This window comes from Alligator mississippiensis, chromosome 5 (genome assembly GCF_030867095.1).
Source record: "Alligator mississippiensis isolate rAllMis1 chromosome 5, rAllMis1, whole genome shotgun sequence".
NCBI lineage: Eukaryota > Metazoa > Chordata > Crocodylia > Alligatoridae > Alligator > Alligator mississippiensis.
The window spans coordinates 65,579,143-65,650,790 of NC_081828.1; the positions used below are offsets into that span (position 1 = coordinate 65,579,143).

The 71,648-nt window shown below is 44.8% G+C and overlaps 2 protein-coding genes across 4 annotated transcripts in view; both read right to left on the reverse strand.

The window, feature by feature from the left end:
• Nucleotides 1–2,733: 2,733 nt before the first annotated feature.
• LOC106738553 (coagulation factor XIII B chain) lies at nt 2,734–19,046 on the reverse strand. 2 transcript variants are annotated; one of them, XR_009462460.1, is made up of 7 exons: nt 18,920–19,046; nt 16,796–16,969; nt 14,499–14,687; nt 13,697–13,879; nt 10,233–10,436; nt 3,658–7,088; nt 2,734–3,218 (listed from the first exon to the last, which is right to left on the reverse strand). XR_009462460.1 is itself a non-coding variant. In XM_059728430.1 (6 exons), exons 1-6 carry the CDS (start codon nt 18,978–18,980, stop codon nt 6,901–6,903), a joined length of 999 nt encoding a protein of 332 aa, XP_059584413.1. In that variant the 5' UTR covers nt 18,981–19,046; the 3' UTR covers nt 2,734–6,900. The 2 variants fall into 2 exon arrangements, 1 of the variants encoding a protein (XP_059584413.1); XM_059728430.1 differs by having other exon boundaries at nt 2,734–7,088.
• Nucleotides 19,047–55,534: 36,488 nt separating this feature from the next.
• LOC102567372 (coagulation factor XIII B chain) overlaps nt 55,535–71,648 on the reverse strand; it is a 23,159-nt gene continuing 7,045 nt past the window's right edge. Inside the window, exons 2-12 of one of the 2 annotated variants that reach the window (XM_014602929.3) lie at nt 71,270–71,470; nt 70,127–70,312; nt 67,897–68,073; nt 67,567–67,740; nt 64,362–64,541; nt 63,928–64,113; nt 61,099–61,281; nt 60,479–60,685; nt 58,580–58,762; nt 57,793–58,003; nt 55,535–55,732 (exon numbers count right to left, since the gene is read on the reverse strand). In XM_014602929.3, coding sequence (XP_014458415.1) covers nt 55,729–55,732; nt 57,793–58,003; nt 58,580–58,762; nt 60,479–60,685; nt 61,099–61,281; nt 63,928–64,113; nt 64,362–64,541; nt 67,567–67,740; nt 67,897–68,073; nt 70,127–70,312; nt 71,270–71,470 — 1,892 coding nt within the window. In that variant the 3' untranslated portion in view covers nt 55,535–55,728. The remainder of the gene's footprint in view (nt 55,733–57,792; nt 58,004–58,579; nt 58,763–60,478; nt 60,686–61,098; nt 61,282–63,927; nt 64,114–64,361; nt 64,542–67,566; nt 67,741–67,896; nt 68,074–70,126; nt 70,313–71,269; nt 71,471–71,648) is intronic. The other variant, XM_014602931.3, reaches the window with a different exon arrangement.

A 71,648-nucleotide genomic window follows, 5' to 3' on the forward strand; every position in this document is an offset into this window, starting at 1 on the left:
TTCCTCTTGTCCGCAGGGCGCTCCCCTGCCTCCTGTGCGTTTGCCGCTTCAGGACGCAGAGAGAGTGCCTCGGCGTGCACTCTCTGACTGCCTCTCGCTTGGCTGCTGGCGAAAGGCTTCCAGCTTTTGCCTACACTGCCTGCTTGAGACCCGCAGGCGGGGTCCTCAATGCCCCGTGCGAGAGCCTGCAGCACGGGCAGCACACCCTTACTCTCTCTCCCTGGCTCTCCCTCCTTCCCTGTCCTGCCGGCGTTTTTAAATCCTCCCGCAGTGGCCGCTCCGGCAGCTGGGATTGGCTCAGCTGTTCGCCGCGCGGGGAACAGCTGTTGCCAGAGCCGGCATAATGGCGGCTCGCGTGGCTGCGGATGCGGCTCTTCCTCCCGCTGCCCTTCTGACGGTACGTATGCCCTTCTGGGGGCTTGCTCTCGGGGTCTGGGGTCTGTGGGTCCCCTCTTCTCCCCCTCACTCGCCTGTGGGGGCGCTTCGCCGCCACAATCACCCATCACATAATTGCACAAAGGTGCCTGAAAATGCTGGAGCTGTTTAGAAAAATTAAAACTAATACTGAACTAGAGAAAAAAATATTTATGTTTTCTGGTTTAAACTGTTGTTGTGATTCACTCTTATTTTGTTGCAACTATGGCACTGACATTAGAAAAGGATCAACTTTCTGGAGTCTCATGCTGTTTCATTCTGTCTTCCAACAATTAGCTACATTCAGTCAGTACTCTTCAACTGCACCCATGAATAGGGCCCAATTAACTAATAGGCAAAAAGAGGCACATGCCTAGGTCCTGAAGTGAAGAAGGGGTCTAGTTGTGCTAATTTTACATATTATAATACTTGAGTGAAAAAAGGGGACCACGAGTTTTTTTGCCTAGGGCCCACTAAAGGGTTAATCCAGCCCTGCCCATGAATTCTCCCTCTTCCACATCTTTGCAGGTAAGGTGTCATTTCCAACAGCCCTGTATAAGAGGTGCTATGGGAATCAGACTTGCATAAGACAACTCTGGAGATCAAACTTATAAAATCACCTCTTAAGAACATGGGAGACTGAGAACAGGTGTATAATAATATAATTTCCCACAGAGGACAATTCCATAAAAATATGTACCATATGTATGCAAATCTAAGATGATCCTGAATTTAAGATACGCCCCCCCCCCCCCCAATAATTAGATTCTAGACATGGAAAATGTATACTTTTATTATAATTTTACAAGTATAAAATCTAGTTATTGGAGGATCATCTTAAATTTGCCACCCCCAACACTGCAGTGAGGAAAGCAGTGGCACAGAGACAGGCAGTAGGGAAGCAAATATTAGGGGACATAAAGTTTGAAGAAGGTGAGGGGGGCAGGCAGCAATGGAGGCAGGCAGTTTTCCCCCTGCTGCCTGCCCCTGAACCACCACTTACCCACTTGTGCCTCCCCCCATCTGCAGCCTCTGCATCCCCTTTCCTCCACATCTCCACCCCTGCAGTCTCTGTCCCTTGTCTGCTCCTCCCCTCTTTTCCCTTGCTTAGCCTTGCTCTGGCACCAGCAGGCTCCATCCCCATTCCAGCCTGGGGCATGGAGCATGGCCCCAGTCCAGCCCTATAGCAGTGACATGGAGTTGGCACAGCTTCTGTGGAGCCATCCACCATGCTCCAGGCTGCAGCAGAGATGAAGCTTGCCAGTACCACAACAAGGGTAAGGAAGGGAAGAGGAGGGGCAGCAGGAGGCAGAGGCTGGGGTGGAGGCAGGGGCCAATTTAAAAATTAAGAGACACATTGGAAGACTCTAATAAGGACTTTTGATCGTGGTCCCTAAGTGACTGTATTACTTTGTGTGAGAGATGAACAGTACATTTTGGGGTAAAAGTATTCAAAGTTCCCTTGTACAGGGTCTTCATAAAGTCCTTGTGCACAACCTAAGTTATTAAAGTTTAAAAGTGCACAAGGACTTTATGAAGACCCTGTATCGTTCATCTTTCAGGTTATTTGGAATGGCATTTTGAATATGCTGCATTTACTTAATTCCAGAACTAGGTGCCTGCCTCTCCACTGTCTGTACACCCGGTATCTCCACCGCAATGACATCAAGCCTCCATGTCCACCCCCATCTCGACTATGCCCCCCTTCCCCGCTATCTCCTCCCATGCAACTTCTGTACCCCTATAGCCCTGGACTGCTGTACCATGCCATGCTGGCTCTGCACCACTATTACAGAGCTGGTTTGGGCTGGGCTATATGACCCAACTAGAACAGGGATGCAGCCTGCTAGCAACGGATCAGGAAGTGGGGCAGGCAGGCAGGCAGACGAGAAGAGGCTGCTGGAGCGGAAAGAGAGGTGGAATGGGGAGGCAGAAATGGCAAGGCTGCAGGGGGAGCAGGCAGGTAGAGAAAGAGACTGCAGGAGGAGGCAGGCACAAGAAGCGTAAGTGGTGGGAGCAAAAGATAGATAGCAGGGGGAAAGCTGCCTGCCCCTGACCACTGCCTCACTTATCACCTGCTCCTCACTGCCTACCCAAACACCTCTGCCCTTAGAACCTGATACCAAACACATGCCCCCTGCCACTGCCGTCCCTGTTGTAAAGGGGTGGTGGAGGGAAGGATTCAAGATGATCCTCCAATAATTAGATTCTACACATGGAAAAATATAACAAAAAGTATACATTATCCAAGTCTAGAACCTAACTATTGGTGGGCGGGGGGGGGGGGGGATCTTCTTAAATTGTTGTCATGTATTTATATTTAAGAGTTGTCTTGTATTTGGTTAAATATGGTATTCTTTAAACGTCAATTTGTATAATTCTGTTGGAATACTGGATACATTGTGTGAATAGCAGCTTTAATCTTGTGAATAATTAATTTCTCCTCTTTAAATGAAAATTGCAGAGAATATTGTTTTTGATTCTGCAAAGTCACTGTGTCTTTAATGCAATGTTTGTTCATTTGTTTTAATTAATGCTTGAAGCATGTGAAACAAAATTTAGCTAACTCACAACTTACGGTATAGGGGGGAAAGATTATTTACTCCTTTTTCTGCATGTAGGGTATGTTAGATTCTTCTCCAAACACTGTACCCTTAATTGAGAAGATACTGGATCCAATTCATGTCCTGATTCACATTTAAACTCTACAAAGTCCCCTCCTGGCACATCCAATTTCTCTCTAGCAATCCATTTCAGCTGTATATGGTTTCTGGTCATATCTTGTTTAGTTACCATGCAAGGATCTGCACAAAGAAAAAGCTTATTTAGTAATTTGCATATTAATCTGACAGTGGATCAAAAGTATGTTTTTTCATTTGAAATGTATCTCCAGATACTTACAGGTACATAAACCCTGAGAAGTTAGTTATTCTTTTCCCAGATATTGCAATGACAAAAGCAAAAGTGAAGACAAAGGACCCCCTTTCTTTTCGGGTGGAAAATTAGTGGAAAAATAAGTCTATGGAGGAAGCTTTTATCAATTAGATTTGGAGAAACAGTGACAGTAAATAATCAATAAATACTTCTTTGAACTGTTCTGTTTACTCAATTCTTAGTCATTTCAAGTCAACACTTCATTGCATTTTTGCTCAGTGCAGTGGGACTGAGGTTTCATTTTTATGGCTGTAGTCCTTTCTACTGGAGTCCTGGATTGTCAACATGGGGTTGGGAAAGATTACTTACCCCTTTTTCTGCATTTAGGGTATGTCAGGTTCTTCTCCAAACATTGTACCCTTAAACCAGAAGATACTGGATCCAATTGATATCCCAATTTACATGCAAACTCTACAAAGTCATTTATGGGCACTTCCAGTTTCTCCTGAGAAATCCATTTCAGCTTCACATTGTTCCTTGCCATGTCCTCTTTGATTACTATACAAGGTTCTTCAGAGAGAAAAAAAAAGCAATTTGATGCAAGAAGGGGATAAGTCCATTACTGGAAATGGAAAATGAGCTCTTAATTCAAATAAAACATAAAGAGTAGGGAGAAAACAGGGTAATAAAATCACAATCCTTTTACTTTCTCTTTCATCCTGTTGTCACAGTGATGACTATATCCCCTCTTCTCTTTCTAGTGAAGAATTATGCAACAACATAGAAGTCTATGAAGGAAATTTCCTTCCACTCCACCCCCACACCCTCTGCCACCCTAACTATGTATACACAAATGTGACAGTAAAGTATTCCCTTTCGTTCCAATTCACGTGTGCCCCAGTTATGGTCTCACTAATTTTCCCTCCTTCTACTTACCACTTCAGGAAGAATGTGCTAAGTTAAATGTAGTTTGACGTCGAGTTTTAATGCTGTTGGTGCTGTTGCACAGGTGTCCCAAACTGTCAATAGCAGCGAGGAAAAAATAGGCAAATAATTTAAAATATGTGATCGATAACATGAATAGCAAGGAAGGGAAGAGTACGCTAGAGGAGGGTATAGGAGGATGGATGATTGAATTGTTGCCTTTCCAACTTCCAGGGTATCTTAGCCCTTAGTGTTCTTAATGAGAAAAGTATACTGCTATGGGGATAACAAGGCTATAGGAATAAGGATTGTTATAAATCCTGGAAATGGCAACAATTTTTCTGCTGTATTTGCCAAATGGCTGGAAACAATGAGATTTAAGGAGGTCACCAGAAAATGTGATTAGAAGTAACCATCTGGACCACCAAGTTCAGTCCCCTGCATTCACAGCCAAACATTTGTCCAAAGGAATCCCCAAGATTATACACTTCAGACCCTCTCTCACACCACAGTCACAAAGCATCCAATAGAAAAGAACCCACAGTGTGTGCACCACAGAAAGAGAAGAGGAGAGACAAAGTCATCACCAATTCGCAGACGACTGCAGTGATGGAATTGTTAGGTACAAAGTGCGCTCACACCATCATTTCCCATACTACAAAGAAGGGGGAAAAAGGGGAGGACCAAAAGCAAAAAACAAAAAAATCCATCCTTTCCCATCTATGACAAATCTGCCAAGTCAGTACTCAGCTGTCTGACATCATAGGCTCATAAACATAGAGATTCGGGCTGGAAGGGACCCCAGAGCATCATCGAGTCCGGCCCCCTGCCCCAGGGGCAGGAAGTCAGCAGGGATCATAGGATCCCAGCAAGATAAGCCTCCAAATGCATCTTGAAGGCATTCGACGTGGGTTCTTGAACCACCTCTGGTGGTAGTCTATTCCAAACCTTGGGGGATCAGACAGTAAAGAAGTTCTTCTTTATGTCCAGCCTGAATCAGTGGCGGCGGAGTTTGTGACTGTTTGATCTTGTCATCCCTTGGGGTGCTCTGGTGAACAGACGTTCCCCCAGATCCTGGTGAACACCCCTGATAAACTTATAGGTGGCCACCAGATCACCCCTGATCCTGCACTTTTCCAGGCTGAAGAGTCCCATGGCTCTAAGCCTCTCATCATAAGGTCTGTTGTCCTGACCTCTCATCATGTCCTCTCTGCTCTGCACTCTCTCAAGCTTCTCCACACCCTTTTTGAATTGTAGAGCCCAAAACTGGACACAGTATTCCAGCTGCGGCCTTACCAAGGCCGAGTACAAGGGGAGATTGATGTACTGGGATTTGCTTGAGAAGCATCTATGGATGTAAGCCAGTGTTTTGCTCACTTTACTACCAACAGCATCACACTGAAGGCTCATATTCATCTTGTGGTCAATCATGACCCCCAAGTCCCTTTCAACTGTAGTGCTAACCAGAGTAGCACTGCTGAGCCTATAAGGATGCTGCAGGTTTTTCCCCCCAAGGTGGAGAACCTTGCATTTTTTGGTGTTGAACACTGTCAGGTTCTCATCCACCCACTTCATGAGCCTGTCAAGATCTGCCTGGTTCACCCTCCTGTCCTCAGGTTTGGATGCTTTACCCCAGAGTTTGGTGTTGTCGGCAAACTTGGCCGGTCAGCTTCTGACACCAATGTCTACATCATTGATAAAGATGTTAAACAGTATAGGCCCTAGGACAGAGCCTTGAGGAACCCCACTGGTCACTGTGCACCACAACAATTGGCTCCCATCATCCACCACCCTCCGAGTCCTACCACGAAGCCAATTCCCCAGCCAAAGGATCGTAGTGAGGTCAAGGCCACAGTTAGCCAGTTTTACCAAGAGGTGATCATAGGATACCAGATCGAAGGCTTTTTTAATGTCAAGTATGACATCAATCCCTTCCCCCCTGTCCAGGTGATAGGTCACCTGGTCATAAAAGGAAATGAGATTTGGTCAAGCAAGACCTACCCACAACAAATCCACGCTGGGTATCCCTCAAGATATTGCCATCAGCTAGTCTGTTAAGGATGGCCTCTTCGATAATCTTTTCTAAGACCTTCCCCAGGATAGAGATCAGGCTGATGGGCCTGTAGTTTGCCAGATCTACTTTCCTCCCGTTCTTGAAGATAGGCATGACATTGGCCTTCTTTCAATCTTCAGGCACTTCACCAGAGCACCAGGAGTTCTTAAAGATCCATGCCAGGCTGAGCTATGATGCTTGCCAGCTCCTTGAGTACTCTTCAGTGTAAATCATCAGGGCCGGCTGACTTGAAGGTATCCAGCCTGTCAAGGTGTTCCTTCACAAGGTCAGCATTGATGGAGGGCAAGGAAACCCCCTCATCCAGGCCTCCCTGATCCACAGTGGGCAGGGGCGTCCTGTGGGTGCTGCTTCAAAATCATGAAATCAGGCAAGACTGGCTTCAAAATCATGAGATTAAATTAAATTGGGGTTTTTCAGGATCCTTTTTGGTTTCTGAGCTTTCACGATTTGGTTGAGGCATATTTCCAAGCTTTTTTTCTCTAACCATGACTTTAACAATGTACCTTTTTCAAAAAGCTCAAGTCCTTAAGTTCAGAACTGTGGTTTATGAAAACCCATCAAATAGGTTAAGATTCAAGTTCCTTCACTGTCTTTCTCATATCATAAATTTTATTTTATTTACCTAAGCATGTGGGGAGATCTCTCCATTTTCCCAAGTGACATGTCACTATTTTGGATCCCTTCACTGTATAGAAACGTCGGCATTTGTACTCCACTGTAGAGCCCGCTTCATACTCTAACAAGAGGTCAGAACTGAGGACTCCATTTTCTATATATGGTGGGGAATCACTCTTCAACAAATCTGAAATAAACACAGAGGATGTGGACATAGGGTAAGTATTAGCAGGTTAGTCTCTTAAGATGAAAATGTTGGTAGCATTGTTTCTTAGCTAAATATACTTTTTAAAATGTAGGCTTAAAGGTAAGGTAAAAGACAACGTTGATCTTTCCAAGATTAATGGTTAAATGAGTCTCCTAATTCTCTTTTCTTCTCAATCTATGCTACTCCCCGAATCCAGGTAGGTAATTCTCCCAGTATACTGATAAATTTGAGAGAAGAGCAGTCAGATGGGAGTTAGAGAAGCATAATTAGTTGAGTTAGTCTGAAGTCAAGCAGAAGGCAGGGTAGATTTTCACCTTATAGACTAACTGAATGAGAGATACATATAGCATAGTCTTTTGTGAGTTGGAACATGTCCTTTCACAGGATCTGATAAAACTCATGAAAATTGTGCTATCATACACACACACACACACACACACCTAGTTATGCTATAAGGTGCAAATCTACCTTGCCTTCAGGATTTACTGTGCATTGGAAGCTTTAATTTGCTACTGGGTTCCATATGCTGTAGAATATTTCAGTGCTGTGCAGACATCACGTGTAGACTGCACTCACATATTCTCATAAGCATAAGATCTGATGCATGTCTTGAAAATAGTACAAAATATAGGACAATATGATCATTGTCAAGGGAAGCCTTAAGAGAAGCTTGTACTTGGAGGTGAAACTACTCAATTCTGTTGTGGAGTCCTTAAATACAGTATAACTAATGACAAGTGGTGCTTGTACACATGACAGGGGTTTAGTTCAGTTTAGTTCTCCCTAAATTGAAACAGTGGGTTTTTAAAAAAACACCATTTCCACCATTTCAATTTTGGGAAAACTAAACTGAACTAACCCTCCTTTGCACAGAGAACAAGAGTTAGAAGGTTTGATCCTTAGGATCTTACCTGCTTCTCCTGTGGCGGGGGAGAGGAGGGGTGAGCTGCCGGTGGGCCGGGCTGTCCCTGAGCTGTGAGGGGAACCCGATGCTTCCTTCCATGGTGGTGGCACCCCCCGAGGCAGCACCCGCCCACTGGCACCCAGCCCAGGAGGTCCCAGGGGATGCCACAGCCGTGGACGGAAGCACCGGGCCCCAGGCAGCTCAGGGGCTGTGCGACCCAGCAGCAGACCATGCAAGCAGGCTCAACTAAAGGAGAAAAAAAAATTGATGAGGAACCTGATGGCTTTTTTCTTCCCGGAGCCTGCCTGTCTGAGCTGCGCAGGGCCCAGTGCTTCCCTTCACAGCCCAAGCAGCTCCCGGCCAGGCTGCTAGTGGGTGGGAGCTACCCAGGGTTGCTGCAGCTGTGGAGAGAAGCACCGGGCCCCCACACAGCTCAGACAGGCAGGCAGGATCCAGGGAGCAAGGGGTGGGGAAAGGAAGATCAGGCTCCTCGCTGCCATTTTTTTTTTCCCCTTCAATTGACCCTGCCTGCATGGGCTGCCACTGGGTCCCACAGCCCCTAAGCTGTGCAGGGCCCTGTGCTTCCCTCTGTTGTGGCAGTGTCCCCCAGGACTTCAGGCCAGGTGCCAGCATACAGGTGCTGCCTGTGAGCGTGCTGCCACTGCAGAGGGAAGCACCGGGGTCCCCCACAGCTCAGAGACAGCTCAGCCTGCCAACAGCTTGCCCTCCACCTCCAGACCCCACTGCAGGAGAGGCAGGTAAGCTCAGTACCCCTGCATCATGCCCACTGCCATCCTGCAGCCTGGGACCACCAGAGAATGGCTGGCTTGCCCCTGGGGCAGACCAGCAAGGCTGCAAGAGGGCAGCTGGGTGTGTTGGTGGTGGGAGAAGTTGGTAGGGATGGTGCACAGGGCACTGGAAGTCTACCAAGCCCAAGCTTCCCCTCATGCAAAAATTCAACTGAATATCTTAGTGTAGACTAACCTAAAGGAAATTCTAGGACAACTAAAAGTTTGTGTCCCTCAGGAGAACTGATGCTGCAATGACACCAAATGACCTTTAGCCCTGAAGAAGATTGTGAAGTTTCCCTTTGTATGGCCACTGGCAGATGTTCATTTTAAAGGTGCAATGGGATGTGATCGGCCACCCCAACAACTGCACCTCCAATGAGCAATTCTGAAATCAGGGATTAGACCCAAATTGTACCCTACTTGCAATTTCACCGGGTTTGCCTGTGCAAGTGACTGATCATGATCAATCAGCTGAGTGTCAAAACCTTGCATTCAGAAGCTCTGGCTGGACATGGGGGTGATATCAGAGGCTCCTGGCAGGGGGAGCCAAAGGACTCACTCACTAGGGGTGCCTGGGAGGCTGCAAGCCCTGCTGCAAGCAGACTGGGCTCCGGGGACCAGCTGCAGCTGGGAGGCTGCAAACATCTGCTCTGGGCTCTGGCATGTCGGGACTCCAGCACCTTCCAAGGTAGACATTGCAGGTTTTTTGGCACTCTGGCCAAAAAAAATTGCCTACCCCTGCTCTAGACCTACACACTGGTGAGGCTTTTCCCTGTGCAACAGCTGGTTTTATCATGGGCAGCCCTGGAGGCCATTCCTGTCTGCTGTACTTCCCTGCATCTAGTCCTTTGCTGGCAGAGTTCTCCCTGTGGGACTCTGTATGAACAATCTGGAGTAGAGTTTTAACAGCTTTATGTCTGGATCTTCCCTTCCTCTTTCCCCACTCACACACTGAATAGCCAAAAAATCTGGACAGTTAATATGCTGTCTCCTCAGCTGCCTATAAACACTATCAGGTTTTTGTTGCCCTGCAAATTTTCAATCCATGGAGGAATTTTACATAAAAACAATTCCACAATTAGGTGTCTGCTTTCTGAAAAGTAAGTTTGTGTGTCTAAATGTGTCTAAATTAATATTTCATTTAAACACTAGTTCTATTCAATGACAGCTGTGATAAATACAATAATGGAGCATTCATGAATAAACCTATACTGAACTTTCAAAAAATCCGTTCTCTGAACAAAAAGCCCTCTTCAGAAAATAAGAGGAGATTTAATTAAACAATATTAACATAGGTTATATTCTGCTCATTTCACACATATGTCCTTTTCCTATATTTGCCATAATTATCAGACCTATTGGAAGTTTATTCAGTTCTACCAGTTAAGAATGTCCCAGAAAACAATACTTTAAGAAAGGAACATTTACCTTTATTGCACTGGGGATAAGAAATTTGGCCTGAATGACACCGCGCAGTAAAATTAGAAGTAGATGACAGTGCAGGAAGTGCATACCCCAACTGACACTTAAACTCAACAAGTTCACCATGGCAAATGTATTCTTTTCCTTTAGAACTCCCACTCAGCTCCACACCACGGCTTTGCATTTCTGTGATGCTGACAGCACACGGCTCTAATATGAGGAATAACAAATGTTTGATTTCCATATTTGGGCTAGGAGAGCACAGAGAACACAGAAATGATGTCACATTCCAAATTATTGCCTTACCCCTTCTATAGATTTCAAGTGTTGCAGTCATAGCGTAGCTGAAATTGAAAGTCTACTAGGAAATGCCAAAATGAAAAATGAGGGATCAAAAAAAAAAATTAAAACTATTTTCAACTAAAATATTTAGGGCATGTCCCAAGGGATTATGTACTTGGGGTTACATAAAATGTCTGTGTCTGCGCTGCTTTTGTTTTGTATCTTAGGTATCTGGGTACCACAGTGATAGGTGCAGTAAAGACCTTAATAGACCCTCAGCCCAATACCTCTTCTTTTATGTAACAGCCGCAAAGGCTTGCTTGGCTGCAAGCTGAGTGAATGAGCTGTGCCTAAGAACTTTGCAAGGAAGGCAGCAAAAAAGTTTGCAGAGGGTGCAATAGCTGTTCCAAACAGAGAGCATGCTGTGCGCAATGCATGCTTTTTACTGGAGGTGTTGAGCTGCAACCAGAGCCCCCATTGCAAACCCCGGGCTCTGATTGGCTACAATGGAGCCATAAAAGCTGAGGGAGGGAAAAGCAACTGGAGAGAGGAACTGCAGGAGAGCTACAGCATCTTGGAGAGAGGGATGCAGACTCAGCCCTTCCTTTCCCCCCCAGGCAGAGGGAAGGGAGCTGAGGCTTGCTGGGGAGCAGACATCAGGATGGAGGAGAGCCTGAGTCATCCCAGGAGAAGCTGATCCCCCACTTGGGTCAGAGCTCTGCAGTTAGGGACACAGGCACCCAGGGAAACAGTGGGGTTGGTAAGCTAGCTGGGACTTGGGAGAAGCTGCCTGTTCAGGGACCTGCAGAGGGAAGTCCTCTGTTTGAGCTGAAAAGGTTTTTACTGCAGGGACAGGCCTGCAGAGGGAATCCCCTGTCTGCATGTGGAGGTGATGGGGGAGAGAGACTGCCCAGAGAGGGATCGAGCTGTGAGAATCCCAAATCTACATGGGTGTGAGGGGACACTTAACCCCTAGTGTTGCAAGAGGTGTATTTTTCAGAAGGAAACTAAAGAAAAGAAGCCTATTACCTGCAGTGGCTGATTGGAGACTTGTTTGTTTTTTTTGAGTTACCAAGATAGAGCAGAGTCCACCTTCCCCAGAGCAGCAGAAGCCTCACCTTTGCCACCCAGTGGTGGATCATAGTTAAAGCTGTATTGCCATTTATTGTTATGGGAAGGAGAGTGAGACGAGAGGGAAAATCAACCTGGGTTATGGCAGAGAAACTGTTTTAAAGTGTTATAACCAGGTGAATGTACAGGCAACCCCCTCTTAGTGCTCTTAATTGGTCCCTGAAAAACCTAGAGTTAAGCAAATGAGCATTCAGCGAAACTGAAAGTATTTGATGACCCAAGATGGCAACCGCAATTGTTTTTAATGACCAAAGATGGCAACCACTATAGTGAAATCTGCTGAGCGCTAAGTGAAATTGGGTATCAATTTAAAATGAGCGTTATAGCGAGACAGCATTAAACAGGAGGTGCCTGGAATCACTGAGGTTGTTTGATGCAAGTGGGCCCACCCCATCTGGTGGAATTATTTGTCTATTGTTGCCCTTGTAAATTCTATTAAATATAATCAATTGTTAATAATAAAACCAACAATTTGAATAGAATTTTACAAAGGCAACAATAGATGAATAATTCCACCAGACTGGGCGATCCCACTTGCATCAAACAACTTCAGTGATTACAGGCACCCCCTGCTTAACGCTGTTTCACTTCGCATTATTTTGCTATAATGCTCGCGGTTGCCATTTTGGGTTCTCTCTCCCTCTCTCTCATATATATTTCTTCTCTTGATTAATCATTTATTTTCTGTATATAGTTGTGTATATTAAACCCATGTATTTATTGGACTTAAAGTAAATTCTTGGGCACTGAGGTTAACGGTCATACCTCTCCAAGAGACATCTCACTCAGCATACCTGCCTGAGGTGGTTCCCAGGGCTACTGGCACCCCAAGGATCCAGAATCTGGCATATCGCCCAGCCTAGCATGCTGGCGAGGGCTACATTTAGTCTTGGAGGGGGAAATTCACCTCTGTGCAGAGGTCTATATACCTTGTAGGTCTCTATTGTGAGAGCCTAAGTGAAAGTGGGATGCTGCAGAGACTCATGGAGAGGTCCTGAATAACAGCAATGAGCACTGAACAGAGTATCACCAGGTTTTCCAAATAGTTAAAAATTTCCTTTTGAAGCTGTCATAGGAAACACATCCGAATATAAACTAGGCATTGCCATTTTAGATAAGAGTCAAAGTCCTTCCAGGCTAGTACTGTGCTGCTGACAGTGGGCTGACAACAATCGGATGGACCAAACATGAAATTTGGTATTCTTTCAAAGGTGTTTGGGCCTTACTAAATATAATTCTAGATATTCTTGCTATATATGGACAAGTCTACTCTCTTTTTTTAATCTTGCAACCTTTTTGCTCTGAAAAGAAATAGGACCTAGCTAGCCTTCTAAGAGTCAAGTCACTCTGAATTGTAACGGTGTAGGTTACTATAGCACACTGGCTGGCAGAAGCTTGCAGCAGCCTACACACTCCCAGCTGTAAGGCAGGGATTACAACCCAGCTATGGACAGTTAAGCCTGATTGCAGGTTGCCTTGGAGAACTGAGCAGCTAACATAGCCTTTAGCTTCCTGTGGTCAGCTACTAATCTCCTAGGGAAGGAAGCCTGGGAAATAGAGGTGAGCAGGAGAGAGAGGGAGGAAGACAGAAGGGGAGGAAGCAGAAATGAGCCGGGACTTTCTCCCTGTATCAGTCTCACACGTGTGAAGGAATGGAGTAACAGTGAAAGAGTGGGGAGGGAGAGAGACGGCAGGGTCTTGTGGACCCTCTGTCTTGGAGTTTACAAGGACTGTAAAAAGACACTGCAGGATTATTTGTTTGAACTAATTAACCCCAAACCCACTATAATTACATTTTTGTAGTAATATTTTGAAGCCTTGAGGGCCATGCCATAGGGTTCCCTCTGTCCTGGAGTTTACAAGAACTGTAAAAGGACACTGCAGGAGTATTTGTTTGAGCTAATTAACCCTGAACCTAGTATAATTTGATTTTTGTAGTAATATTTTGAACCCCTGAAAAATAAAAAGGAGGTCTTTACTTATACCTAGAAGTAGAGATCTTTAGTGATAGTTGTGCCTCGAAAAGAAAAAAAAGATTATTGTTGGAGGTATCTTACCCAAACAAACTGGTGGTTTGGTCCAGTTTCCATTGTTACAGAAAGATGTATTTTGTCCTGTCAGTGTGTAAAAACGTTGGCATTTGTATTCCACAGAGAAGCCAGAAGCATACTCTTTTAGGGCAAAAGTGGTTATATCACCATTAGCAATAGTAGGTGGACATCCACATTTCTTTCCTGTTTCTAAGCAGAATCAAAACAAACAAAAGACAAACTCAAATTTCATGTGAGCTACATCCAACAGTGGAGAATGCCACTGCAAGCACTGCATTCAAAAGCATGGATTATTCATGAGAGGAAGGGTTGATGGATTACAGTCATCATTTGTACAGCAGTTTTTAGAATAAAGGAGTCTACAATTGTAAGACATTATTGTAGGAAGCATGACAGTCAATACATTTATCAGATAAAACCCTTGCCTCAGTGAAGACAATGATTCTACTCGAATGGGGCCATGATGACACCTATTCATCTTCATGAACAAAACCTGTTCGTACATAAGGACTGAGGACTGTCAATATTCATTATATCCAGTGGCAATGAAGCTACTCAGAACCTGTGAGGTCTGAAGGTTTTCTGAAGGAGATCCTTGCTAGTTTGACTTTAACCTTGTACCGGAGACAAAAAAAAATGAGTACATTTATATCCCACATTTTCTTGCATTTTCTGACTAGATGTCAATTTTTCCCATTATCCTGCTTTCACCCATAGTTCTTTATTTTATCTATACGCTGAGCTTCACTCTAGCTGTATTTTAAATGATACCAAGTTAAATGATAAACTCAAGTAAGCTCATTCTTACCTGATATACACAATGGAAAGTGTATGTGCCCATCAACACATGTCCTGACAAAAGGAGTGGTAAGTTTATAGCCATTGCTGCAGGAAAACTCTATAGTCTGAGCACTTGGAATTAGAATTGTACGTCTTCTATTACTGTCTAAAAAGATATTTTTGTCTTCCAGCTGCTCCTTTGTGATAGTACAAGGGGCTAAATGAAACGAGGAAAAAATAAAATATATTATTTCTTACCAATCTTTCTGTTCCATACGTATAAAAGTCTGGGTCACACATTTAAGCCTGTCTCTCTATTTTTAATCTTTTGCCACAATTTAGAGTACTAATCTCAAACAATAAGCAATGGTCATAGGTAATCCAGTGAAGTGAGTTTGTAGGCAATGAGACTGACAGGAATGACCCAAAAAGACTTAGAAAAGCCATGCAAAATTTGAAATACAGGAAGTGAGAAAGTAACTACTACTGTAATTTCTCATCTCCCACCATTACTGGAAGGGTGCTGCACTTGGGCAGTAGTAACCAGCAGCACACTTATAAGATGGGAAACTCCCTTCTTGAGAGCATGGAGGCAGAAAGGGATCTTGGAGTCATTATTGACTCCAAGATGAACATGGGCCGACAGTGCGAGGTCATGGTCAGCAGGGCTAACCGGACCTTATCGTGCATCCACAGGTGCATCTCAAGTAGGTCCAAGGAGGTGATCCTCCCCCTCTATGAGACACTGATCAGGCCACAGCTGGAGTACTCTGTCCAGTTCTGGGCACCCCACTTCAAGAGGGATGTGGACAACATTGAGAGGATCCAGAGGAAGGCCACCTGCATGATCCAAGGATAGCAGTGCAGACCCTACAATGAGAGGCTACGGGACCTGAACCTGTTCAGCCTTCACAAGAGAAGGCTGAGGGAGGACCTGGTGACCATCTATAAACTCACTAGGGGTGACCAGAAGGGTTTAGGGGAGACCTTGTTTCTCCTAGCACCCCCCGGGATAACAAGGAATAACAGCCACAAGTTGTTGGAGTGTAGGTTTAGATTAGACATCCGTAAGAACTACTTCACAGTTAGGGTGGGTAGGATCTGGAACCAACTTCCAAGGGAAGTGGTGCTGGCTCCTACCCTGGGGCTCTTTAAGATGCCTACTTGACTGGGGTCATTTGAGCCCAGATTTCCTCCTGCCCAGGCAGGGGGTCGGATCTGAAGATCTACAAGGTCCCTTCTGACCCTACTTCTATGATTCTATGATTCTAAGGGTAGAGATTGACATTGCTGAACTCCTGATGGACTTTATGATGCCTTGTAGCTATATGCAGAGTTCCCAAAGTTGTAAGTATATGTATGCGTGTGGACAGAAGGCAAGTTATACTTTTAACTTGCAACTTTTGATACCTTTCATTATATTCACAAGCAAAAATATAGATATGTCTTAGGGTTGTGACTAAAATAGTTACTTCTTGGTGCTCTGTGAAAAATATGTAATAGAAGGGTAAAGAATTAAATTACTTGAGGTAGGTTTTTATCTGTGTGGGCAGAGGGAGGTGGTGCATGCACAGGTGCATAGAGACATATGTAAAAATGTCTTCATGTCCCAGATTAGTCTTGGGTTATTGAATTTGTCATGATACCTTAAATTGTTGGGATTTCTAATGCTGTATAGATTTTCACATTATTTCTGTTTCTAGGAGTGGCAGTGAGAAATGGTCAAGCGCAGACTGCCAGGAGTGGGGGGCAGGGAAGCAAGCCAAACTAGGTAGGGCTTGTGGAGGGATTTGAAGGAAGAAAGCATTTTTAGGTACATGCAAGGAAGGAAGGCATGCAGCTGTGATTGTACCATAGAAAGAATATATTGTACCTGCAGGAATGAATATGCTATAAAATCCCATAAGAAAAAATTAGACATTCACACAATTTTCTTCCTTGCAGGCCTCTTCTGTGGCTGAAGGGTCTGAGTTGTGAGCTGGTAACCAAATGACTGGCAGTTAGTCTGAGTGTGGGCAAGTTACCTTACATCTCAATTTATTTCCTGCCCAGAGCAGGGGGCTTGGACTCAATGATCTTTTGAGGTCCCTTCCAGCCCTTAATTTCTATGGTTCTATGATCTGTCAGATACACAGATGGAACTCACACAAGTATCCAGAAGGATGGTACAGAAACCACTTCCATACCATACAAGAATGAAACACTTTTGTGGTTATAGATCCCTTCTCCTCTGATTTAATTACTCTGAGGATTACACCTATTTCAGTAAATTAGTTAAATAACCCAAAGACCAAACCTCTGTCAAACAATTTACTTGCAAAGTACCTAAACATTTTGGAGGTGGAGTCCAGCTTCCATTACATGATATCCACTCAGATCCAGCCAGCATGTACCCAGGGTTGCAGTGGTACTGCACTCTGTCGCTTTCCACATATTCTGATTTTCCCCCGCTTATGATGTCACCAAAATCAACATCAGGAGGCTCTTCACATGTTTGCACTACACAAACAAGACACACAAAGTGGGTCATCCTAGCTATCAACTAGAAATAAACAACTGATTACAAGTTCCTAGTTATTTCATCATACTTTGGTAGACTGATTTGGTAACTTCTGCAGTGTACAAATGTTTCCCAAAAGACCCAAACCTAAACCAAGAATTCTCTGTTGTTTTCAGAAAACCTCTAGCAATTAGAAGAGAAGATGGAGAGAAAGTGCAGGTTGTAGGAGGGAAGAGGTTGGAGTACACACAAAAAAGGTCATTCTTTATGAACGTGGCTTGAATATTAGTCATAATTGCAGCACCTCTGTAAACAATTGCTTTACTAAAGAACAATTTTAGTTTAATAAGTATGGTGATAATACCAAAAATATGGTACATAAAAACAAACTTTTAATTTGAAAAGTATTCGTCTTGCAGGCAGGTTACCCTTGTGCCTTAAGAAATTCTTCCATATCAGCAGCATTATCAGTGAAATCATAGACCTGACTAATTGCAACACATCCTGGATAGTCACAGAAATTAATGAAGTGAACATAGCAGGGTGCTTATGAAGAGGGGTTCACCCCTAAGTAGAGAGGACTGAAAACAACAGGTAACAATCAGAAGATGATCCAAATATTTCTCTTCTTGCTAAATGTTAGCCAACCTGCCACTCCCTTAATTAAACCCATTTTTATAATCTAAGATTTTCAATTTAAGCATGTTAAAAGGTCTGACCACACTAGTGTCTACTTCAAACCTTTCAATTTACATTGAAAATATTATCTCAGGTATTATTATTATAAGCTATAGGATCATGAGTAGCTTATTGTCTAGGATTGTGGTTTCAAACTTTTTAAAAATCAGGGCACCCTGCCATAACTTTTCTGAATTTAGCAGCACCTTCTGTGGATGCAGGAAGAGGGAGCCTCTCCTTCTCCCAGTGCAAGAGAAACGTGCCACCCCGCCTTTGCCTCAATATATAAAAGCCAGGGGGCACCACTCGCCTGCAGGAAAGCACAGCAGTAGGGGTAGCATTTACTCCACTCTGCTGCATACACCTTCCAGTCCAGCCTTGCATGGCATCTTCAAGAAACAAAATTATGGGAGGACAGTTCCGTGTGGCAGCAGGGAATCACCCTTACAAATAACTCATGGCACTCAAGTGTGCTGTGGCATGCCGGTTGAGAATCATTGGCCTAGAACCTCATTGATTTGGAACAATTTCAATCGGGTTGCCTCAGTTCTACACATGTATTTTTGTCTAGCGGGGAATAATCTACCATTTTCTTCTGCATGCTTTGAGAAAAAAAATTGATCAGAGAAATAACTCTACAAACCTATCAGGGCCACCAACACAATCTCCATGGAAAGTCACATGCAACTGAGAGACATGAATACTAAATGTTAGAAGAAATATTAAACCATAAGATGGCAGGGATATTGGAAAAATAAGTAGCAGATTTAGGTGCTTAATGTTTAGCATTAATTAAAAACAGAAGTGATATCGAATTCTGTAGGCAGTTCTGAACATCTCATCCCACGTAGGTGTCTCTTTAAAAAACTCAGTTCATGTAATTTTAAAATATTGACTCACCTCAGCAATTCCAGAATGACAGTGCTTTCACCTTCTCCTTCCCTTTTATAACTCAACTGCTATATTATCTTAAAACCTATCCTGCAAACTTTTATTCATATGAATAATCCATGCTCATAAAACATACTCATTTTAACAGATCTACACAACTAATCAATAATTTATTCTGTTTATAGTAGATTGACCCTTAGTATACAAAGAAAAACTAATCCGCCCTTGCCATAATTTACTGTACAAATGCATAGTAAATGGTTCAGCAGAACTAGAAAATATTTTTCTGGACTTTGGACTTATCTAGGCACACTTATTATCCCCCTATAGCAAGAGTTGTGCTATGACATTGTTGTATCCTGATTCATTTGGCATCTTACCTGCCTTCTGGGAAGAGTACGCTAAGGGGATCTGAATGAGGATGAATCTCAGCAAAGTCATTTTGAACTTCCAGAAATTGAATCTAGTGCGTGAAATGGCCAATATGGAGTTCTGCTCCTCTCTTGATTCTTTCCTCAGCTGTTTTGTCAGATTGACCTTTTATCTTTTTTTCCCACTCCTTACCATACCTCTGGCAACTAACTGTCTTTCAACATCAAGGCACAGAGATAAGGTGTGTAAACTCCACCATGAATGGCATCCAAGTTTTTTTTCATACATTGTAAAGGCTGGAAGGGACCTCAAAAGATCATCAGGTCCAGCTCCCTCCATCAAGCAGAAAAGATAACTGGGGGTCAGGTGACCCCAGCAAGGTGACTGTCTAGTCTCCTCTTGAAGATTTCCAGAGTAGGTGATTTCACTGCCTCTGGAAGGAGCTTATTCCACAGTCCGGACACCCTAACTATGAAAAAGTTTTTCCTCATGTTGGACCTGAAACCGTCTTCTAGGAGTTTGTGGCCATTACTCCTGGTTTTCCCCAAGGTTGCCCTGGTGAAGAGATATCCGCCAAGCCCTTGATGTACTCCCCTGGTGTGTAGCGGTAAGCTGAAACCAAGTCCCCTCTCAGCCTTCTCGTTTTTAGACTGAAGAGTCCCAGGTCCCTCAGCTTTTCCTCATATGGCTTGCTGTGCAAGTCTCTGAATAGATGGGTGACTCTGCTCTGGACTCTCTCAATCTTTGCCACATCCTTGTTAAAGTGCAGTGCCCAGAAGTGGATGCAGTACTCTAGCTGTGGTCTCACCAATGCTGGGTAAAGTTGTTAGGGTAACGATATGGATTTTGGATGTTGGGATAACAATATGGAATATGGGGGTGCTGAGTGTGCAACTGAATGAAGGCTTTGTCCTGTGTCTTAGCAAAAAGCTGCCAGTCACAAGGCTGGAGGATATATTAAAAGTAACTAACTTTGCAAATGCTTAAGCGAGAGGTTTTCTAAACAAAGTAGTATTAGAGCTTGTTAAGTAAGAAGGACAAGATGCAACCCACCAGCTATTATCAGGAAATAAGAAAGAAGCCAAACCTTGGAGATAGTGCTGAAATCAGCACAGAACAAGAGAGAACCAGCAAGTGACCAAGAGTACCCGAGTTCATGGTCTTACGCATGCACTCTTAGCAGAGAGGCATGTAAACAAAAGAAATGCATGGGCAATTCCATGTTAATGAAGTAAACAGTAAACAGAGGTGGAGCTTGAGATGGGAGGAGAAAGAGGTGGAACAAGAGCAGAGTAAATGTTAATATTTATGAACCAAGGTGTATACAATGTGAAAAGAACTAATGTTCAAGGCGGCTCCCCATATTCCATTGGTGTGAGAGCTAGTCCGAAGCTGTCTCCATTCTGAATAAAACTGTTGCAAGCAATGTGAGCTGGTGTTTGCTCCCTGCTTGCTCTGGCAAATGAGTAACAGGATCCATGGGTTATTGGACCGTCTCTCTAGTTGTTGAGCGCCGCATGGAGTCAGGGTCCAACAGGTGTGTTGGGGATTGTTCATCCTCAGGTGGAGAACTCTACATTTCTCGATATTGAACTTCATCTGGTTCTGATCCACTCATCTTGCTAACCTGTCTAGGTCTGCCTGGATCTGCAGCCTGTCTTCAAGTGTGACCACACACAGCCATAACTTGGTGTCGTCCATGAACTTAGCCAGTGAGCTTTTCACCCCCAGCACTGGACCAAGCACCAACCCTGGAGGGACACCACTGGCCACTTCTCATTAAGATGACAGATCTATTTATAATTTTCTGGGTCCTACCCCATAGCCAGCTTCCTACCCACCTGACTGTCATGCAATTAAGCCCACAATCCTCCACTTTTCTCATGAGAACATCATGGGATACCAGATCAGAGGCCTTTTGGAAGCCAAGGTATACAGTGTCAACCTCCTCTCTCTTATCCAGGTGGCAAATTACCTGGTCATAGAAGGAGATGAGATTGGTAACACAAGATCTGCCCACAATGAAGCCATGCTGGCTGTCACTCAGAAACCTGCCTTTTGCAAGCCTCTCTCACAGATTCCTGAATTAATTTTTCCAGGATTCTCCCTGGGATAGAAGTTAGGCTAATTGGCCTATAGTTACCCAGGTCCTCTCTCTGCCCCTTCTTGAAGATGGGCACAACATTGGCCCTCTTCCAGTCCTCAGGGACCTCTCAAGAGCACCACGAGTTTTGGAAGAGTTTCACCAAGGGTTCCTTGATGACTTCGGCCAGCTCCTTCAGCACTCTCGGATGAAGTCCATCCAGTCCTGCTGACTTATACTTGCCTATTTTTTTTAATTGATCATGCACCAACCCTATGTCAATAATAGGAAGGTGGTTATTCCTACTAAGCCCATTCTGTACCCTATCTGGCATGATTTTCCCCTTGGCCCAGTGAAATACCAAAGCAAAGTAGTCATTCAGGAGTTCAGTTTTCTCCTGAGTGCCAATAACCAGCTGTCCTGAGTTGCTGAGCAATGGCCCTACACTCCCACTTGTTTTCCTCTAGTTATGTACATACCTAAGAAAGGATTTCTTGTTGTCATAGTTGGTAGGGTGCCCAAGAAGGGTGGCTGTGCCTAAAGGAAACGATCCTTTGGGCACAAAGCAAGACGATCCCCGAGCGAGGCAAAAGAGGGAAAGGAGCCAGGAGGCTTCCATGGCTGACCAGAGAAATCCTGGGCAACCTAAGAGCCAAAAGGGGAGCACATAAAAAGTGGAAACAGGGTGAGATCACTAAAGATGAATATACCTCCTCTGCTCGTGCTTGTAGGGAGGCAGTTAGGCGGGCCAAAGCTACCATGGAGCTGAGGATGGCAACCCAAGTAAAGGACAACAAGAAATTGTTTTTTAGATACATAGGGAGTAAAAGGAAGGCCCAGGGAGGAATAGGACCCCTGCTAAATGGGCAGAAGCAATTGGTGACAGATAGAGGGGACAAGGCTGAACTCCTCAACGAGTTCTTTGCCTCAGTGTTCCTAAGCGAGGGGCACGACAAGTCTCTCACTGGGGTTGTAGAGAGGCAGCAGCAAGGCGCCAGACTTCCATGCGTAGATCCTGAGGTGGTGCAGAGTCACTTGGAAGAACTGGATGCCTTTAAGTCGGCAGGCCCGGATGGGCTCCATCCCAGGGTGCTGAAGGCACTGGCCGACGTCATTGCAGAGCCACTGGCGGGAACATTCGAATGCTCGTGGCGCACAGGCCAAGTCCCGGAGGACTGGAAAAGGGCTAACGTGGTCCCCATTTTCAAAAAGGGGAGGAAGGAGGACCCGGGCAACTATAGGCCGGTCAGTCTCACCTCCATCCTTGGTAAAGTATTTGAAAAAATTATCAAGGCTCACATTTGTGAGAGCCCGGCAGGACAAATTATGCTGAGGGGAAACCAGCATGGGTTTGTGGAGGGCAGATCGTGCCTGACCAACCTAGTCTCTTTCTATGACCAGGTTATGAAACGCCTGGACACAGGAGGAGGGGTGGATGTCGTATACCTGGACTTCAGGAAGGCCTTCGATACGGTATCCCACCCCATACTGGTGAACAAATTAAGGGGCTGTGATGTGGATGACTGCACAGTCCAGTGGGTGGCAAATTGGCTAGAGGGTCGCACCCAAAGAGTCGTGGTAGATGGGTCGGTCTCGACCTGGAAGGGTGTGGGCAGTGGGGTCCCGCAGGGTTAGGTCCTTGGACCGATACTCTTTAATGTCTTCATCAGCGACTTGGACGTGGGAGTGAAATGTACTCTGTCCAAGTTTGCAGATGACACAAAGCTATGGGGAGAAGTGGACACGCCAGAGGGCAGGGAACAGCTGCAGGCAGACCTGGATAGGCTGGACAAGTGGGCAGAAAACAACAGGATGCAGTTCAACAAGGAGAAATGCAAAGTGCTGCACCTAGGGAGGAAAAATGTCCAGCACACCTACAGCCTAAGGAATGACCTGCTGGGTGGCACGGAGGTGGAAAGGGATCTTGGAGTCCTAGTGGACTCCAAGTTGAACATGAGCCGGCAGTGTGACGAAGCCATCAGAAAAGCCAATGGCACTTTATCGTGCATCAGCAGATGCATGACAAATAGGTCCAGGGAGGTGATACTTCCCCTCTATCGGGCGCTGGTCAGACCGCAGTTGGAGTACTGCATGCAATTCTGGGCGCCACACTTCAAGAAGGATGCGGATAACCTGGAGAGGGTACAGCGAAGGGCAACTCGTATGGTCAAGGGCCTGCAGACCAAGCCCTACGAGGAGAGACTAGAGAAACTGGACCTTTTCAGCCTCCGCAAGAGAAGGTTGAGAGGCGACCTTGTGGCTTCCTATAAGTTCATCACGGGGGCACAGAAGGGAATTGGTGAGGATTTATTCACCAAGGCGCCCCCGGGGGTTACAAGAAACAATGGCCACAAGCTAGCAGAGAGCAGATTTAGACTGGACATTAGGAAGAACTTCTTCACAGTTCGAGTGGCCAAGGTCTGGAACGGGCTCCCAAGGGAGGTGGTGCTCTCCCCTACCCTGGGGGTCTTCAAGAGGAGGTTAGACGAGTATCTAGCTGGGGTCATTTAGACCCAGCACTCTTTCCTGCTTATGCAGGGGGTCGGACTTGATGATCTATTGAGGTCCCTTCCGACCCTAACATCTATGAATCTATGAATTTTCTCAAACAGCTTCCCCAGGACCGAGGTAAGACTAACCGGCCTATAGTTTCCTGGGTCCTCTTTCCTCCCTTTTTTGAAAATGGGGACCACATTGGCCAGAGCACCACAAGTGCTTGTAAAGCTGTGCCAGGGGTCCCACAATGACTTCTGCCAATTCCCTCAGCACCCTGGTGTGGAGATCATCTGGACCTGCTGACTTGAACATGTCCAGTCCCTCCAGAAGTTCCCTGACTAGGTCCTCACTGACCCTGGGTCTGGCTGTGCCTCTTCTGGGTCCATCTGGAATCCCAGTGTGGGGGATGTTCTGGTCCCTGTTCAGAAAAATGGAGGCAAAGAATTTGTTAAAGAGGTCAGCTATTCCAAGCATGTCCTGCAGGGGCCCCATGTTACCCAGTGCCTTCTTTTTACTCCCTATGTATTTAAAAAAAGGACTTCTTATCTTTGATCCAGGTCGCTAGTCCCAGTTCTGTCTTCGCCTTAGCCTTCCTAACAGCCCCTCTACAGTCTTGAGCAATGGAGGTATAATCCTCTTTGGTGGTGGCCCCTCCCTTCCATTGGGTGTATGCCTCTTTTTTAGCTTTCAGACATTCCTGAATGCCTTTGTTGAGCCATGAGGGCTTTTGAGCACTCTTGCCCCCTTTGATTTGCATTGGGACTGTCATCCTTTGGGCTTGGAGGATCGTCTCCTTATGGAACGACCACTCTTCTTGGACTCTCAACTCCCCTCCCCTCCCCTCTGGGACCTCAGTGCCTCACTGACTAATCTCCTTAACTCTTTGAAATCAGCCCTCCTGAAGTCCAGGGCTGCTGTCTTGCTGCAGGCCTTTGACACCCTGCGCTGGATGGTGAATTCCAGTAGGCAATGATCACTATCACCCAGGTGGTCGAGAACCTGCAGTCCCGTCACCAGGTCATCGCCTGTGGCCAGGACCAGGTCCAGCAAGGCATTTCCCCTGGTGGGACTGTGCTCTTCCTGGGTTAGGTTGAGGTCCTGAATCTCAGCTAGGAACCTACGTGAGTGGTCAGACCTGGCTGACTACTCCTCCCAGCAGATGTATGGGTAGTTTAGGTCACCCATGCTGACCACATCCCTTGACTTACCTGCCTCCACGAGCTGACCTGAGAATTCCCAGTCCAGCTCTTCCCCCTGGTTGGGCGGTCTGTAGTAGACACCCACCATTAAGTCCCTCTCCCCCCAACCACCATGAATTCTAACCCAGAGCACTTCAGTCTGCCCCTCCTCTGACCCCATGCTGTTTTTTGAGGACATGTATTGCTCTTTGACATAGAGCACCACACCCCCGCCTTTCCTCCCCGTTCTATCCCACCTGTACAGCCTATAACCCTTGATGTTTACCACCCAGCCATGGATTGAATCCCACCACATTTCAGTGAGCCCCACTATGTCCGGGTTTGTGTTAGCTAGCAGGAGGGCAAGTTCCTCCTGCTTGTTCCCCATACTACAAGCATTAGTGTAGAGGCATTTAAGGCCTCCCGTTGGTGTATGCACCTTCCCTCCCCCGATCCCAGGACTGTCTGGGCCCCTGCCACTTACCTGGGTACCTTTTGTGCTCATCACCTGTCTTGGCTGGGAAGTGTCATCATTTCCCCCTGTGGCCCCATCCCCCGGCAAAGCTAGTTTAAAGTCCTTGATTTCCGATTGTCCTTGATTTCCACTGCTAATTTAAGTTCAGTCACTGCCTCAGCCTTTCTGATCTGTTCCCTGCAAGCATGTGCTGTTGTAGTATAGTCCTTCTTGGGGACTTTTTTTTAAGTCTGATCTATCATTACATGAAGTTCCTTCCCTCATCATAATCTAGGAGATGTTTGTGCAGAAGAAAATAAAAGCAACACTAAGCTGACTGAGGTGAACCTTCAACCTTTTTTTATCTAACATTGGGCATGTTTACACATGCATTAATGTGCTGTAATGATGGCACATTAAGTTTAGTACCTGTAATAACAGATATTAAATTAATTCGCAGTAATCAACACTACTGCACAGTAGTGCTAGGGCACATCTTTTAGGTGACGCTAATGTGCATTAGTACAGCTTTCACCATGACACACTACTGTGAGGTAAAATTAGTCTGCTGCGTTTCTAGCATCCCATGTAGACTTGGCCAGTGACAGTTTTAGCTCAGTGCTTGGCCTTCAGTACACTAAATATGTATTTCCCACAATGGTTTTCATCACAGCATTAACAATGCTCAAAAGCCAAGCAGGTTTTCTTTGTCTAAGCATCCTAAGACAAGCTAAAAACATTAAGGGTCACCATGGAAAGCCACATATATCTTCCTTTTACCCTTTTTTCCCCTGATCCTGAGACAACTAGTTTCCCTTTTTCCCCTCTCCTTTTATCTAACCAATCCCATCCAACCTCTCCTTAACTGATCTGAAGATTAGTCCTCCAGAACACACTGTTAAAAAGCAGTATTTTCAGCATGAAGTTTTTTTCCACATGCTAGCAGTACTAGGAAGAAAGGACCGTCCAATGAAAACTCTCATTGTACAAAGGCAAGCATTTATAAACACTGATTAGGAGGTTGCTGACCACATAGCCCCTTAGAATTTGGTAAATCATGTTTTGTTGTGGTTCATTTTAAGGCACTTTCCATAATATGCAAAGACTACAAATATTATTAATATTTCCTTGTTTAAACAGGCTGTTTCTTTTTACTGTCCTCCTCTGGATTCTCTGAGTAACCTGTTAGACTGATTAATAACTTCTTGTGAAGTCACCTGAAAAGCCACAGAGCATAGCCACCTAGATGAACAAAGGTTACCACCAGTTCAAGATAGACCTCAACACCAGACAAATGAACAAACAGCAGAAGTCTGAATAGGGATATCTATACTGCTCAACTGCTGTGCCAAGCAGCACTATACTGGAACACAGTTATCAAATTTACTAACATCCTTCTGAATTCTCATCCTATCCTCCCCAGTTTTTGAAGCCTCTCTGTTTTGTGTCATGTGCAGACCTGATCAGAAAGATTTCTCTTTCAGCCTCCAACCCAACTGTAGTAAAATGTTAAAAGGCACTGGACCTAAAATAGGCTGCTGTAGAATTCCACTTGAGACCTCCTGAGGTTCCAATTTCAATTGATTTATAGTTACAATTTGCTTTCAGTTTTTCCAACCAATTACATATCTACCAAACAGTAATTCTATGCAGCCCATATTTTCCAGCTTAGTTATGAGACTGTCATGTGGGACTGGCCTTGCAGTCAGGAACCGCACAGTACAGCACGGAGCCAGCCCAGCTCGGCCCATCCCCTCTTGGCAGTACTCAGTTTCCTGCTGCAAGGCTGGGACCCATGCACTGTGGCTCAGAGAGGATGAGCTGGGCCAAGCTAGCTCCATGCCACACCACATGAGTTCCTGCCTTGCTGCCAGGAACCACATGCTGCTAAGATGAGATGGGACAGGTTGGCTCTGTTCCATGCCAGGCAGTCCCTGGCTTTGCAGCTGGAACTGTGTTGTGCCAGGTGAGACCAGGGCAGCCCCATGTCATGCCATATGGGTCCAAGCCTTGCAGCTGGGAACTACACACTGCAGTTGAGATGGGATGGATGGGGATGGCTCCCTACCTCCCACCACACCCTCCCACAGCCCTCACACACACTCCCACCCACCAACCATGACCCCCCCCCCACAGATCTGCACACACACCCACACCATAATGCCACACACCCACACCCTCTCACAGCCCCCACACGCCATGAGTGTCATTCCCACCCACACCCCACCATACCCATACCCAAACCCACATCTTCCCACACACCCCACCCACATATCCCACACCCCTCCACACCCTCCCCCACACATCCTACTCACCATACCCACACCCACTCCCCAACCAGAGGCTCCACATACACCCCCATACCCCTCCCACACACAATGTACAAGAGTAAGACTGTATTTAACCTATTATGCAATTGCCTCTAGAGACACTACACAGACGCACATAAGTCAGGACTTTTTTTAAAAATAAAATTTAAATAAGTTATAGTAGATACTTGGGTTTTTTAGTATAAAATTTGTGCGGGGGGGTTCTCAGTTTCCAGATGGCAACTACGCCCCCAGCTCCCAAAAGGAGTACTTCCAGGGCAAGGGGAGGAATTTCTGGTGGCAAAAGTCAGGGGTTAGGGCCAGGACTTTTAGTCTCAAGATGGTGACCAACAGGCAGGGCACCTGTTAAGGGGCAGCGCTACCCTTATGGCCCTCAACAGCTCACCACAACTCGTTAAGCAGACTTCCATCCAAAATAATGGACCACTCCTGAACTATATTATTTCTCCACTGAACCAGTTACCTTTCAAAGAAAAACAGTGATTGATTTGGCAGGTTTCATTCTTAACTAATCCATGCTAGCTGCTAATGACCACTACTTCCTCCTTCAGGTCTTTACAAATTAGTATTTTTATGATTTGTTCCAACATCTTCTTAAGTGCAGAATTCAAGCTTGCTGATTTATAATTCCCTTGGTTCTCCATTCTCTTTTTTAAAGATGAGCTTTACATCAGCCCTTGCCTGGTACTCTAGGTCAGTAGTTCCCAACCTTTTTTTGCCACAACCCACTGCTTGGAGCAGAGTGAGGAGGCAGCAGCAACCAAGGGGTGGGGACGGAGGAGCTGCCAGCATGTAGCATGGCTCGCCCTTTGTGTGTGGCACTGCTGGCATTGCTTTTGTGACCCAAGGTTGGGAACTACTGCTCTAGGTTCTCATTTCTCTTCCTTGACTTTGTAAATATTATTGCCCATAGCTTGAAGATTTCTTCAGCCAGTTCATTCAACACACTGGCATGAATTCCATCACAGTCTACTGACCTAAATTCATGCAAATTTATCCCAAACTCTCCAATGTGCTCTTTAGTAGGCACAATCTTCCACCCTTTCCTTTGTTGATTTGCATTTTGTTACCTATCCAATTGAAGTCCCTTTTGTGTGTGAGGACTGAGAAAAAATGAGCAGCACTGCCTTCTTTGCATCTTCTCATAATAGCTCACCCTGCTTACTGAACAATGAACCCACAGTTCCTTTGATAGTTTTTTTTATCCATTTTCAGACTTATTAACAAAACGCCTTCTTGTTGCCTTTAATATCACTTGCCTGTTGTAGGTTTTCCACTTGTTCCTTAGTGACTTGCCACTTGTCACTTAGTGACTTTGCACTAAGGAACAAAGTTCCTTCTCATTTTCTCAGGATTCTTGTCAGAACCTGTTTCATGAATAACACAACAGATGTGAAAATGTGAGTTTGGGTCCCTCTAACTCCCTTTCAAACCCTCACTACTAAGCATACAGCACTTTAAAGGACTGTGGAAGTGTAATACCCTTGTAGTGCAGGAGGGAAATTTTCAAAATGCAATCTGAGCATGCCTTGCTGAGTGATAAGCAGATACTATATCTATCTTGGGAAGGTCAGTGAAACTCACTCAAGCATGTTTTGTGTGGAAATGATGGTAGCTAGCAGCCATGTGAGGTATACTGTTGAGGTTGAGGGCAATTAACAAAATCCTAACAACCAGGTTGGGCAGCTGGGGGCCAGAGTGGGATTTTTGAGAGAACTCTCTGGTTGGCTGAAAATGAACTATCCTTTTAAAAAGGGGAAAAAAACAACACAGATTGAAAAAACAACACACACACAGAAAAAAACAACACACTCTTGCTGGCAGACTCGTAATAAATCTGTGGCACATACAGAGGAGGACCTACAAACAGCCCTTAACTGCTTCTCTCAAGCATAGCCATGCCTGGGACTGACCCTTAACATTGAAAAAACAAAGGTATTCACCAGCCTGCTCTGGACCAATCAACTTCCCTGGCAAAGATTCTCATTGATGGAAAGGAGCTGTAGAATATTGAACACTGCATGCCTCTAAAGCCATGTTTCAAAGAAGGCCAACATCAATGAGAATATCTAGTATAGGATCCAAAGTGCCAGCTCTACCTTCAAAAGACTGAATCATGTGTTCAATGATCACAACATCAGGGATCAAACAAAGCTCCTACTACACAGATGAGGCTGTGAAGGTTGGGAGACCTACAGGGACCACCTCATATGCCTGGAATCCTATCACCAGTGCTACCTCTGGAAGATCCTTGGCATAAAGTGGGAGGATTGTCACATAAATGCCAGGGTCCTCACCAATGCTAACAGCAGTATGGAAGCATTGATTATTCAACATCAGCTGTGGTGGACAGAGCACTGTGTGCAGATGTCTGATGTACATCCACCAAAACAACTGCTAAACTCCCAGCTAAAAGAAGGACAAAGGACAAGTGGGAGTCATAGAAAACACTTCAAGGACACCCTCAAGGCAAACATTAAGTATGGCACTGACACAGCAAGTTGGAAAAAACTAGTCCAAGACAGGCTCCATGGTGACACCTTGTGAGAGAAAGTACATCTTATTTTGAGGAAAACACTCCTGGAAGCAGAGAAACAACAGAAACAGAAGGAAAGGAAACAAGACAGAAATACAAGACCGAGATATATCAATACAAACCCAAGGTGAAATTAAATTATATTATTAATTAAATAAAATAAACAGGAAAGTATACAAATACATACAAAAATAAAATAACATAGCAGTCAGGGGACAGGGTAAATCCTAACAGAAGAATAATCTGTGACAGAAATTTGGAAGAAATAAAAGAACACAATGTACAGCCCTGCTCTGCAGGTTATTTACAACAACCCACACTGTATCTTGGATCATAGGAACGTGAGAAAGGACCCCAGGGGTGCATCCAGAAAAGTGTGCATGTGCCTTGTACAGCAACTTAAAGACCTTTGAGATGCTGCAAGAGGCACATGCAGGCACAAAAAAAATTCCCTGTGCTGCAAATTTTCAGTGCAACGGCAAAATTAGACCCCTGGATATCCAGGACCATGCCCTGAGGCAACCAGAGGCTCCGGTCCTCCACAGAGATGCTCTGGTAGCCAGCCAGAGTGTCTCTATGGCTGGCCCTCACCCTGGTGCTGAAGCACGCTGCCTGCCCTGCAGGGCAGGCAGCATGCCAGCCTCAGGGAGCTGGACCCATGCTCTGTGCTGGTAAATGGGGGGGTGGGGCTGGATGAGAGGAGGGGACCATGGGTGGACCCCCACTGGCCCCATCCCCTGCCTGCTCCCCAAGGCCCCCCAGATCACTGCTGCACCCAGCCTCATCACCCATTGGCTCCTGCAGCTCCCTCAATTGCTGTCCCACTCAGCCCGATCCCCCACCTGCCCCCTGAACCCCTGATGGCTGCTCCACCCAGCCCCATCCCCGCCTACCCTGTGAGCCACCCCCTCCCCTGCAATCTGGCAAGTCAGTCAGCAACACGGAAGTCCTTGACTTCAGGAAAGCCGACTTTGACAAGCTCAGGAGGCTTGTCAGTGAGGCCCTAAGGGACTGTGACCACAGGGAGAGGGGAGTTCAAGAAGAATGGTTGCTCCTCAAGGGAGCGATCCTCAATGCACAAACTAAGTCTATTCCATCTCGGAGGAAAGGCAGCAAGAGGGCACAGCAGCCCCCCTGGCTCTCCAGGGACCTAGCAGACCTCCTGAGGCTAAAAAGAAAGGCCTACAAAGGATGGAGGATGGGAGTCACCTCCAAGGAGGATTATTATGCACTGGTCCGGTCCTGTAGGGAGCAGACCAGGAAAACCAAGGCTGCAACTGAACTCCAGCTAGCTTTGAGCATCAAGGACAATAAAAAGTCCTTTTTCAGATATGTGGGGAGCCGGAGGAAAAGCAGGGGCAACGTTGGACCCCTGCTGAACCAGATGGGGCAACTGACAACTGACGCCCAGGAAAAAGCCAACCTATTAAATAGGTACTTTGCGTCAGTCTTTCATCAGCCCCATGGGACACCCATGCCCGCTACAGGGCCGGGAAGTCCGGGTGAGGGTGATCCCCTGCCCTCCATTAATGCTGACTTCATGAAGGAACATCTTGAGAAGCTGGATACCTTCAAGTCAGCCGGCCCTGACAATCTTCACCCCAGGGTACTCAAAGAGCTGGCAAACATCATAGCCCAGCCTCTAGCGCAGATCTTTGAAAACTCTTGGCGCTCTGGTGTAGTGCCCGAAGACTGGAAGAAGGCCAATGTGGTGCCTATCTTCAAGAAAGGGAGGAAAGTGGATCCGGCTAACTATAGGCCCATCAGCCTGACTTCTATCCCGGGGAAGATCTTAGAAAAGTTTATTAAGGAGGCCATCCTTAATGGACTGGCCGACGCCAACATCTTAAGGGATAGCCAGCACGGGTTTGTTGCGGGTAGGTCTTGCTTGACCAATCTCATTTCCTTCTACGACCAGGTGACCTATCACCTGGACAAGGGAGAAGAGATTGATGTCATATATCTTGACTTCAAAAAAGCCTTCAATCTGGTGTCCCATGATCACCTCTTGGAGAAACTGGCCAATTGTCGCCTTGGGTCCTCCACGATCCACTGGCTGGAAAATTGGCTCCGTGGTCGGACCCAGAGGGTAGTAATTGATGGAAGTCACTCATCGTGGTGTCCTGTGACCAGTGGGGTCCCCCAGGGCTCTGTCCTTGGACCCATACTGTTCAACATCTTCATTAATGATGTGGACACTGGAGTCAGAAGCAGACTGGCCAAGTTTGCAGATGACACCAAACTTTGGGGCAAAGCATCCACACCAGAAGACAGGCAGGTGATCCAGGCTGACCTGGACAGGCTCAGCAAGTGGGCGGACGAGAATCTGATGGTGTTCAACGCTGATAAATGCAAGGTTCTCCACCTTGGGAAGAAAAACCCGCAGCATCCTTATAGGCTTGGCAGTGCTATGTTGGCTAGCACTATGGAAGAAAGAGACTTGGGGGTCATCATTGACCACAAGATGAACATGAGCCTGCAATGCGATGCTGCGGCTAGTAAAGCGACCAAAACGCTGGCTTGCATCCATAGATGCTTCTCAAGCAAATCCCGGGACGTCATTCTCCCCTTGTACTCGGCCTTGGTGAGGCCGCAGCTGGAGTACTGCGTCCAGTTTTGGGCTCCACAATTCAAAAAGGATGTGGAGAAGCTTGAGAGAGTCCAGAGAAGAGCCACGCGCATGATCAGAGGTCAGGGAAGCAGACCCTACGATGACAGGCTGAGAGCCCTGGGGCTCTTTAGCCTGGAAAAGCGCAGGCTCAGGGGTGATCTGATGGCCACCTACAAGTTTATCGGGGTGACCACCAGTATCTGGGGGAACGTTTGTTCACCAGAGTGCCCCAAGGGATGACGAGGTCGAATGGTCACAAACTACTACAAGATCGTTTCAGGCTAGACATAAGGAAGAATTTCTTTACTGTCCGAGCTCCCAAGGTCTGGAACAGCCTGCCACCGGAGGTGGTTCAAGCGCCTTCATTGAACACCTTCAAGATGAAACTGGATGCTCATCTTGCTGGGATCCTATGACCCCAGCTGACTTCCTGCCCTTTGGGCAGGGGGCTGGACTCGATGATCTTCCGAGGTCCCTTCCAGCCCTAATGTCTATGAAATCTATGAAATCTATGAAATCACTGCTCCACCCAGCCCCAGCATCCCAGCAATTAAAAAAAAAGAAACAAAAAAAACCCCTGCACTCACTGGTGGTAGCAGCTGTTGTCAGGGTCAGTGGGGCCTCCTGGCAGAGCCCCCCCACACATCACGGGGCAGCGGGGGCCAGCATTGACCGGGCCCAGCTGCCTGGCACCCACACTACCGCTGCCCAATTGCGTGGGTGCGGCCCGGGTCAGCAAGGTGCTGTGCAGCTCCGCACACTGTCAGACAGCTGGGACCACTCAGGCTGAGTGGTGCCAGGCCCCAGGTGACAGCTGCAGCGCCCCCAGCTGCCTGACCACAAGCAGAGCTGCGCAGTGCCCTGTCAACCCCATCCACACCCATGCAATGAGGCAATGGAGTGTGGGTCTCAGGCGGCCAGGGCTGGTCCCTGCTGCCCCATGCTGTGCAGGAGGGCTCTGACAGGAGGCCTCAGTGTCCCAGTGGCAGCTGTTACTGCCAGTGAGTGCAGGGCTTTTTTTTTTTGCTTTTGCTTTTTCTTTATTGGTGGGATGCTGGGGCTGGGTGACATCATAATAAATAAATGAGAATTCATTTATTATAGAATTAGGAAATCTCGGCCTACTCAAATAAAGCTTAAAATATACATGCACTTAATACATGTGGATGACACATGGAGCAGTTCACTGCAGTTCCCACTGTCAACCTTTTTTCTTCCCCTACCTGCATGTTTTCCTACTTTAAAAACAGTCCTACAATATCCTTGATCATGTCAATAGCTCCTGCTGATTAAAATAAACTCTTTGATATGGTATTTGTTCTAGCAAGTAATTCTCAAATACTGTTTTGACTGTTAGGGAATTAGAAAAAAACCCTGTTAAAATTAATAAATGAAAGGCCATGCTATAGGCAATGCCACTGTTGCTCATTAATATATGCCAAACACAAGTAGCCTGATTTAGGGCTTTGTTACACTGTAATTTAAGGCAGTTCCTGGAGCTCCTAACCCTGGATTGTCCACACATTAAACACGTGAAACTGGTTACATGCCTGAAACTGATTACATAACTTCAAAGCAAGATTCATAGATTGTAAGGGGACGGAAGGGACCTCGCAAGATCATCGGGTCCATCCCCCGTCACTAAGCAGGAAAGACAGTTCAGGTCAAGTGATCACAGCAAGGTTACCATTCAGTCTCCTCTGGTTATGGGTTCAGTAGTATCAGCCTCAGTTCAACATGCCAAAAACTGACATTCTACAGTAGTGACATAGTATTGATACTGCCGTTTTTTGAAAGCTGTATTATTTTGATTCATTTCTGCAGAATAGCATAAGGGTGGTTTTTTTCCCCTATCCAAGTAAGGAACCATAACTTAGATGATGGATTCTGTACTTAACACCAAGGAGCTGTTCATGAATCAAATCCAAAAGTTACAAAAAGAAACAAAAGTCATATCTTGAAAAAATTCCAGATATTAAGGCCATTAGCATCATAGGAAGTGCTGACACCATGAGTCAATGACATTAGAAGATTAAAATGGTTTCTTAAAAAGGCATCTCAGATCAGTAAGGGCCAAAGCTCACTGTTGTTATGCCTGGTGTACAGCCATTAGAATTACAGGCATTCGTGTGTGTGTCCTCAGAATAGCTCACTTTGTCTGAATCCTTGCAAAGTTTTGATAATAAAGAAGAAACCAGGAGAATAAAGGAATGATAAAGACTTATGATCAGCTGTTAGAGATTGAAGAAGGAACAATACATTTTATTTAACTGTTTATCAACCTAGTTATCAAGCTGGGAATTTCTAATTGTATCATGCTACATCAACTTTCTAAATGATTTTTTCTACACATTGGATGAATGACAAGACACAAAGTGGCAGCAAGTACTTTAAACAGTATTGCAGTTCAGTACACTCACTCACCAGAGAACCCCAGATATGTACATCCCATGGTCTCACCACCACCACTACATTCAGGCAAACACACAAACAATTTCAGTACAACTCTGCCCTGCCAAATCCAACTGTAGACAAGAACAGACCATCATCAGACAGTGGTAATTAAGAATTATTCTAATCCTTTAAGAAGAAAAATATCCCCCCTTTCTCTATCTCATGATCTTTTCGGTAAACAACAGTAAATGAAACATGTTAAAAATTGGTTTGAATTCTGGGAAAGAGACAACTCACAGAAATTAATAATTTCCTTGACATAATATATATTCCAATTACAAATGGGATCCTGACCCTTTTCTGTACTGTAACCATGGTGGGAAAGTCTCTAATTATCTGCTTCATTTGCTATCAAATACAATTAAGTAGCATGAATTCTTTTAGGTGTGATAGCTAAACTGTGGAATAGGCTAGCCAATCTTTTAAAAACAGTGTTTCTCAACCTTTTTAGACACAAGGCACCCCTCAGAAAATGCTAGATCTTAGCTTTCAATTTGTTTTTGACTATGGAACAACAGAACAATTCTTCTGTTGCAAAAAACTGAACTATACTGTAGTGTAAATACCCCCCCCCCCTTCCATCCCCACTGGCCTGGATTGTGCCCACTGCCCTCCCCCCCCATCCTCCCCAGCACCTCAGATTCCCCATTCACTGCCCTGTCCTTCCCTTCCCTCCTACTCCACTTACTTGTGGCTGTCCATACTGTCTGTCCCAGGACAGCAGGCAAGGAAGGGTTAACTGGTCCAGAGAGCAACAGCAGTGGTGGCTGGGCAAGCAGGGGAAGGATGGCATGGAGACAGAGGGAAAGGGAGGCAAGGGCCCAAGGCTAGGGTGAAGAAGGGGCAGAAGCAGTGTGTAAGGGAGATGGGGGGAGGGAGGGAGGAACAGGGCAGAGGGGGCAAGCAGCAGCTGCCTGCCTTTCACCACTTCATACTTTATTCTAAGAAACTTTAATTTTCTACTAGGATCCATGCTCTAGAATATTTCAGTCCTGTACAGACATCACACGTAGACTGTACTCACATACTCGCATAGGCTCAAAACCTGATGCATGTCCTGAAAATAGTACAAAATATAGGAGAGCATGGTCATTGTCAAGAGAAGCCTTAAGGGAAGCTTGTGCAACTTGGAGGTAAAACTACTCAGTTCTGTTGCCGAGTCCTTAAATAAGGTATAGCTAATGACTATGGGGCTATAATTTATGTACCAACAAAACTGTCAGTAGAGGATTTTTCACTGGTCAGTCTGGGTCCAAATCTGTTCTCATTGAGGTAAATGAAGTTTTACCATTTTCTACAATTAAAAAAGAGTTAGACCAATACTGCATGCTCTTGAAAAATCATTTTCTTTGTTCTTCCTGGGTCTGACACCTGAAAACATAAGTTTGATTAGGATTGTTTGCATTTCTCCACATTTCCTCATGCAAAAATTCAACTGAATATCTTAGTGTAAACTAGCCTACAGGAAAATCTAAGACAACTAAAAGTTTGTGTCCCTCATGAGTACCGATGCTGGAATGACACCAAAGGACCTTTAGCCCTGAAGAAGATTGTGAAGTTTCCCTTTGTACGGCCACTGGCAAACGTTCATTTTGAAGGTGCAATGGGATGTGATCGGCCACCCCAACAACTGCACCTCCAATAAGCAATTCTGAAATCGGGGATTAGACCCAAATTGTACCCTACTTGCCTTGCAAGTGACTGATCATGATCAATCAGCTGATTGTCAAAACCTTGCACTCAAAAGCTCTGGTTGGAGTACTGGGCATGGGGGGGTGGGAATCAGAAGTTCCTGGCAGGGGAAGCCGAAGGAGTTCCCTGCTGGGGATGTTAAACCCAGCACCAGCAGAGTAGTTGCACATTGTAGCTTATGGGAACCCCAAGGTCAGGCAGATTCCGGGTCCCCATGAGCCATATTGAGTAAAAACCAAATATGCAGCAGAGCTAGGCTATATGGGCGTTTTTACATGTCCTGGTACATGGGGACCCAAAGATCAGAGAACCTCTGCCCAATCCTGGGGTCCCATTGCACTAGACCCTTTAAAAGCTACGCATACAGCTGGACAGCACACACAGTTTTCTGACATCCCCAGTGCACAGGGGCCCTAGGATCAGGCTCCTTGATTCTGGGGTCTAAAGGCACTGGGGATGTATAAATTGCACATGGAGCCCAGTTGCTCATAGTTTTGTTTGTGTCCTGTCATTCCAGTTCCCCAGAACAGGGAAACTCTCCATGGTCCCAGGGCACTTGATACTCCAGGATCAAGGTGCCTCTCCCAGATCCCTTCATTATACGAAGATGCTAGGTGATTTGCTCTTCCCCAAAGACCAAGATGGCACCAACTTTTTCTAATAAACACTTTTGAAGTTAGCAACAGAAAAATATTCAGGCCAGGGACATAAGAACTGTCATAGTGAATCAGCTCTAGTCCATCTAGTCAAGTATCCTGCCTCTCATAGTGATACTTCAGAGGGATGTTTAAGAACCCATAATAGACAGGCAAGGGATAATCTGCCTTATACAAGCTGTACTCTTGATCTCTCATTTTAAAGACTGGCTTACCCCTGAAGTTTGAGGTTTAATATCCAGTCCAAAATTTTTGCTACCATTAATTAGAACTCTGCTTAGTTTTATTATCTATATAAAAATTTAATCTCTTTCTTTAATCTTGCTAATTTTTAGTCTCAACAGCTCCTGTGGCAAATAGTTCCACAGTTAAACTAACAGCAAAAGGGATATTGTAAAGCACATTTACCTAATAACAGATATATTTAGGGAGAGATAGAGAAATGTTGTAGAAAATATCATCTCACCCACACAAATTGGTGGTGCAGTCCAGTTTCTATTGCTACAGAAAGATTTATCTTGCCCTTTCATAGTGTAAATATATTGGCAATTGTACTCCACAGAGAAGCCAGAGGCGTATTCTTTTTTGGAGTCTGTAATTATATTGCCATTCTCAATAACAGGAGGATGTCCACATGTCTTCCCTGTGTGCAAGAAAAATCAAAACAAAACCTAATTGAAAGCACAGTTGTGGCTCACACTTAATGGGGAGGGCGGTACATCCAAGAATGGAGTGTGAATAATTATATCACTACTTCCACAGAATGACTGCTAGGGGTAGACTTGATTCTTGATTTTATTTTCACTCCAAACTTTATGCTTGCTCATGCAACATTTTTTTTTAAGGTAAGATTTTCTTCAGTACCTTCCCCTTATTTCAAATGACACACAGAAGTTGTATGCAATTTATAATGCTTACCAGGGGGGCACAATGGGAAATCTAGATGCCCATCAATACACTTCCTGACAGAGGGAACAGTGAGGACATAGCCTCCACTACAGGAAAACTCCATTGTTTGATCATTTGGAATCACTGCTGCATGCCTTCGGCCTTTGGACAGAAGCAGCTTTTTATCTTCCGGTTGCTGCTTCATGATCGTACATCGTGTTAAGGAAAAACAGGGAAAAATAAATGATAATTTATTTCAAATCTTTAAATTCTTCTGTTACAAAGTATGATGCATACAGTAGGAACCATATCTTGTATCTAAATAAGAATCTCAGTTATGAAATATTTAGAATGGGAGTGGCCAGAAAAAGCTCAAAGAAGCCATGCTTCTAGCACATAATATAAAAAGTCGATGCTTTCAACATGTAGTTAGACAGCTAGAACTAGGGTTGGGTATTTAACCAGTCATATAAGTTTTCCCATTAACTTCTTGTGGGGAGGGGTTGTATTTTATTTTACTTCTGGTTTTTATGGTTTTTTTTATAAAAAGTATATAAAATTACCATTATAAATTGTTCTCAGAAACTGTAGTGAAATGTGTCTAAGAATCAGCTGTGAGGGATTTTTCTAGGCAGTTTTGAATGAAAGAAACTGTTCTAGGCACAGGGAAATAAGATGCACAGTCATTATTTCAGCAACATCTACAGTTAGGGGAAACGCTTTACATCCACTGAAAAGAATGTTCTAAAAAATCTAATGATGGCAATTGTGTGCATGAGGGCAGGGGGATTTCTTTCTTGTCAAATCTCAAAATATCAGCATGGGTAGAGCTAGGATTTTAAAAAGTGGGGTGCAGGAGGTGTGGTGCATTATCACATACAATACAATACATATTTTTATCTAGTTAAAAGGAAACCAGAAACAATAAGCTAGTGGCCTAGGGATTCATTATTCAGTTTAAGATCAGAGCAAAAAACAAAGCTAAATTTATTGGAGTGTGCATTCATTTGCTATAATGTATATTATGCATAAAAACCCACAACCAACTTTACAAAAATGATCAAAAGATGTTGTTTCTTTAGCCCTGCAGTCATTAAAATTAAATGGAGATCTTTTTCAAATTCATAAAACTAAGTCTAGCCTTCTTGAGCATCCAGTGCTTCACTGAAAGTTATTTCCACACCTCAGTTAATGTTTTTACCTAGAGTTAGTCTTCAGAGCTGTGAACTAGGCACTACATCACCAGGAGCATCTAACATAGCATAACTGCAAAAGAAAGGCTAGCTTGAATAGCTGAACTTCAAAATCATTTAAAAGGAGAGGGTCATTAACACCTACAACATGAAGAGTGCAGGAGCAATCAGGTAGACTATAATAATTCATAAAAGCACTTGACTCCATCACTGCTGCCTGACTAGAAATGTGGCTTCCACTGCCAGGTAGTTGGTTTTCAACTTCATGTGGACTACGAATCAAAGAGGGGGTGCAATTGCACCACTGCACTTCATCCCCCCAGATCCGCACTTGCTATCAGTGTCACATACATTCAGGTAGCCCACAACAAGAAGCTATAATTCAGGCATAACCAGTACTTCCATACAATAATGAAATAGTAAATAATAGGGCTGTGCAAAGCTTCAGGTGATGATTCAATTTGGAGGAGACTCGGCCCTATTTGGTGGCCAAATCTCCAAATCCAAATCGAAACAGGGGACCAATTAAAAGGTCTGAATCAATTTGAAGCTCCTCAAATCTTCGGAAAAGATTCAGAGAGCTTTGATGATTCAGACAGTCCCTGGTGGCTGCAGCAGGGAGCTGCAGCCAGACTAAGGGATGGTAAGTAAGGGCAGGGAGAGGACCATAGGGGGACCCCTGCCAGGCCCCCCCCCAGCCCCCCCCCATGGCTGTCCTGCCCGCCCCAGGTCCCAGTGATTTAAAAAAAAAGCCCCACTCACCGATGCGGCTGGGTGCGGGGGTGATCCCCACTGCCCCATGCTGCATGGGAGGCTCTGCCATGAGCCACTGCCCCCGCCCTTGCTCCCCTGGCCCCCCCCCCAGCTCTTGCCCTTTAAAAAAAAAAAAAAAAAAGAAAGAAAAACCCCAGAACTCACTGTTCCTACAGCGGCCTCAGGGCTTCAGGGGGCTCATGCAGAGCCCCCAAAATGGCACAGGGCAACGGGGATCGTCCCCCACCAGCAGGAGCGGTGAGTACAGGGGGTTTCTCAGTTGGCTTTTTTTTTCTTAAAGGGCCAGAGCTGCAGCGGGTGGAGCAGCCATGTGGGAGCTGGGACAGTGGGGGAAGGGATTGGGGGTTCATGCAGAGCCCCCCCTCCACACACACAGCATGGGGCAGTGGGAGGCAGCAGGGATCCCTCCCCCCCTTCCCGGCAGCATCCAGTGAGTCACGGCTTTCCCCCCGCAACCCAAAAGCCGGGAGCTGAGGCGGGCCATTGTCAGGCTGGGAGAGTGGGCAGGGGATGGACCTGGGTGATTCAGCTGAATTGATTCAGGTCAGTGATTCAAATCACCAGATTTAATCACTGTCCCCCAAATCGGCCGAATCCGAAGTGAATACTAGCCACTTCGCACAGGCCTAGTAAATAATTCCTCTTGCCCATAGAACCAGTGGCATCTCAAGAAATTAATTAAAATAGCCTGGAGACCAAATCCATGGCAAAGGAAACACTTTCAAAATACCCAAACATTTTGAAGGTGGTGTCCAGCTTCTCCCATCACATATTATCTATTCAGATCCAGCCAGCTTGTATCCAGGAAAGCAGCTATATTGTGCTCTGTTGCTTTTCACATATTCTGATTTCTCAACACTAAGAATTTCACCAAAATCAATATCAGGTGGCTGTTCACATATGGATACTGAAAAAAACCACACAGATAATATTATATAATTAATCTACATCTATAACAAAAGAGTAACTGGACAAGTTTTTCAGCCTATTTTGTTTCATCACTTTTTAAAGTTTCTGAAATATATTAATATTGCCCAAAGAATGATCCAAGATAAAACACAGTATATCTTTATATCTCTCACATCATGTACATGAAATAATGTGTGTATCTGTGTAAGAATAGGTCAATAGATAAAGATGTAACACACTTTTCATATAAAATGAAAGAATCTGTTTTGTAGACAATATAAACTTTATGTAACAATACATACTTTATGTGGAATTAATGTATTGATTCATATTAGGATTTATTGTTCCTTGTGCCAAAAATTGCATCCAAGTAATACAAATACATTAGTATTCACCAGCCCCTCACTCCTCATATTAATTTATTACACTTTTCTACTGATGCCAAAGTTAGGATTGAGATAACATTTTGATGCTAAATGTGTGTGGGACTAAAGTCTTGGTAGCTTAGTCTTAGTCCTAAAGTAAATTGATTTTAGAAAGCTTGAAAAATTTCAGCTCATTCTTTTTACATTACCAGGTAGGAAAAGAAATAAGCTATTAACAAATTTAAGATCTCACTATATCAAAAGGTAAAACCTACAACCTCAAACTCTGATTCCTTACTGAGAATAAAGAAGGATCTGAAATTCAATGAATTAGAAAAGAATTAGCTGGGAATAGGAAATTATAAACAATTGCTAACAAAATCTCAGACAAGAAAATCATGTTATATTCTGTTCAGATTTAAATACTCATAGAATATAATTATAAAAGAATACAGTGCTCAAAGAATACATCACTGTCAGAGGGAGTTTTAATCAGGCAGTAGCTCTGACATGTGGAAGTATACTCCAAAAATACACCTGTCTCTTTCCTCTTCAATGGTTTTCTTTATTTCCTCTTTTCTTTTTACCCTGTACTCTGTGAAAGACAATAGTTCTCTGAAACAAAGAAGTTGCCCCTATTAGCAAACAGTGCAATCACAGTGGCCGTTGAGAGTTCACTGACCTTCATCGTTTGTAGTCATTTCCCTTACAGTGTTCAAAAGGGCTGCAACAGGACTGGACTTTATATAGCTTAAAAATAATTCAATAACCTTGCACAACAGATTTATTGATTTCATAAACATTAGGGATGGAAGGGACCTTGGAAAATCATCGAGTCCAGCCCCCTGCCCCAGGGGCAGGAAGTCAGCAGGGATCATAGGATCCCAGCAAGATAAACATCCAGATGTCTCTTGAAGGCATTCAAAGTAGGTGCTTCAACCACTCCGATGGCAGGCTATTTCAGACCTTGGGGGCTTGGACAGTAAAGAAGTTCTTCCTTATGTTCAGCCTGAAACGGTCATGGAGGAGTTTATAACCGTTCAACTTTGTCTTCCCTTGGGGCGCTCCGGTGAACAAACATTCCCCCAGATCCTGGTGAACACCCCTTATAAACTTGTAGGTGGCCATCAGATCACCCCTGAGCCTGCGCTTTTCCAGGCTAAAGAGCCCCATAGCTGTCAGCCTGTCGTCATAAGGTCTGTTTTCCTGACCTCTGACCATGCATGTGGCTCTTCTCTGGACCCTCTCAAGCTTCTCCACATCCTTTTTGAATTGTGGAGCCCAAAACTGGACGCAGTACTCCAGCTGCGGCCTCAACAAGGCTGAGTACAACGGGAGAATGACATCCTGGGATTTGCTTGAGAAGCATCTATGGATGCAAGCCAGCATTTTGCTCACTTTCCTAGCTGCAGCATCACATTGAAGGCTTACATTCATCTTGTGGTCAATCATCACCCCCAAGTCCCTTCCATCCGTAGTGCTAGCCAATGTAGAACTGTCGAGCCTATAAGCATGCTGCAGGTTTTTCCTCCCAAGGTGAAGAACCTTGCATTTTTCAGTGTTAAACACCATCAGGTTCCCATCTGCCCATTTCCTGAGCCTGTCAAGGTCAGTCTGGATCACCCTCCTGTTCGCAGGGATGGATGATTTACCCCAAAGTTTGGTATCATTGGTCAACTTGGCCAGTCCGCTACTGATACCAGTGTCTACATTATTAATGATGTTGAATAAAATAGGTCCCCGGACAGAGCCTTGAGAGACCCCACTGGTCATTGGGCACCACGATGACTGACTTCCGTCAACCACCACCCTCTGGGTCCAACCACAGACCCAATTCCCCAGCCAGCGGGTTGTGGTGGACCCAAGGCTGCAGTTAGCCAGTTTTGCCAAGAGGTGATCATGGGATACCAGATCGAAGGCTTTTTTAAAGTCAAGATATAGGACATCAATCTCTTCCCCCTTGTCCAGGTGATAGGTCACCTGGTCATAAAAGGAAATAAGTTTGGTCAAGCAAGACCTACTCACAACAAACCCATGCTGGCAATCCCTCAGGATGTTGCCATCAGCCAGTACATTAAGTATGGCCTCTTTGATAATATTTTCTAAGACCTTCCCCAGGATAGAGGTCAGGCTGATGGGCCTGTAGTTTGCTGGATCCACTTTCCTCCCGTTCTTGAAGATAGTGTGGAAGAAATCAAACTTCGCATTGTGGTTGTATTAGAATAGGCAGAGCCATCTAGGTTTATTTAAAGCTATACAAGTGATCACAAGAAGAGTTCTCAAAGGAACTCTGACCTCTACAAGTTTACAAGCGTATTTATATGTTAGACAGCGAGAAAAGATGCAGGGTTCAGACAAAGCAACCTTGAGAGAAACAGAAAGATGTTGATCATTCGTTTGTCACACGTAAGCAGTTTACTTATTCAGAAAAAAAACGCTGTGTTTTGGGAACAGTTATCAGCTTCCAGTTCGGAGGAGATGAGGAGGTTAAAATCTGCATACAGAGCTTAATATATCAAGACAAAACAAGGCATGAAGGTTTTTTCTTATCTTAGAACATTTTGAAACACATAGCATCAGCATGTTTTTCTCTTCTCTTTCTCTCTCTTCTTAGTAAAGTCAGAGGCCTGGTTAAACTTATTTCCAAAATAGGCACCACATTGGCCTTCTTCTAATCTTCGGGCACTTTACCAGAGCACCAATTCTCGAAGATCCATGCCAGGGGCTGAGCCATGATGCTAGCCAGCTCCTTGAGTACCCTGGGGTGCAGATTGTCAGGGCCACCTGACTTGAAGGTGTCCAGCCTCTCAAGGTCAGCATTGATGAAGGGCAAGAAATCTCCCTCACCCCGGCCTCCCTGTCCCGTAATGGGTAGGGGCGTCCCATGGGACTGGTGAAAGACTGATGCAAAGTACCCATTTAGTAGGTTGGCTTTTTCCTGGGTGTTGGTCGTCAGTTGTCCCATCTGGTTTAGCAGGGGTCCAATCTTGCCCTTGCTTTTCCTCCGGGTCCCCACATATCTAAAAAAAGACTTTTTATTATCCTTGATATTACTAGCCAGTTGGAGTTCCATCACAGCCTTGGCGTTCCTGGTTTGCTCCCTGCAGGTCTGGACCAATGCAGAATATTCCTCCCTGGAGGTGGAGCCTGTCCTCCATCCTTTGTAGGTCTTTCTTTTTAGGTGCAGGAGGTCCGCTAGTTCCTTGCTGAGCCAAGGGGGCTGATGTGCCCTTTTGCTGCCTTTCCTCCAAGACAGAATTGCCTTAGCTTGTGCATCTAGGATCACTCCCTTAAGGAGCAACCACTCTTCTTGAACTACCCTCTTCTTGGGGTCGTGGTCCCTTAGGGCCTCACTGACATTCCTCCTGAGCTTGTCAAAGTCAGCTTTTCTGAAGTCAAAGACTTCTGTATTGCTGACTGACTTGCCAGCTTTATGGCAGATGGTGAAGGTGATCAGCTCATGGTTGCTGTCACCCAGCTTCCCTTCAATCATTAGGTCCCTGATTAAGTTGTCCCTGGTTGCCAGTACCAAGTTGATTAGTGCTTTACCTCTCATCAGCCCGTAGACTTCCTGCATCAGATAGAGGTCATCCATGCATGAGAAGAAGTTTTGCGTCAGCTCAGATTTGGCTGAGCGTTCTTTCCACGAGATGTCTGGGTAGTTGAAGTCTCCCATGACAACCATGGACCAGGAGCATGAGGCCTCAGCCAATTCCCTGGTGAACTCCTGGTCAAGGTCTTGATTTTGGGTACGAGGTCTGTAATAGACTCCCACCATTGTGTCCCCTGTGCAGTGTTCCCCATGGATTTTAATCCAGAGGGTCTCCAGTCTGGGTGCCAGTGTTGGCTTGCAGGGACTCGTAGCTTTCCTTGACATAGAGAGCTACACCCCCGTCCCTTTTGTCCACTCGATCCCTCCTGTACAAAGTATAGCTATCTATACCTGTGGTCCAGTCATGGGTGGAGTCTCACCAGGTCTCTGTTATCCCTATGACATCATAGTTATTTGTATTTAGCAGGAGGACAAGTTCCTCCTGTTTATTCCCCAAGCTCCTGGCATTTGTGTATAGGCAAGCAAGTGTCCCCTTGGGGGCCCTTGCTTTGCCTACAGTTCATTCCAGGGATGGGGCAAGGGTGGGCTCCTTTAAGTGCGTTGGCTTGTTGGTATTGCAAGGGTTGCTCAGTGGACCAGCAGTGGTGGTAGTCCCCCCATCCCCCGGCAGGCTTAATTTAAAGCCCAGTAGAGCAGGTCAGCCAGTGTGGCTGAGAACAGCATCCTCCCCAGCAGAGAGAGGTGGAGGCCATCCCTTCCCAGTAGCTCGCTGTTTCTCTCTCCAAAGAGCAGACTGTGGTCATGGAAGCCAAAACCATTCTGATGACACCAGTACAACAGTCTTTGGTTCACTACCTGAATCCTCCTCTCCCTCTTCAGCCCATAGCCTGAGACCGGGAGAATCAATGAGAACATCACCTGCACCCCCAACCCCTTAATCCCCACTCCCAAATCCCTGTAGCACTTCATGACCCAGCTGGGAGTGCTCTGAGCTATGTCACTTGTACCCACATGAATGAGGAGCATAGGGTAGTGGTCAGTGGGCTGGAGGAGTTCAGGGATCCTCTTGGCAATGTCTCAGATCCGGGGCTCCAGGGAAGCAGCAGACTTCCCGGGCTAAGGGGTCGGGGCGGCAGATTGCCCCCTCTGTCCACCTCAGGATGGAGTCTCCCACAAAAAACACTTTGCATTTGGTCTTAGGGAGAGTGGGGGTGGTAGCTACAGTTGAGCCTGTGTTGCCTGCAGAAGCTGGCAACTTTGCAGGCTCTGCTGGGGCTGCAAGAGGTTCGTACCTGTTGCAAATCTCCAACGGTGGGGGGGCCTTTGTTTAGTGGGCGTTGGGGCCCTTGACAACCTGGGTCCAACCCCTGGGCTGGACAGCATGGGAGGTCCTCCAGTCCTCCCCAGTCACTGTGGAGGTGACTGTGGGTCAACCCTTCACCTCCTGAGGGAGAAGGGCCTGGCAGTAGGAGTCGATCTCCTGCTCACAGTTCCTGATTGTATGCAGTCTCTGGACTGCGGCCTGGAACTCCTCCACCTGGTGCGCCAGAGACCCCAAAAGGGAGCAGATCTCACAAGGGGAGGTGGCCATGCTCCTGGACCCCAGAGCCTGAAAAAGTGACAGGCAGCCCCCACAGCCAAGAGCCAGGGGCTCCGTCTATGTGGAGCCCAGAACCATGGGCTCCGTCTGGGTGGAGGCCTCTGAGGCACCAGAGGGGGGAGCCGCAGACCCCGAGCTCATGCACAGAAGGGCCCACCAATGGCTTAGCCACAGTTTGTCCCCGGCTCCGGCATAAGACACACAGGCGGAAGCCTGTTGCACCCCCGTTATAAACACCTCGGATGTGTTTTTGTTCAAAAGTGGCCCGCTGCCATTTTCTGTGCTCTGACGTGCATTTCACCACTTATACAACTGCTTGTGTCAAAGCGCCCAATGCTGCAGTGCATACATGTGTAAAAATGCCCCCGGTTTTTTGTAAAGATCCATAACCTCTTGAGATCTTCTCCTCCATGCTTCATTCTCTTGTACTGCACCAAATATTTTCAATTAGCATTTTGTTTTAAAACACTTGCAGTATTTTTCCTTTTGCCTTAATCATCCAGGATTCACATCCATATGAAAGGACAGGTCGAACAATTGTAGTACAAAGTTGGATTTTAAGGTTTCTTGAGATTTTCCTTGATGCCATTATTTCAGCCAGGCTCAACAGACAATTAACACCATAAATTCTTACCTTGATTTCTTCAATTATTTCATTGTCTTTCGTGCTTACTATTCCAAAATATTGGAAATTTCTCTACTTTTCCCATGTTGTTATTCTCTATCCTTCTCTTCTCCTGTGGTATTGAGATTTATTTCTGGATGTGATCATGTAGAGTGCACCAATACATTGGTCTGATATCGGATTGGTACCGATATAAAGAAAATTGTTTATATCGGAGATTAGCCCAATGAGATTGATAACTTGGCTGATAAATGCCTGTGCTGCACAAAACCACAGAGTAGCATGGAGCAGAACCAGCAGTGTGGAGAGCTGCCTCCAGCTGCTAAGTTGGAAGGGGAGGGAGAGGGAAGGGGCGTGGCAGGTGCAGATCAATGCCCCTGTGGTGAGGGAGGGGGCAGGGGCAGGTGCTAGCCAGCCGGGGTGGGGAGTGTGGGACAGGAGTGGCTCATGGGCTGGGGACAGCTCCTGCTGCTGCTTGCACACTGGGAGGGCGGGACACGGCATGTACCCCAGATCTGTGAGGCATTGGGTGGGCTGCAGCTGTGGGGTGGAGCCGGAGCCAGCACTGCATCTAGCTCTTTTCTGCAGGGAGTGGACTTGGAGCGGGCTCCAGCAGCACTGGAAGGAGGCTGCAGTCACCCCAAATTTCACTATAGCTTCACTCCCAGCCCTGCGCTGCTTTCAGGCACAGCTCTTCCACTCAAGCACCAGGAAAAGTCGCAGCTGCTCAGGGCAGGAGCAGGGGGCTGGGAGCAGAGCTGTGGCAAAATTTGGGGTGGCTGCAGCCTCCTCCCAGCACCGTTGAAGCCCGCTCCGAGCCCAGCCCCCAGCAAGAAAAGCCCTACGCAGTGCCGCCTCCAGCTCCACCCCACAGCTGCAGCCCACCCCGTGCCATGCAAATCTGGGGGCACACCCCCCCCGCCCTCCCAGGGTGCAAGCAGCAGCAGGAGCTGCCCCCACACCATGAGGTGCACCTCTGTTCTGCACCCCCTCCCAACCCCACTGGAGGGAGTTGATCTGCCCCCCCTTGCCGCTTCCCTCCTCTCTCCCCTTCCATTGCACCAGACTTACCACCTGAGGGCAGCTGTATCAGATTGGTGTTGGCCAATATGCCTCCTTAAATATCGGCTATCAGTATTGGCCCCCAAAAACTCTTATCAGAGCACCCCTAGCATTTAGTCTTGCTTGATAATAAGGCCATTTTCTTTGGCATTTGACTTTATGATAGCTGCATGGTATTTCCATTTCCTCTCCTATTAGGTAGAGATCTTCTGCGTACATAAATACTTGGTGTGGGCACTGGATTTATTACCCAGATAACTTGATGCAGGTGGACCCAAACCCTCAGACAAACCATGACTTCTCCATTCAATAATAGGCAAATTTTATTGATACACAGTGATAGCAGATAAGAATAATGCAGGCAAGGTGAACAATTCTAACTTCTACCAGTCCTAGGGCTGTCCGAGACGGAAGGTACATCTCCAATAAACCCATCACATGCACACATCTTAATCTGGTCATTTACTGGACCTCCTAATTTGGTCTGTTCACCAAAGCTGGAAATCCCAAGGGCTCTGCAGTCAGGTGCTGTGACCTGGCACCAATGCTGCAGAGTCCCTTATCTTTGGGTACACTTTTCATGGTACTGAAAAGTGTTGTATATGTCTTCAGTTTCCCAGCCTGTGCATCTACTGGCTTCAAACAAAGTGGGCTTGAAGGAAGGAAACTGTCAGAAACAGGCTTTTAGAAACCAATTAAACTTTACTGTTCCCCTGGACCATTGTTTTAATGCATATCTATTTTACCTACAAGCCAATTCCCAAAAGCAAAACTCTAACTATCATTTTCTAGCCATCACCTGGTACAGTCTGTTCAGCTGCAGTCTCTCTTCATCAATGGCTCTTATGACCCTCACAAACATCAAGTTGAAAAGCATCAGTCACAGTGCAACCCTGTGTTTGAGACCACTATTGGTTTCTATCAGGTCTTATAGCATTCCCTTAATTCTCATATAACTTCTTTATCCTTTAGGAAACATCTTAGTAAATTATGCCAGTTTTTAGAGAATTCCAAACCCCACCATGACTGCCCATAGTTACTCTCTTCTACTACTATCATAAGCTTTGATGAAGTGACATGCATCTTTCACAATTTCCCATTTCTTTTCCAGCAATAATCTTATTGAAAGTACCTAATCACAAATTGATCTCTCTTTTTTGAACTCAAATGGCACAATTTCTTGCAAATTTAAGAGCAATCAGTCTAGTAACCGTTGAAAAAGAATTTTGTACATTGTGCACAACAAAGAGATACCCTGACAGGTTTTACACTCTCTTCAATCACCCTTCTTGTAAATTGGGCATACAGGTTTCCCTCGCTTTATGCTGTACATGCATTCCTGGAAAACAGCGCATAATCTGAATTTGCATAAAGGGAACCCACTTTACAATGTAATGAATAGGGATGTATTTTAAGACCTCAACTATACTGAACCCTGCGCTGCTTCTGGGGCATCTGCAGCTCCAGAAGCATGGGCATCAGCTGCCCTTAGCAGCAGCTGAGGGTGCTGCTGCCAGGAGGCTTCTTGGCTCACAGCTCTTGGGGCACTGCATTAACAGGGACAGATCGGGCAGGGCTACAGGGGCTGGTGCTACAGAGTAGCCAGGCTGCAGGACTGTTCCTGGGCCAGGGGATTCACAGCAATACCACCCTCATGCCGCCTGTAACCTCCCATGCCGCTCACTAGCACGTTTTGCCTGTACTAGTTTTCGGGTGCTGCTGTCCCTTTAATGGTTGACAGCTCACAGTTCAGTCAGATATCTTGGACAGTCACCAGGGGTTCTCTCCTGCCACGTCTTTGTTGGAATAAATTAATTATTGGGAGGATGATCTTAAGTCCTGTCTCTCCTGGGTCCCTTCTTCAATCCTTCCATCTGGCTTTTTGCCTCCCCAACACCCCTCCTTATGCCAACCAGATGTTAATTCCAGGCCACGACTAGTACTAGTCACAGCACAGGTTAACTTGTTGTCCCCTTTTTAAGTCAGTAAAGTCTGGTTTGGATGGTGTACTGTCCAGCTTTAGGCTATACGTCAGCTGGCCTGCACTTTTACTGGTCTTGGATTACCTTGCTCCCTAGTGTACTTTTCTCTCCCTCTGGTTTGGGTCCACGGCTGTCCACAGATCCTCTTCTCTTTTCCTCAGGTTGGACGAATCCAGACTCGAGTGCTCCGCTTTTGATAAGTAGTCAGGCCCTCCTGGGCTTAACATATCCCTGGCTGACCCCTCCTAGGGCTGCCACAATATGCCCTCTAAGGGGCTGCAAACAGCTCCAGGCCACTCTGGGCCCTTAGAAAGACTCACATCCAGTCCTTCTTCGTCCTCATCTGGTGAGGTTTTTATGCCTCCCCGAGGGCTGGCTGGCAAATCGGCGTTGGCACGCTGACATAAACTGGGTCCATGCCAGCACTGTTCTCGGCTCTTCCTGGCAATTTTTTCCCCTTCTTTCTTTAATGCAGCATTTTTTTTCTTCAGCAGCCCTGTTCCAGATGCACTTCCGGTCCCTAGTGGTGCCTCTCCAGCTCCGTTCCTCTCTTCCTTTAGGTGAGTTTTGTTCCATGGCAGCATCCCCGCCACACTACCTCTCACGTGTGGCACTGGAGCTGGGGTGGGTGGAGCCCCCTGGATGAGCTGCCCAGGCTCCAAGTGTCCCACCACCTGTCCTGTCTGGGGCCCCACTCACTGCAGTCTCTGCCCCTGCCTGTGCCCAGCTCTCTCCCTCACCAAGGAGGTCTCGATCTGTGCCCCACCCCCAAGCCCTTTCTCTCTCCCTCACAGATTTACCTGCTGGAGTGGGGTGTGCACGCACCCACAATACACCACACAAAGCAGCTGACTGCAGGCTTTCACCACACCAATTGCATAAGAGTAATTTACCTTGCATATAACAAATTTTTGGTATAAAAAGCGTCATGGCATAAGAGCAAGTTCGCACATATAGAACCTGTATAAAGTGAGGGAAACCTGTATTATTGCCTTCTTCCATTTTGGGGTATTCTTTCCTCTCTACAGAACATTTAAATCATCTTATGAAGATGTTGTTTTAGTGCTTTGAATCCAAATTTCAGGCATTAAGCCGGAAGATTGTCCATCGTTGGTGCCTTATTATTTCTGATTTTTTTAAAAGATCTGTATCTCCTCTAGCAAAGGCTCTACTACTTTGACATCAGCAGTTTGATACTCAATAACTCTTCTCTCATTTCTGTACTCTATGCTTAGAAATACTTTGAAATATTTTCAAACCTTCAATGTTTCTTGTTGTATTGTCCCATTTTTGTCATATACCACTTCCAACCTCAGCTGGTCTCCTCTACTCAGCCTTCATGTATTACAGCCAGACAGGTATACACAGCGATTATCATCAGAATTAAAAGAAAGCTTTTATTCCTACATTCATATTCATAGATGTTAGAGTCGGAAGGGACCTCAATAGATCATCGAGTCCGCCCCACTGCATAGGCAGGAAAGAGTGCTAGGTTTAGATGACCCTAGCTAGATGCCTATCTAACCTCCTCTTGAAGACCCCCAGGGTAGGGGAGAGCACCACCTCCCTTGGGAGCCCGTTCCAGACCTCGGCCACTCTAACTGTGAAGAAGTTCTTCCTAATGTCTACTCTAAATCTGCTGTCTGCTAGCTTATGGCCATTATTTCTTGTAACCCCCAGGGGCACCTTGTTGAGTAAAGCCTTACCAATTCCCTTCTGTGCCCCCATGATGAACTTATAGGCAGCCACAAGGTCGCCTCTCAACCTTCTCTTGTGGAGGCTGAAAAGGTCCAGGTGCCCTAGTCTCTCCGCATAGGGCTTGGCCTGCAAGCCCTTAACCATATGCGTGGCCCTTCTCTGGACCCTCCTTAGTGCTTTTCTGTACTAAAATTTCACCATAAATAGCAGCAGCACACCTTGTACTACTTCTACTTGTCCCCGGGGAAACAAATGGCCACACTCGTCGAGATGTGGCCTAAGGGGACACATTCAATTCAAATGTAGTTGACCAATAGTTATTGCAGCACATTTTCTTTAGCCATTTGAAACTAGGGAGAATCTAGAACACTGAGTGGGTTACCATAGGCTTCTAATACAAGGCATGGGGAAAGTCCAGTGCCTTAAGAAGGAATCCAAGAGCAGCCTGTATACTAACTGGCTAGCACCTAGAGCTGAAAAGGTAAAAAAGGCTGAACACATGAATGTGTAGAAGAGTTTCATTTAAATTAAATTCATTTAAGTTAATGGGGTGATAAAGTTGGGCCTCAATTTACACGTTGGTTACTTTCTTGGAAAAAAAACCATGCAAATAGAAATTGTGTAAAAAGATACCAAGGGTCTAAGAGAAATAAAGGTTTAGGTTCCAGATATGGCCAATAATTTGGATAATAAATACCTGTGCATACACATGGCCACAGCGCAGCACACAGGCAGCAAGGAGCAGAGCCCGGTAGCTTGGAGAGCTGCATGCAGCCAGTAAGTCTGGGGTGGTGGAAGGAGAGGGGGGAGGGAGCAGGGAGGGAAGGGGCTTGGTGGGGATGGACCTGCAGCTCATCCGGGGACATGGGGAGTGGGGGCAGATCTGCTTGGTGGAGTGCGAGTGGGCTGCAGCTGCAGGGTGGAGTCGGGGCTACGTTGGGCTTTTCCTGGTTGGGGCTGAGCTTGGGACAGGTGGTGGTGGCACTGGGAGGGGGCTATGGCCACCCCAAATTTCACTGTAACCTTCCCCCATAGCCTCCTTCCAATGTCGCTGCCACCCATCTGGCATAGCTCTGGTTCTTCCCAGCACATACGTGGAGGCAGGGCTTGAACCAGGTTTGCAAATGGGGTGGGTGGTGGTGGGACTGGAAGAGAGCTACAGGGGGCCTATGGTGAAATTTGGGGGGGCTTGCAACCACAACCATACCCCCTTCCCAGTGTAGCCACTGCCCACCCCAAGCCCAGAGCCCACCCCACCAAGAAAAGCCCTCAGCTGCAGCCCACTTGCCCCACCCCGCACAGATGTAGGGGCACATGCCCCAACATGCCCTCCTGGGTTGCGTGCAGCGGCAGAAGCCACCATGCCATCCCCACACCCCCCCCTCCCAGATGAGTTGCAGCTCTGTCGCACCTATCCCAGCCCTTGCCCCACTCCACCATCATCATGGGGGGCGTCGATTTCCCCAATACCCCTTCCCTCCTCCCTCCCCTTCCACCACAACACAACACAACACACTTACCAGTTGCACTGAGAGCAAAGAGGGAGGGCAGTGGGAAGTGACCAGCTGATTCTAGACACATCTGCACATCTTGGCAACTGTGCTGCACCATGTAAAGTGAATCCATAACGTGTACAAAAATAAAGAGTCACAATTAATTGACCATACATACTTGAAACTGTTCAAAAAAAAAAAAATCTGACTGTGCTTATACACCTGGATATGTGTGTGTGTGTGTGCGTGTGTGTGTGCGCGCGCGCGCACACGCGTGCACTTGCACTTGCACACACGCACACACAGTGCTTTGTTCCAGGTAAGCATTCTGTGGCTGTTTGGATTGTGGACCAGTCGTGTAGATGAAACAGGTAGGGTGATAGCTTAGGCCAGGTGTGTCAAACATGAGGCCCAGAGCCAGATCTGGCCTGTGGAACCACAGTATCCAGCCCACTGGACCTCAAGAGAGAAGCTAGAAGTTGGGGCCTGCAGAAATAGGGGCAGCAGAGCATGCATGGCAAATAGGGGCAGCAGCAGCCGACCACACAGTGATGGCAATGACACCCACAATGGTGGCAACAGCTCCAGCCCCCACCACACCCCTAGTGTTAGAGCCAAAGGCTCCACCGTGGGAAAGGGCACTTGGTAACAGCAGCTCTGACTCCAGTGTGGAGTACATGGCAGGAGCGGATTTGCCAGCATGTGCTCTGCTGTCACCACCACCACATGATCTGCTGTCAATGCTGTTTCCATATGCTCCACTGCCACTGCCATACATTCTGTTGTATTACCACCACGTGGTCTGCTGACACTTGTGTCCCAGACTGGATCCAGCTCACAAGGAGTTCATGGTCTGAATCTACCCTGGAGCACAAAGTGAATTTGAAAACCCTGACTTAATCTTTTGATTGGCGATACCAGTGATTGTAAATCAGGGTGCCACAGCACTAAGGAATGCCTTGAGATCCTTTCAAAGGTGCTGTGCCATACATTATTAGCATTCTTAGGTATGTAAGCATGCAGCATATTTGTGCCACTGCAATTTATCCCCGGGAACCCCCCTACATGTGCACTCCAGCATGCATCCAAGTGACTTGGGTGGGGTAAGACAGGTTGGGGCTAGCACCCCCAGCACCCTTAAATGGGGTTCAGGGGCCTTCTGGAGCAACAGTGGCACTGAGCCAGCCCTTGCAACCTGGCCAGCAGCCAGAGTGTGGCTCTGGCTATCCAGACTCCTTTGCCGGTGGTGCACATTGCTGCCACGTGCGCCATATTGTTTTTAGAAGTGGGGGATTTTTTTTTACACCAGGATCTGCAAATTAGTATGGTGAACAGGTGCACATGCACCACATGCAGTTTGTGGTGCCTCAAGCTGCTTTGAGGCACTGCAGACCGTATGTGCATGCTTGTCTGTATGCACCCAGAGACTTCAAGTAGGAACCCAGTGTTAAAACCATTCTGACCCACTGTGGTCTTTCAGAGTTCTTTACAACAAAAGAATGGCGCTATTGTTTTTCTGTAGTAAAAAAATTGAGCAAAAACTAAGAACTGACATTTACTGAAAGGTGCACTAAGTCTACTGAGGGTGCCTTGAGTCTAAAAAAGTTGAAAACCATTGAACTAGACTTTCATTTCTACATACAGCACTCAAAAGTGTCTGATCAGAATTGAAGCAACATTGCTTAGTAAAGAGATCATTTATGCCAAAAATATATAAGACACTATTGTCAATGGCTGGCTGTTTGGAAGGATAAGAATACATGAAAGATGTCAGATTTCTTAGAAGATTTCTTAGTTATATTAATTGATTTTGAGACAAAAGTTCTGGGTCTCTTAATATTTAAGTGATAAGTTGCAACACCTACCCCAAGTTCTTCAGGCCTTGAACCTCGGCACTCCAAAAATTAAACGTTTCATAAGAGGAAAGATTTGGGCTGTGCATTTTATTAGCAATGGTTTTAGGACTATTGAATGTGGTTAGAATTATAAAGTTTTCTGTGCGACTTTTTATTCAAGATAAACAAAGACAACATGCAGTGCAATATGTATTTTCTTAAGTTTTCTTGTGGGACCATGAAGTCAAACGCTATTTAATTAACATTCAGTATCATCTTAGCTTCAAAATAAAATATGTTTCTTTCTATATTTTCTTTCGCGTCCTTGGAAGTCATTTACTGCTAGCTTCTTACCTATGAAAGCAAATACAACAGCTGTTATTGTTTACAACCGCATAAATGATTTTTATCTTTCTATCTCAGTTCTACAGGAGGTGGGAAGAACAGTATCAACAATACCAAAACCCATATCCATCAAAACGAAGTTTTGGGACAGTTCTTGTTTGTTTAGTTTTAAAATCAAAGGATGCTATCATTATGTATGGTTTAATGTACTCCATTACTATTTATTAGGAATGATTTTACAATGAACTCTAGGTGATTTAGCCTGGAAATAAAACAGTTACCTACAGTAATTACTCCATTGTGAGTAAAAAATGGTTCAGAAAAGTAAAATTTTGAAATGTACTGATAGCAAACAGTAACGTGCAACTGAGTCATAGCAGGAAAGCTCCACAAACAGCGTACACAGTTCAAATGAGATACCCCTAGCAGTTTTACAATAAGGTCTGGCCTGATTGGCCCAAGTGTCTAGTGTTACAGCAAGGTGTGGCAACTCAGGGAAAACAGATATGGATTATAAATTGGGTTTCTCATTGCCTATGCTGGGAGTACTGCAGAAGCAACACGAGACACAGACAGAAGTGACATTTGTCAGATGATCAGCCCCTTGAAAATGCTTCTTCCAGTAAAGCATGGGTTTGGGGGAGGGTTGCTTGTTTTTTAAATGTCTGCAAACAGACAGAGCTCTAACATGCATCTCCCTTGAGGTCCAGTGGGCTGGATCTAACATGTAAAACCAAAATGGCCATGGCTCAAGAGTGCTGAGCACCTGCTAATTTGTTTGGTGGATGCTTAAGCCCCAGAACACCCACGGAGTTGATGCCTATGAACGAAGCTGCTCCTAAGCAGAGCAACTTCAATAATTTCTGTCTGCTCTGGATGCAAGAACTTCTGAGCTCAGCTGCTGTTTCTGGATGGAAGGGGGAGAAGGCAGGGGAGGAAGGTCACCTGGAGTGGGGGTGGATTGGAGCCCCTCACCTTGGGGGTGGGGGACTTCAATCTATCTACGCCCCCCCCCCCCCCACTCCAGTGGGGCTGAAAAACCCCAGAAGACCTCCCTCCCCTGCCATGCAGAGACAGTAACAAAAGTTCCCATCTGAGAGTGGGGGCAGAGCCATGGGAAGAGATGCAGGGAAAAGCAGGGGAAGATGCAGCCTCTCTCTCCAGATCTGCTCCAATCCTCCACCCTCCTGATCCAACAGCTAATGTCTGCTGGATTGGGAGGATCAGTCTAACTCATGGTGATTTCTATGAAGTGTAGGAGCTGCACTTCTGTATGCACCCATTAAGTACCAGAAAATACAGGCTAATGTGGTAACACACATCACTTTGCTTTTTGTGTTCGTGTTACGGTAGAAGGAGACCATGCCTGTTGCTGTGCTGTGCTTGCAGGAAGGCCTTCTTCTGCAGGCTCCCTAAGGAAATGGGAACTCTACGTTTCTAAAGAAGACTCTTCTGCGTAAGTAAAGAAAACCCACTTTTTCTTTGCCTTGGACTAACTGATGGACAAAAATAAAGAACCATCTGTGCAAAGGTCAATCAGTTAATGGCAAAACATTTGTGGCAGAATCAGCAAAGCATCCAAATACACCCTAGAAAAAATAGTCATTTGAAGATGACTATTACTGATATCAGATATTTCCAAATTAGTTGTACCCAGGACTTATTGTCATAGCCCCAGTTCCACAAAAGGCTTTGAAGCTTTTCTGGTCAAAAATGGTAGCTGATTTCTGCAACTGGAGTCAGACAGTGGGTTATTTTATAGGGCAAGGGTTGTTCTGTGTCAAGTAAGTTCACACCCAAAGAGCCATCGAAGTATTCCATATTCCACTGAAGTATTGATATTCCTTAGTCCATTCCTTTCCAACTTAAAAGTGAGGACCAACAGTAAGTTTCATAAGTCAGAGAAGCCACATGTGAAATACATTTCTAGTATATTAGCTACATAAAAGTATATCCAAGTGACATTTTGTGTCTAGGTTAACAATCCTGAAAATAGTGTCAGGAAAGTCAAGTTATTAAAATATATACAAAGTGCATGCACATATATTTCAAATGAAATATTGCCTTGCCTTTCTATTTCAATACATTTTGGATATGCCAGTTGTCCTCTGTTACACTGTACTCTAAAATCAGACATTGAAGTTGATGGTGCTTGTAAATGGTTCTGTTTACAATGAAATTCAACATATTCCCCATGAATATAATAAAGTCTGTTGTCAAAACTCCATCTCAGTATTAAGTTATTTTTATCCATTTTATCGTGTAATAAAGTACATGGCTCTTTGGAAGAAGGAAGAAAAAAAATCACAGTTAATCTCTATAATCTAATACACAAATAAATAATTTAAGGCTGCATGTATCTGACTAGAGGTTGTATATAAAATGAGGGAAAACACCCCCAGTCCTTAGCCTGCTTTCTCCTACTATTTTAGACAGTAAAGGCCAGATTCTATTCAATCTATTAGGTGTCTAATGCAACTAATGGGTTGCATGCACTTGTCTAACACACTGTCATTTTGCCCTTACAACTGTCTCACAAAAAGCAACAAGGAGGATCCACCCACCTTTTGCATTAACAGCTTTTTCAGGAAGGCTCGAACAGAATTTGGCTCTAAACTATAGTACGTTTGGTTATTATGGGAATACCTCCAATTCATGCAGAAACAGAAAATCAGGACACAACTTTTTGTAAGCTTGTCCATACAGCTTTCTGAGTTACCCAAAACTGCTCTAGTGAAGAACTTTTAATTTGACTATCTATAACTATAAAATTAATGTTACAACTTTGATACATGATGCTGAATCAAAATTTTTACTCTGCTGCTCGTATATATAGTAAATGTATGTCAGGTTTACCAAAACAAATTGGTGGAGTAGTCCATTGTCCATTGAAACAGTAGATTCTCTTAGACCCATTCAAGAAATGAAAACTAGAGCAACTGTATTCAACTGAAGAACCACTGGCATACTCTGTCAATGGCAAGTCAATTAAATCTCCATTCTTAATTATAGGTGGAAAGCCACATTTCTCTTTGGGTTCTGCACAATAAACAATATGAATAGACATTTAATGTGAGAAATATCACAAAACAGTTTTAAAACGACTATATGGGCCCTGCTACAATTTCAAATTAAAGCTAGATAGAAACCAGCTACAGAGTTGTTGCACCTTTTCAAGTACTAACTTTAGAGCTGGTTGGCTGTACTTATAGCTGAATGGTCATTTGTACTGTGATAAGTGTGGCAGCCCAGTAGGCGCTTTTGTGCTGAGCCACCCGCCTCACTGTGTGCAACCAAAAACCAAGCTTTGAGTGCCTCCCTTGGGGCTCCTATGTCTGGCTGACCCCATTCCTGGAGCATACCCACAAACCTGGGGTACCGCTGCCACCACTTGAGCTCTGGTCTCTGCTGGGCTCTGTGCTGCTCAGGGTATACAGACCCTACAGACCCAGGGGTTGCTTAGCCCCAGCAGGATATATCTGGGTGCTTCTTATGGCCTGAAGCATAGAAAGTAGCCCCCCTTAGTCATCCCAGCAAAGGGAGCAAAAAGGCTTGCCCAATCTCTCTCGAACATTTATTTCCAGGCTTGCTATAATAGATAGTTTTTTATTGATTGAAAAGGGAAGGCATGGGGATGGAATACAAAACAATAAGAATTTTGAAAGAAAACAGCGTTGAGCAAAACAGTATAAGGGGCTCGTTGGCCTTTTTAGTCTAGAACACTTAGGTCTAAGTTACTGGCTAAAATTCAGATAAATTACTCACAGGAACATCCAGAGGATTCTGGAGGTACTCAGCTTGATTTAGTAACCAGAAAATGTCTTCTCCTTCCAAGATGAAGGGATCTTTTTATAAGCTTTCTGACCTCACCCCCTGAACCCAATCAACATCAGGTATTTTCTGAGCATCACTGATGCGATCAGTGATTTGAAAAACGTCAGCGCTTGCCTTATGGAGGAACCGTTGCCTTAGGACAGCCCTCCCAGGCCAAAGGCAGGACGTTTAACAATGGACCTGACTACAGGGAGAGAGAATTTCCCCCACCCTAGGGGATTCCCTAGGTAACAGGTGGTTGCCTAGCAACTGGGTTGATAGACACATGGGCCCATAGAGGGAAAGAGGAGGAAAACAGACAACCCAATAAGAGGGGGCTGGGATAGAGTTCTTTCACAATAATTATTTTGCATGCATGCCTGATCAAAATGTATTGTGTGATTAACCAGTTAATGGTGTGACAAATTACTTTGCACTTGTAGCTGGTCTTACTGTCAGTCTAAATTTATTTCATGACTAACCAGTTAATTGCATGATACATGTAACATGTAGCCGGGGCTTATAAAATGACTATCATTATACCACATTTCATTCAAATACTATGCATCTCTATTACTTCTCTTACCAAGCTCACTGTGAGGTTATCAATGTCGGAAAGCTGAACTTAACCATCTTTTTGGCTGTAAAAAGTTCTTATTATGTATGCACTTAAATTTTTATTCCCCATTTCTCTCAAATCCTTGAGCTCCATGCCTTTTGGAATCCCTTTTGCTGCACCAGCCACCCATGACAAGATGTATCAGGGTTTTTTTCTAGCCCCAGTTTTAAAATGTACTTTTTTTATTGAGAGGAAAATTGCACCCTAAATTTCTGTTGTTATAAAATAGCTGAGTCCATACACCTACCTGCTGAAGAAAAGTTTTCCATTTTAATATGTTAGAAATAGACAAGCTAACAGCCAAAAAACAGCTATTATTTTACCTTCCATGATACATGTTGGATAGTTAATTTTTCCACGATTACAATGAGTTGTTAGCTGAGATGTTCCAGTAGATTGTGACAACTCATACCCCTGTTTACATAAAAACTCTATGATGTCCCCATGTAGGAAAATTAATTCTCCTTCCAGTCTCCATTTCAGCAATATGTTGTTATTGTTCAAGACATGTTCATTAATAGTGCATGGTTCTGGAAGATAAACATTCATACTGACACAAATATTTATAATAATAAATAGGAAGGTTTGCTGGGGAAGTGCAAAACATCCTGGGATGACAGTTAACTTGAATTTGGAGGATATCTGGAACAGAAGTTCAATACATTAATTTAATCTAAATCAGTTAAACCTGATACTACAGCAGCCAGGTTTATCTTAAACTGGTTTTGGCCATTTTGAAAAGTTTATGTGCATTGAATTTATGTTGCATTACAGATTTGAACAGGTTTCCAGTCACTTTCATTGGCTCGTGTGTAATTTCTGTCCCTAGCCATGTTGCCAATAGTTGAATTATATTTTGTCCAGCTTCTGTGTAGACGGATAAACTGGATTTTGTGTCAGTTTCAGCACTCTGTATATTATATATCTTTTCTACTAGACTTACCTAAGCAAGCTGGCTGAGGTGTCCAGTTTCCCTCGACACAGTGTACAGTTTCAAAGCCCTCCAGGACATGGTAATGTTGACATATATATTGCACTGAGGAACCTGTCTTGTAATTTGTCAATAATGGGCCAACAACAGCACCATTTTGAATTAGAGGTGGGGAGGTACAGTTTTCCTGCATTTCTAAGAAAAAAAACCATGGATTAAAAAGAAAATCAGTGTGTGTAATATAGATCAATAGAATCTACACACATGCAGAGTTAGATTTAGTATACAGAACTATATAGACACAAGCATTAAATGGATAGTAACAGAATAAATGCAACTAAATTTCCAAGGAAGTGAAACCTACAGAAGTAATACAAATTTAAGGTCACAATCTCTTTAAACCAATTCTAAGAACTTAGTTACATATTCTGTCATAAGAATGAGTTACAAAAAGAAATGGAGCCTTACATGTGTACATGCCATTCAGACTTCTTGCTGCACTCATCCTTCCTGGATCTTGTCCACAGATTCAAAGATGGGTTAGGGGCTGGAAGGAAACTTGCAGATCATTGGGTACAGCCCCCCCACTCTAGGCAGGAAAACAACTGGGGTTAGGTGACCCCAGTGAGGTGACTGTATAGTCTCCTATTGAAAATCTTCAGGGTAGGTGAATGCACCACCTCTGGGGGAGTTTATTCCAGTCTAGATACCCTGATGGTAAAGGAGTTTTTCTTGGTATTAAGCCTGAAGCAGCAACCCACTTCCATTCAGGAGTCCATATCCATCGGTCCTGGTCTTCCCCAGAGGTTGTTCACCGAGCTCCTGATGCACTACTCTGATATAGCGCTAAGCCACTATCAAGTCCCCTCTCAACCTTCTCTTCTTTAGGTTAGAGGCCCAAATCCCTCAGCCTTTCCTCATATGGCTAGCCTTGCAAGTTCCTGATCATATGGGTGGCTCTTTTCTGGACCCTCTCAAGTTTTTCCATGTCCTTATTGAAGTGCAATGCCCAGAACTGAACATAGTACTCCAAACTGCAGTCTCACCAGTGCCGAGTACAGCAGGAGCATCGCTTCCTTAGTTTTACACGAGATGCATCTGTTGATGCATGCCAGCATGTTGTTTGCCCTGCTGACCCACCACCTCACACTGATAGCTCATATTCATGCAATGATCAATCATTATACCTAGGTCCCTTTCGGTCGTGGTGCAAGTCAAGCCATCACCACCGATCCTGTATGTATGTTGAGGGTTGTTTGCCCCCAGATGGAGCATTTTACACTTGGAAGTGTTAAACTTCATCTGGTTCCGGTCTGCCCAACTATCGAGCCTGTCCAGGACCACACTGCCCCGTAACTTGGTGTCATCCGTAAACTTGGCCAGTGACCTTTTCACTCCCCCATCCAAATCATTGATAAAGATGTTGAAAAGCACTGGTCAAAGCATGGACCCCTGGGGGACACCACTGACTACTTTGCGCCAGGATGACACAGATGCATTTGTGAAAACTCGGGGTCCTACCCTGTAGCCAGTTTCCCACCCACTGAACCATCAAGCAGCTGAGCCCACAATCTTCCAGTCCTCACAAGGATATCATAGGATACTAGATCAAAAGTCTTTTGGAAGTCTAGGTATATAACGTCTACCATGTCTCCCATGTCCCCCTGCCTCTGGTTTTGGGTTATATTCTCCCGGACTGTGGTTTTGGGTTATGTTGATGTAGATTGAATGTTTGTTTGTGAAAGGACTGTCTTTACTTGTTTTCTGAAGTGTCTAACATGTTTCTGGGTGCTCAAAACAAACGAAAAGGGACCTCACAGAGGCCATCAAAAAAACAAAAAGAATAACTAACAATGTTCCTGAATATTAATTTTTCAGCAACACTGTAAACAGTTATAAGTGCTAACATCCAGCAACTAACAGGCATTTAAGTGAAAATACAGTGTATAATTGTAATACAAAAAAATCCATAGTGTAATAGTTCTGCATGAACTGTGTTTACATTGTAATAATGTTGTACGCCTCAGTTTCTCCAACTAGCTTGTACACAGGGAAAGAAGGGTAAATAGAGTCCCTGCTAAGACAAGACAAGATGGACCTCCAGCAACGAACGAACTGAATAGCATTGTTGATACTTCAGGTGGACTTGGTAACTCATCCTTTGGAGAAGACAGAGATGAGCATCACAACAGACAGAGTAGTACCAGAAGAGTGTTGGCTGTAAACTGGAGAAAGTCTAAAGCAAGGAAAGAGACAGGTACCTTTGGGGTGCTTTGAGGCTGTACAGATTGGATAGAGAATAGTTGAGCTACGTTTGGGGTGCTCTGGGCTGTACAGGGTGGACTGCAGACAGATAGACTTGCTTAATCCTTTGGTGGAGGAAAAGCCATCTTCCTTGATAGCTCTTGCCTCATTATCTTTCTTTGTTGAAGAGAAACTATCTATCCGTTTCACTGCTTGGAACCTGGGAGATACTCTTTTCTCCTTTTAACAAATAAAGTCCCTCTGTCAAGAGATGAATTGGAAGGAAGTCCAATGAGGCAGGCCCACAAATAACCAGAGATGTTCAGGGCCAGGGTCTCAGTCAAAGGGAGTTGGAACCCTGCTGACTCTCTCAAGAAGTAATGCCTAGGCTGGCTCCAGGTGGCACTCAGGAGACCAAATGAGTCCAGAGGTCCCAAACATGTGCTTCTCTGGGGGACACGATGTCAGTAATACATTTTGTTAAAGGCTGCTAAAAAAAGGTCCCTAAATCTATCCACCCAGGATTTTATATCAGCATCCATCCTTGTGGTATTTGAGCATCTCCCAGAAATGAGGATTTATAAGCAGATTACTTACTGGTACATTCAGGAGGTGATGTCCATTTTCCCATTTCACAAATTATTTCCTTTAACCCATTTATATGGTAGCCATGATCACATCTGTACCTAACTGTGTCTCCACTATAATACATCTTGTCCTCAGTTATGGCTGTACCCTTCTCAATAGAAGGCGGCTGTTCACATGCTGCTACTTCTTGGATTCCTAAAACCACAGTAGAAATGTTTGAACCATCTCCATCAATCATTCATACTTGCAAACTATTTCCTCTTCCCCTCACCTTCCCCACAATTAACATTAATACCCAGCCATCATATTGTACTTCTCCATAGATCCCAAAGCACTTCACAGAAGAGGTAAGTATTCTCATCAGGGAAACAAAGAGCAGAGGTGAAAATTAAGGCATGCTTTGACAAGTGTAATTCAGACCCAGCCTTTGTAAAGCTACTGACCAATGCAAACAGGGGGTAACAACCATTTTCCATTCTGACACTGGATTTCTTCTGATCCATTCATTTTAAAGTTAAGCTGACACTTCAAACGAACTCTGTCTCCATTATGATATGTTCTTAAATCTGAGAGTACAATGGCATGAGGAGGTTTAGGTGGAGGAGGACATTTAGTTCTTCTGTCTAGAAAGAAAACAAGCATTTATTTGGGCAGGTAGTAGAAGCTTTAATCAGATTACCTTTATCAAGGAAGTAAACCGGTTTCTTAAACAGAAGTATACACAAAAATACTTTCATTTCAGTGCCTGAACCAAAAGAAATCCACACACGCTACTCAAAATATAGTTCAGAATAAATTTTCCCTTTTCTTGCAAAAATGAAATAAGAAAAACCTTTTTTAGAGCCATTTTCTCTTTCAGTTGACGTTTAAAAAAAATATTGAATTATGTCATTTGTAAATGTGAAAGAGTTAAGAAGTTCAATAGATCCGTCTGTTTTAATGGAAGTATTTTATTCAATAGTGCACAAAAATAAATTATTATTATTATTAAAGTTTCTCTTAGCAAATTTACTCTTTATGAGAACTTATTACAAAAATTACCCCCCAAAATTATGCGTATTTGGCTTAAAATTAATTAAAAAAATAACAAAATAGATCTCTAAACTGTGACCCCCATTCCCTCTACTCATCCTCGGTCTACCCTTTTTAAAATACAAGGATGATTCTATCATAGAATTGCATGTCATAGGACAATATGAAACACCAAGAGGTTCAAGACTTATTTCTCAAAATGGAAAGAAGCCCAGACAAGATAACAGCTCCTAATAATTGAAGTATGTCAGAAGTGTAACAAGTGCTCAGTTAGCTCCAACATACATTTGGGCAACCTACTGCTACACACCCTACCTGCCAGTAGCAATGACTGAAAACCAAGTCTTTGATTTGCCAGAAATTTCATTTTTTGAAATTTGATTTTAGTCTAACTAAACAAAAGTAAATGTTTTTTAAAAAAAGCCCTGTGAACTGAAAATTTCCTAGATTCTGGGTACATCTACACATGCCACTATGGCAATGTTCTTACCGTGCCATAACTTAGTACTTCCTTTTGGAACAGCCTGTACTGTGCCGTACAGACAGCGCATGGTTATTTTTAGCAGCTGCTTTGCCGTTGCAGCACACTATACTGGGGGATTATGTCGCTACGGCAAAGTAGCGGCTGGTGATGTGTGGACACTCATGGATGCTATGTTGCCATAGCGCACTGCTCTGGTGATGTAGCGTTACACGAGGTTCACAACTAATAACTGTGACAGGGGCAAGCTTTCATGCCTGGTGCAAGCACCGGCCTGCCCCCTGTCTACAGGTCAGCCGCCTGCCTCACACTGCTGCCACACCTTGATGTAATAATTAGGCGGAAGGCTGCCCATTCTTGCCCCAATGCCAGGGAGCACTATCTGCAGCTCCGTTCCTTCCCTACACTGTAGCCCAAGCCTCGCAAATGGCATCCAGGTGACACAATGCTCCCAGCCTACAGCTGGACCAAGCTTAGCCCTTGTTGTCAGGCCTCAGACACACACGCATTCATACTGCCCTCCTCCCACTAAGGCCTCTCATGCTCCACCCCCTCTCACAGGGTCTCTTTCACGCATCGACAACTTGTACCACCTTGCTTCCTCTCGGAGCCGGCCCCTTCAGCCATAGGCTTTATCTGGCAGACGTATCATCTTTTGGGCCTCTCCTGCGACCCTCACCAGGGTAGTGGCCAACCAGTTACCCAACCGGAGCTAAGCTTGCCCTGGCTCCTTCCAGGGCAACTCTATAGACTCACACACACACACACACACCAGGCTCCCAGCCCTCTGGTTTTCCTCTCACTGGGGATCCATATCACCGTCCCCTACCCTTACTGGGGCTCCACATCTCCTATTCCCTGCCTGGGGCTACAGGGCTTCCCTCCCCGGTGGGGGCTCAGGTGGCCATAGCCGTGCCTGGCCCCAACTGCTACAGACAGTTATGTGGGGGTTAGGGATTATTGAGATGCCTCGACCGCCTTCCACTGGGGTGGTAACAGGTCTAGTATTTTCCTGGAGGCTCCCGTGCCACTGGGAGCCCCACCAGGCCACCCACTCCAGGCAGGGTGCAGTTTTAGGTCATGCCCAGGACCAAGAGCTTCCTGCTCCTACCTGCAGATGTTCCATTCAGCAGTTCAGCCAGGCAATGTTTCTACCTGACCTGCCAGCAGCAATCTGCTCTGTTTATATAGGTAGCCAGCATCTCAAAATGGGTGCCGCAATCAAGCACCTGCCAGCTGTTTGGCTCAGCCTTTAAAGTAGCAGGCACCATCAGTGCCCTGTCACAAGCTGCAAGCGAAATATGTACGAGAAATAATGGTAGCAGAACCCGAAGAGTTCTAGACAATGTACTCTATTTCAGCTTTCATGAGGAATCTAGCTCATTGTAGTCAGACTAGTGCCAGTATACCATATTTTCTTGCACACAACACATACCTTTTTCCTTAAAAGCCAACTGCTGGAAATTGGAGCGCGCATCATATGCCAGAAGTATGGCAGGTAAAATGTGCAGTGATCCACAGAGTGCATGACCACAGAACAGAACCACAGAACAATGGTTTGGCTCCCTACCTGCTCCTGCTCAGTTACTTAAAAGGATTTTTTTTTTCTTCATCCTGCCTTTCTAAAACAGGGTGAATACTACATCCAGGGGTTTGTTTATGAAATGTGGTATTTATACCGTGTTTCTGGGATGATGTTGCTATATCATTTTCACTGAGCCAGATCAGGGAGTTCCCAATATGTGAATATTTTAACTTTTTCCCTGTTTATGCTAGTCTAGAAAAGGATTAGAACAAAATAGCTCTTCATCCCTAACAGCACCGCTTATACAAAAAATGCCCATGCCTTCCTGAATAGTGTACTCAAAAGCAAGCAACCCACTTCCATCACATTTTGACCAATCCATTCTTCTTTGCATAATTTACACAGAGATTAAATGTAATTCTTTTTTTGTAGTTCATCTTGTTAAGAATCTAGTGCAGTAGATGGATACAAGCTAACAAATGTTTCATTTTTACCTGGGAATCTACCCATATCTTGGGCCTTATTGTTAGATAGTAAGCCCTTGGGACAGGGACCAATGGGCACCAGAGTCTAGGACTAGGTCTCATAAACATAACAATAACGGAGTTACCTTCACATAATGGAGGCTCTGGATACCATCCGAAAGAATAACACTGAATTAAATCAGATCCACTGAACGAATAGCTTTCCTGACAGAAAAACTGAACCACATCTCCTTCTTCATAGGTTTTCTTCACAGGATAGAAACTTCCATGTTCCATCACACTTAAGGAGCAAGTTAATTCTAGATAGAAAGAAAGAAAAATAAAACATACACTGGGAAAAGCAGCATTAAAAAGCACCCAGTGTCTACATACTTTTCTGCAATAAGAAACAAAGGCTGCAGTGTTAGAGAACTTCTGAAAGGTTAAGTGAAGCTATTTAAAGGACAAAAACATACTAGTGCAGTTTGGAGTAAGAGACCATCCATGTGGATGACATGTCACCTCTTCAGTCATGTTCCCTCCTGTGGTCCAATACCCATCATCACATTCATATATCAGGGCTTCATTCAACTTGAGCAATCGTTGGGTTGTGATGTAACGACCATACTGTAAATCTGGTGCTAAGCAGCTGTCTTAAAAATAATGGAAATACATATTTAATACCTACTCTACTTAAAACCACAGGATTTTAACATTTTATCATTGATTCCCATTCAAGTCCCAAAATGTTAGCAGACCAGTCAAATTTGAAAAAAAAACTTTGCAAACAATTTGCAAGTAGCAGAATCATTAAGTGGGTGGGGGGGGTTAAGCCTGTGATATCCATTTTTGAACAAAGTTTAGAGGGGACTGAATTCCTTTGCAACATACATAATTGCTTTACATTTGATATTTCTTTCTTCTTCCACTATTGGTGTATTAACTTCCTGAAGCATTCACTAAGGCACAATGACGACCCCATAATTAAAACGGAACCTAATGAACAATAGTAGATGCTAATTTATCTGTATTAATGTTACTCTGTGAATATATTGACTCATATAATTGCATTCAGATGTACATACCGACTCTGCAGTCTCCCAGCTATAATGAAATGGTCTCTCATTCTACAGGAAGACCTCAGGAGCTAACAGTACTTTAGCTGGGATCTGCAAAAATAAGTTTTTTTCCCTGCTGTCACAAAACAATGCTCACTTCTGATGGTAAAACAAGAGCACAAGACAAAATGCATATTATACTACTGGGTATAATCTGTGTTGATTTGTGTTGCTCTGTCAGACATTCACCAATTCACCACTCAAAATGGAAGCAGTGAAAGAAGTGTACTCTTGCCCAGAGCCCGTCCTCTCCCAAAGAAAATTAAAAGTCTGCAAACTTCTCTTCAGGTACACCTTTTTTGTAGAATAGGGGGACTGTCATGCATCAGCAGATGCATGACAAATTGATCCAAGGAGGTGATACTTCCCCTCTATGTGGCATTGGTCAGACCGCAGTTGGAGTACTGCTTCCAGTTTTGGGCGCCGTACTTCAAGAAGGTTGTTGAGACTCGAGAGGGTCCAGAAGAGGGCCACTCATATGGCTAGGGTTTTATAGGACAAGCCCTATGAGAAGAGATCGAGGGACCTGGACCACCTCAGCCTCTGCAAGAGAAGGCTAAGAGGTGATCTTGTGGCTGCCTACAAATTTGTTAGGGGAACGCAGCAAGGGATCGGAGATGCTCTGTTCACTAGGGTGCTTCTTGGTGTAACAAGGAACAGTGGTCACAAACTGACAGAGAACAGGTTTAGGCTAGATATCAGGAAAAGCTTCTTCATGGTAAGGGTGGCCAAAATTTGGAATGGGCTTCTAAGGAAGGTGGTGCTCTCCCCTACCTTGGGGATCTTTAAGAGAAGGCTGGATAGGCATCTGGCTGGGGTCATCTGACCCTAGCACTCTTTCCTGCCTAGGCAGGGGTTGGGCTTGATGATCTGTTGAACAGAACTTGTGTGTTATGTCCAGCTATATTTGCAATAAGACTCTACCTCCTAAAATCTTACATGTCAAAGTAATACAAAGGGTAGCCACAATCCTGTTTTTATATGTGAAACAGTGAGCTAAATTTTGCTTTGCTTTATAAGAAGCCATCAATGCAATTCTACCAATTTTTCTACTTTAAATCAATTTGCTGAATTATTAACATTTCTTTTAAATGTTAACATCTCTTATATTATAATATCATGTAATGTGGCAATGTAACATCAATAGATATTATCATCTATTATTGTCCATTAGGTTCCATTTTAATTATGGGGTCACAATTAAGCCTTAGTGAATACTTCAGGAAGTTAATGTACCAATAGTGGAAGTATAAAGAAATAAAGTATAAAGAAATAAAGAAATGTAAAACAATATTTAGATAGTTCTCCCATTAGAGAATGTATAAGGTTTCAATACTTTATGCTTTCTTTAACTACTTGGTGCAGGATCCTGTATACATTTACATTCAAGCTTAACTTTAAGTCTGTGAATGAGTAGTTCGAAGGGAGTCAACTAGTGTAAACTTGCATAGCTCCTGTGATTGAAAACAGCTGAGAATATGCCCCAATGTTTTCAAGATACCTTAATTTATGACAATCCAGATGTAAGGTTTTTGTAAGGCAGAAAAGTAACAAAGCCAGTCTGCGTGAAAAAAATGCAACCACATACCAGACATTTTAGCACAGGCTGGTTGGGAAGACCATCCTTCTGTACGACACTGTATTGTTTCTTCAGTGTTACCACTTGGGGAGTGGTAGCCTGAATCACATCTGTATTGCAATTTCTCTCCTATTTTGAAAGATTCTTTTGTACCAGAGAAAAAGCCATTTTCCAAGGGAGGTTTGTTACATTTTTCTAAATAAAAGGCCATAGTTAAAAAAAGGTAAACTAACAGAACATTATACCAAACTCTATTTTATTGGGTAAATAAAGTTTTTTCTCCCCTCCTTGCTTACAGTAGAAAAATGAGTAGCCCGACAGATTTGTATTTGCTTACTCTTCTAATAAAAGAAAATCAACACAAAACATTATATACTGAAATCAGAAAATAATAGTTGCAGAATTTGGACTGGGAGGAGGTTCTCAGTTTCTTCTGGCTACCTTTCCCTATTTTACTTCACATTACTATTGCAGCACATGCAACCTTGGCACAAGTGAGCCTTGTAATGTTGGAGACAATTTTCAGATCTGGAGAAATCTCCTGAAAGTCTAAATTAAAGACTAAAAACTTCCTCCTTTTCAGTGGATCAGAGAAGAGATAGACTTCTCTGCCAGAAGAAATTTATGGTCATCAGGAAAAGAACAAACGCAGCTAAGTTCAGCAAGGATAGCTTCTCCATCTGCTCATCAAAGTGCCTTTTTGTTTGTTTGTTTTTTTAACTTAAGAGGAGAACTGGGGAGGTACAGATGGTCTTCTCATACCCAAATATTCTCTGGGCTTTTCAATAAACATGTAACCAGTCAGCTCCTGCAGATGCCAGGATCAGCTGCCAGTCCCACAGCCCCTGCTGAATAGTTTATCAGGAGGTAGGGCCTCTATATAGAAATGTGAAGATTACTGAAGAATGGCAGGATTAGACTGAACTAAAATCTGACCAAGAGAACAGTCATTTGTTCACCAGAAAGGGGAGTGGAACTCTTTTAAAGAACAAGCACTCTTGAAAACACAAGGTTAACATTACAAAATTTCTTTATGAAGACCTGATTTTGGTTATATACCCTAACTTTTCTCTACCCCTCCATTGCTACTCTTTTCAGGGACATCCACTGAAATCACCCTTAGAAGCAATAAGGCCAGTAAAGTTAACTTACTGTAACATTTTGGTGCTGGAGACCATCCTTCTGCTGTACAGGTTATCTTCGCATCTTGACTCCCCGAACCAGTTGTATAGCCAGCCAAACAGGCATAGGACATTTTTTTGTTTTTACTCATTGGAAAATAGAAACTCTTAAAATTATAATAATACTGGCCAATCTTGCCATTTTCTATGTGTGGCAAATCACAAGGTTTATCTAAAAAAAAAACAACATTGTAATTAGAGAACAAAATATTTATAATTATTTTCCCCCTGCATTTAAAAGAGATGATTTCATTTAAAATTCATTGTCTTGCCAGAATTCTGTCCAGATATGGAGCCCAGCATGAAATTAAATTCTACATTTACATACTGAGATTCCATTCTACAACCAC

Coding starts and splice junctions, on each gene's coding strand:
- LOC106738553 (XM_059728430.1), bottom strand. CDS start 18,980: ATGACTTTGCTGAGATTCATCCTCATTCAGATCCCCTTAGCGTACTCT. Junction 16,970..18,919: donor GTACTCTTCCCAGAAGGCAG/GTAAGATGCCAA, acceptor TTGTTTGTGTAG/TGCAAACATGTGAAGAGCCT. Junction 13,880..14,498: donor CTTTCCATTGTGTATATCAG/GTAAGAATGAGC, acceptor GATTCTGCTTAG/AAACAGGAAAGAAATGTGGA.